Source organism: Panthera pardus, unplaced genomic scaffold, assembly GCF_024362965.1.
Source record: "Panthera pardus isolate Hobbes unplaced genomic scaffold, ASM2436296v1 HiC_scaffold_6, whole genome shotgun sequence".
NCBI classification, from domain to species: domain Eukaryota; kingdom Metazoa; phylum Chordata; class Mammalia; order Carnivora; family Felidae; genus Panthera; species Panthera pardus.
Window position 1 is genome coordinate 62582056 of NW_026526991.1, and position 69603 is coordinate 62651658.

Here is a 69603-nt window from a genome sequence, read left to right on the forward strand (position 1 = left end):
GAAGTAGGCTCCAGGCTCCGAGCTGTCAGCACAGAGCCCGACGCGAGGCTTGAACTCATGAACCTCGAGATCATGACCTGAGCCGAAGTCGCACGCTTAACAGACTGAGCCACCCAGGCGCCCCTCAGCCCCATCTTTTGCAAAAATGTTTACTTTTTGCTTAAATACGGAAGAAAAGGACATTTGAAATAGGAGGGAAAAAAATCCTCCCACAATCCTTAATAAATTGATTCCCTTTTTTTTTTTGCTTTTTAAGTCCACCTTCTGTGCATTTTTAATTTCTGTAAGTTCATAGCAGACAGGCTTGTGTATTAGCTTTCTTCACTTAACATCATATCATAAGCTTTCCCAACAATCTGCAACACCATGTCCATGATGATAAGTTACCAGTTAGCCGTTTTTCTGGGTCTGGACACTGAAGGTTATTTCCCCCACATTTATTATTATTATTATTATTATTATTATTATTATTACTAAAGCCACCATCTGTGTCCAGAGGGCAAGTACACATTTTTGGCGGCTGATGCTAATGCTTGTTGTATGAGCTGTACTCCGTGTCGGCTGGTAGTGCTTTACAGAATGTGGGGCCATACACCAGTGCTGGGCCACGGGCACTTTGTTACTGCTTTGAGAAGAGATAAATACAGAATTTGAGAATAACCACTTAGGAACGTACATCCCCCCCCCCCCACTTTTAACAATAGAACAATTTTATGTCTATTGATTCCAAAAATAAAAATTGGGGCTTGTGGCGTGCCTGGGTGGTTTAGTCAGTTGAGCATTCGACTCTTGATTTCAGCTCAGGTCATCATGGTCTTGTCGTTGTGGGACCAAGCCCCTTGATGGGCTCTGGGCGGGGTGAGGAGCCTGCTTGGGATTCTCTCTCTCCCTCTCCTTCTGCCCCTTCCCCCTGCTTGCACACACACACACACACACACACACTCTCTCTCTCTCTCTCTCTCTCTCTCTCTCTCTCTCTCTTTCTCTCTCTCAAAAAAGAAAAATTGGGCTTGTATTTTGTATATCTTTAAAAAAATCTCCTTTTAAAAAAATGTTTGTGTATTTTGAGTGGGGGAGGGGAGGGAAAGAGAGAAGGAGAGACAGAATCCCAAGCAGGTTCCTCACTGTCAGCACAGAGCCTGACATAGGGCTCCATCTCACGAACCGTGAAATGACCTGAGCTGAAATCAAGAGTCAGATGCTTAACCGACTGAGCCATCCAGGCGCTCCAAAAAAAATCTCTTTTGAGGGGAAATTTATTTTTATTTTATTTTACCAAAGCATTGGTCTGCAATACGTTGGAAATAAAAAAAAGAGAGATTTCGGGATGGTTTGCCTTTTGGTCTAGAAGAGCAGGTTAGGTTCTGGTAGGTGCTGACAGCATCTGCAACCACATATACCTTGAGCACTATAGGAGGAGTGCTCTGTTTTGTGGCGGAGGAGACTGAGACCCATAGAGCAGCACACGACACACCCAGCAAGATGTGAACAGCCTTGGGCAGAGTGCCCCGGCTTTCACTTACACTCAATGACCACAGTACCATGTTTTCATGTGATTAAAATTTGGGGTGTGCACGGTGGTGATAACAGTGGGGAGCAGAAGCAGGGTGAAGGGAGGTCAGAACAACTCTTTCATCCCAACCAGGGTAATGCTATGGGAGCAGGTGTCTCCACCCTTGTCCCCGCTGTGGTTGCAAGGCAGCTAGACAACCCCTTGCTTTGTCCCAGATCTCCTGGTCACACCCTAAGACAAACAGCTCAATGGTGGGAGTTTCTTAGGAAGATATCCACTACTGATTTGGGGGGAAAGTGTATAGGAGTTTCCAGCAACTCGATCCTGAGAGATTATTTTGCACTCTGATCTCAAAATGGCAAGAGATGAGTGATAAATGATCAATTCAGGGAAGTTTATCTACAGTGCAATTTCTGCAACTCATAGGTGTGAGGTTTTAAACAGATGTTGTTGGCAGGCAAACTAAACACAAATATTCCCCTCCCAGGACTCGCAAGGTGCCCAGCCCAGCCAATGCACGTATATATAGGGACTGAGCCAGATGGCTTGTCAAAGGAGGTCATAGCTCCTTCCCTCCCGGGTCTCTGCCTCCTTCCAGCTGGGCCTTCTCTTCTGGCTGCTTCTCTTGATGCTCTAGTAACCATGAGCCGCCAATTTAGCTCTCGGTCAGCATTTAGCTCCAGGAGCAGGCGGTTTTACAACATTAGCTCTTCTGCGGGCTCTGGTGGTGGAAGACGGGCTGTGGGGTCTGTGTGTCAGGCCCGAGGCAGGTGTGGTGGTGGCGGGTATGGGGGCCATGCCAGGGGGTTTGGTTCTAGGAGCCTCTACAATCTGGGAGGCAGCAAAAGCATCTCCATTAGCCTTGTGGGGAGAAGTGCCAGTGGTTTCTGCCAGGGTGGGGGACTTGGAGGGGGCAGAAGCTTTGGGGGCGGTGGCTTTGGAGGTGGTGGCTTTGGGGGTGGTGGCTTTGGAGGTGGTGGCTATGGAGGAGGTGCTTTTGGGGGTAGCAGTTTTGGGCTTGGGGGCTTTGGTCCTTCCTGTCCCCCAGGGGGCATCCAAGAGGTGACTATTAACCAGAGCCTCCTGCAGCCACTTCACTTGGAGGTGGACCCTGAAATTCAGAAAGTCAAGACCCGGGAGCGGGAGCAGATCATGGCCCTCAACAACAAGTTTGCCTCCTTCATCGACAAGGTGAGTACCTCAGGGGCAGGCGGGTCTCTGGTCCCTGATCAAGTAACTGAGAAGGCCTTGTGCCCTGTTGCCTCTTACCACCTTGTGCTGTCTCAGTTCGGTGGTGACAATCACTTCCAGAAGTATATGTGCTGAGACCTTAAGAAAGGAAAGCATTTACCTCACTAGGCTTCAGCTTGACTTATTGAAGCAATTTATTTTTATTTTTTCCTTTTGATGGGAAAGCAGGTAAGAAGTGTGAAAATACCCACAGATAAAATACATGGTGTAGTAACTTCAATGTTGTTCATCATTATTCACTTTCCATTCACCTGCTCATCCGTCCATGCATCCATCCATCCATCCACCCACTCACCGATTCATCCATTCATCCCACAAACATTTACTAAACCTCTACTATATGTCAGATACAGTGCCAGGTGCTACAGGGTGACTAGAACATGGGTCCTGTCCTCAAGGAGCCATTCACAGCCTAGGTGAATGCCCTGGGGAGGGGGTATCACTGGGGATTAAAGTGATAGCATACTAAGTAGGATTCTGTCAGAGTTCCTTGTTTTAGCTCATCTAAGGCCAAGAATGAGCCAGATGGAGCCATTGAAGTTCCTCTCCCTAGTTCCCTAATTAAACCTCAGAGTAGAGCTAGTCCAGACCCAAAGCAGCAAGCAGAAGCTGGTAGAAGGTCTATGGTGAAGATCTCCCTCCAGCATTTCCTTGTGTCCACAGGTGGAGTCACAGCAGCCACTGGAGGCTCCCTCAGAACGTTCTTTGCTCCTGGGGATGTAGTGGGAAGAACCCTAGGGCACAAAGGCCCCTGGATGCTCAGTGACTTTCCCTTAGTTCCAGAGGAATTCAGTGTTGAGGCCAGAGCCTGACCTGTGGTCTGAATGTGGAGTAATCATGGCCAAAGTCTACCATTGTGCTGTATGCCCAGCCTCTGATATCTGGGCAAATGCTGGGGACAGGATGGAGTGTGTGAGCTGGGGGAACTAGGGTAAGAGAGGTGAGGCCCAAAGATGGCCACACAGGAGTTCAACAGAGCAAAGTACTTCTGGCTACTTCTGATCACCTTGGATGGGAAATTTGACTGCATATCACCACACCTCAGGCATGGGCAGGGACTGCGAGGGCTTGGCTGGAGCAAGGAAGCAACAGGTGAAGGAGACACCACTGGAGATCAAGACTAGGACAAAGGAGGAGCAGGGACAGAGAGGGCTGGAGGTCAATGAAATGGCCATGGGCTATTGGCAACTGATACCCTAGGACTCATTTGATTGTGGTTCCTGCCACTAAGATGACATTTGTTTCATTTTATGGCATGGGGCTGTGGGCAGAGGCCAAGTTGCAGGAGACCATGGCAACCTGTCCTTCCTTATGGGGATGGCTTGTCATGACCATGAGGAAAGAGCCCTCATCCAGGAGGGCTCTGGCTTGGCTGAAAGGAGAAGGATTCTATTGCAGTGGATTCTGACTCTAGTTTCTGATCTGGTCTTTTTTGCTCTCACCCTTAATCCTATTTGGCCCATTCTCAGAACCACAGGAGAGCCATCTTTTAAAAACATCACATCATGGGTCACCTGGGTGGCTCAGTGGGCTAAGCATCTGACTTCAGCTCAGGTCATGGTCTCATAGTTCGTGGGTATGAGCCCTACATCAGGCTGTCTGTTGACAGCATGGAGCCCACTTCAGATCCTCTGTCTCCCTCTGTCTCTGCCCCTCCCCTGCTCGCACTCTGTCTCTCTCTTTCTCAAAGAACAATAAACATTAAAAAAAACCCATCACATCACTTCTCTGTTTGAATCCTCCACTGGATGTTGTCTCATTTGGAATAAAAGCCAAGCTCCTATAAGGCCCTATGTGGCCTGGCCCTCCAACCCACAGCTGCTGCTAACCCCTGGCTTGCATTTGTGAGAATTAGGCAACATTGCCACCACTGGGTGGAACAGGAGTCAAGCTGCAAGTGTTAGTGAACAGAATGAGGGCTGGAGCTTTGCTCCCCAGGGTACACACTCATTGTCTGCAGTGACCCTACGCTCCTTCCCTGCCTCCTTTCCTGTTTCTCTCTTGCTTTCCAGCACACGATTTCATTTTTGCATCCTCCAGCACCGCAAGACTGCCTCAGGGCCTTTGCTCTCACCATTCCTTCTGCTTTGAACTCCTGCTTCCTGAAAGTGGTCTGGCCTCCTCCCTCATCTCTGTCAGGTCTTTTCTCAGATGCCACTATCTTAGCGAGGTTTCCCTGATCCCCCCCCACCACCCCCCTTTTTAATGTTAATTTATTTATTTTGAGAGAGAGGGAGAGAGAGAGAATACCAGTGTGAGTGGGGGAGGGGCAGAGAGAGAGAGAGAGAGAGAGGGAGAGAGAGAATCTCAAGCAGAGCTGCATTCAGTGTGGGGCTTGATCTCATGACTATGAGATCATGACCTGAGCTGAAATCAAGAGTCGGACACCCAACCAACCTAGCCACCTGGGGCCCCTGATCTCCCTTTTTGAAGTAGCCCCTTCATACTAGCATCCTTATCCAACATCCCTGTGTTACTTTTCTCCACTGACACACTATATAGTTCACATGACTCTGAGTATAGACTCTCCACCCTGGCATAGAGGATTCAAGCTCAGATGAACAAAGCCAGGATGGTATTCCCATGGGAAGAGATGGACCTCACTCCTTTCCTTCCTGAGGTCCCCTTTCTTTGTCATTGATTCTACAACAGACTTTATCTCCATTTGCACTCTGGGAGGGCCCAAGCCTGACACCTGAATGGCTGACTTGTATTTCAACCTGTATTTTTTTGAGTAATTATCTTGTGCCAGGGACTCTTCTGGGTGTTGGAGATTCAATTATAAACAAAACAGACAAAGTCCCTGCCTTCCAGGAGTTTCCATTCTATTCAGAGAGACAGCTGTCCACACTCAGAGGTAATTCCAAATTCCTTAGCATTTCATTAGTCCATGACACTTATGAGCTGTCTTCCCTGTGTTGGGTACTGTGTATTCATGGGTCTGATTGCCTTGTGTCCACAGGATAATAAGGCGGACATGGGCCTGCCTTCCTGAGGCTCCCCCCAGCAGGGGAGGGATGTGCTCAAACAGCACCAGGTGATGACAAATCACGATGGATGCTAAGGGGAAGGAAGGGTGAGCTATGAAGGCGAGACCCCAGGGAGATGCTACCTTCATTGAGTTCAGAAGGGTACATGGGAGTTAGCCAGGCAAAGAGTTGGGGAGAGCTGGGCTGCCAGAGGCAGCGAGAGGTCCCTGTGGCTGGAGTGTCACGAACAGGAGGGAGAGGGCCATGACAGGCCAAGGGGGTATGCTTTTTCCAGCAAGTTCAGCTTAGCATGATGCTAAGTTTCATCTGTGCTGATGGGACACAGCCCAGGAGGGTTTGTGTGGCAGGCGGGGGGGGGGGGGGTACTGGGAAAAAATCACAACAGCTCTCAGTGATTTTTCAAATGATTAAATCCCATTAAAACTGCCTGGTACTCCCTGCAGCCCGTGCAGGTTGGGTGGCACGGTTTCTTTTGCTGGTGTGCTCCCGAGGTACCGTGTGCATGGGGGGAGAGGATGCTACAGCTCTGTTTGATGGGGAGATTCCTCATGGGCCCATGAGACTGTTTCCTTTCAGTCCCCACAATACTGAGCACAGGGCTGAGACCCCGTGTCCGACTGATTTCTCCGCCTCCCGGCAGAGCCGCTGTGGAGAAAACTAGGCCAGGCGGCTGGCATTTCCCACGGGGTTGTTTCCAGCTGAGACAACTTGTGTGAGCTCCTTGCCTTTCTCTAGAGGGGCCATCTTGATTCTCCGAGCCCTGGATACGCTGTGCGGTTGCCCATCTTCCTACCCGTGGGGGTGCTTCTACCTGGTGCGAACTTGGACGTCTCTTGCTCTTAGGTGCGATTCCTGGAGCAGCAGAATCAGGTGCTACAAACCAAATGGGAGCTGCTGCAACAGGTGAACACCTCTACTCGGACCAATAACCTGGAGCCCGTCTTGGAGAGCTACATCGGCGAGCTACAGAGGCAGGTGGATTTTCTCAATGCGGAGCAGATGCGCCAGAACACAGAAATCAGGAGTATGCAGGACATCGTGGAGGACTACAAGAGCAAGTGAGACCCCAGGCAGGCCGAGGGGGTCAGGGAGAAGCATGGCAAGGAACTGGTTCAGGGGCAAGACGTTCTTAACATTGGTGTTCATGTGCGAGGGGTGGACTGGGGTCCTCAGGTACAGAGGGCACCATCTTGCTTATGGCAGCTCTGGTAGGATGGTCCTGCCAGGCAGCTCTCAATTGTGTTGGGTGAGGAGGGGCAGACTCTCCTCGTGGTGCTGGACCCAGAGGAGCCAAGTTCCAGTGGGTTTGGCCTTTCTGAGCTGCTTACAAGCCTGTCTTTCTAAGCCTTTAGTTTTCGCCTTTGTAAAGTAGGGATGGTAAGCCCTCTTCCTGTTGGGTTGCCGTGACAGGTGCGTCTGGGCTCTCCGACTCTGGTGTGTGGCAGGCTGGCTGAGGAGGCTGGAATGCGGCGGGGTGTTTGCATTTCTAGTGTGCTCCCATGTGATGCTGGTGCTGGTGGACTGGGGACCACACTTTGAGAACCACTTGTGTAGATGACATTATGCTTAACAAATTCTTAGACTGCGTCTGCACATATAAGCACTAGCTATTATTCATCGCAACGGTGGGGACGGTCTGATTCCAGATCAGCAGCTTCTGTGTCATGCAGACAGCACAGTGTCCTCGCCCTCCCCATGCTCGGGGTGCGGGGTGCTACTCTTGACATCATCCTGAGATGCCGATCAGAGAGTCAAGAGTGTGTGACTCAAAAAGGGAAAGATAAAACTCAGCTTCAAGGTGTGTGTGGGGGTGCAAAATTGTAGGTGATAGTTTTTCTCTTTAAAATAATTTAGTAAACATATTTATGTTCTCAACTGCAAAAAAAATGAGTGAGTGTGACAAATTTACAAAAGAGAAACGGAACTTCTGGGAGTGTTCTGCGTGGCTCTGCAGTTTCCACGTTGGGTTGTTGCTCCTTTCGTTGACCTGGAAGGCCAGGAGCTGGCTCTGGCTGCTTGTCAGTGAGAGTGGCAGGCCCCGGAGGGGCTAGCCCAAGTCCAGGACAGTAAAAGTTTGGGAAATTCCAAGCCTCCTGCGGTGAGGAGAAATCTCAAGGAGTCAAGGTCAGCCTCTGCACCCTGTCTATGGTTCTTACCTCCCCCCACAGATATGAGGAAGAAATCAACCGGAGGACCAGCACTGAGAATGACTTTGTCGTCTTGAAGAAGGTGAGGGATGGGAGTGGTCCAAGTGGGGGTTGTGGGCCCCGGGGGCTGAGCAGAGTGAAGAAATCTTGTGGGATGCTGTGTGACCAAGGGGTGGACAGGGTGACCACTGCAGACAGCTCGTTGAGGGTGTGGCCTGAATGCCAAGCCTTTGCACTAAAGGCTTAAGTCTGCAAAGTGATGTTGGTAGGAATCTTGAGGCCTCTTTGAGTGTTTATCTGTCCACAGTCCTGAAAGTGAGGTTCAATCAACTGACCCCTTTTGAGTGCCAGTTACGTGCAGCCTTGGGACCTGAGGAGGGCCTGGGGTGCTGTGTGTGACTGACTAGGATGAGGGCCTTGGTGGCACATTTCCTTCTGGTCAGGAAAGCCAGGGTTTTTGCAGATCCCTCACTGGAGCGAGGTGTGGAAATTTGCAGGCAAGGAAATAAACCCAGAGACGCTTTGTTACTTGTCCGGGTCACCCAGTGAGCTGGTGGCAGGCAACACCTGGGCAATAAAGTCAGACTATCTTTGCTTGCTGTTCAGGACGTGGATGCTGCTTACATGGGCAAGGTGGACCTACAGTCCAAGGCGGATGCTCTGTTTGGGGAGGTCAATTTCCTGAAATATTTATTTGAGATGGTGAGTTCAGTCCTCACGAGAAAGCCTTTTCTTTCCTCACATCTCACAAGGGGTGTGGGCTGTTAGAGGGGAAGGCCTGAAATCCAACATGACCCACTTAGGGATTCCTCTCCCCAGTCACCTCAACTCTGTGCAATGGGAGTTAGCCTCCCAAGCCCCAGTGCTTAGATTCCTGGGTGGGGGTGCTGGACGTGGGAGGCAGGGAGAGTCCCGAGAGAGAAATGGAGCAGCCCTTGATTCTACCCGGAAATTAGGTTAATACCTGGGATGTACAGGGGCAAAGTCGGCCAGAAAGCATCAGTGCTGGGAAGCCAACAGGTCTACTGGGAATTCTGTAGGAGAGGACAGTGTGGATCCTAAAAGGAACAAAGACGACACCTGCAGGGGTGAGGGATAATATGCTCCTGCCACCTCTGGCCCAGTGGTGGCTCATGTCTAAGTTGTGGGCGCCTGCCCTGTCTTGGGTCTCTCCATTCCGCAGATGAGAGAGCTGAGGGGCCAAGAGACTCAATCTCTAGCTCAGTGACTCAGCTGTTTGCTGGTAGAGCCCAGGCTCCCAAGTGAGTGAGCGGGTTACACAAGTGGAGTCCTTTCTACTGCCTCTGAGAGCTCATGTAGTTTTTAGGGAGCAAGTCTGCCCGTCAGAGGGCCCAATCCAAGATGGCAGCCAAGCCAAGTTAGGTGGGAGAGAGGGCACAGGGGAGGGAGGATGGGCAGGTGGTGCCTACAGGGGCTCTGAGTTTAAGCTAGGTCTGGGGACCATTACCTTTAGTTAAGTCACCTCTCAGTGCACAACCATTCACAGAGCTTCCCCAAGACTCCCATCTGGCCCAGGCTTCTGGCTTCCCCAGAGAGGCTTGAGGGGACAGTAGAGGGAAACTGAGGCCCTGGGAGGAGAGTGAAAAGAGTCAGCCTGTGGTCCATGCCTCGCAGGAGCTGTCCCAGATGCAGACACACATCAGTGACACCAGTGTCATCTTGTCTATGGACAATAACCGCTCCCTGGATCTGGACAGCATCATTGACGCAGTGCGGGCCCAGTATGAGTTGATCGCACAGAAGAGCAAGGACGAGGCCGAGGCGCTGTACCAGACCAAGGTGAGCATACTGCTCCCCTCCCCCCAGACTTGGAACTCAAACCAAACATATCCCCCTGAACTTGTATCGTCTTTCTCTTCGGAGGTAATAGATGCATATGTATATGTATCTATATACATTTTATACACATATATACAATTTCATTTACTCCTTACAACAACCCTGTGAGGTAAGGATTTGATTATCCCTAGTTTGAAGATAATAGAGTCTGAGATCTCCTACTTTCCCTTGGGTCTGATGGGTGGTAAGTGGTGAAGGCGGAGTGTAAATGTAGGTGTCCTGTCTACAAACCCATGCCCTAAAGCACTGTAATGTTTTTATTCTTATTTTTTCATAATGATATCTTCAAAAAGATTTTCTTTAACATTTACTTATTTTTGAGAGAGAGAGAGAGAGAGAGAGAGAGAGAGAGCGCGCGCACAAGTGGGGGAGGGGCAGAGAGAGAGGGAGACACAGAATCCAAAGCAGGCTCCAGGCTCAGGGCTGTCAACACAGAGCCTGACGAGGGGCTTGAACTCACAGACCATAAGATCGTGACTTGAGCTGAAGTTGGACGCTTAACCGACTGAGCCACCCAGGTGCCTCTCTTTTTTTTTTTTTTTTTGAGAGTAAAGGAGAGAGAATCTTAAGCAGGCTCCCAGGCTCAGCACAGAGCCCGATGCAGGACTCAATCTCATGATCATGAGCCAAAATCAAGAGTTGCACGCTTAACCAACTGAGCCACTCAGGTGCCCCCATAATGACATCTTCTAACCTATAGTTTTGCACTTTTCTCTTTCACTTATTATTTATGAATTCCGTTCTGTGTCATTAAATATTCTACATCATTTTTAATAGCAGCGTGGTATTCCGTGGTAAGAATATGCCCTCATCAAATAAACATCTTTGTGGCCACGTCTTTGGGCACATCTTTGATCACTTCTTTAATACAGACCTTTTTGGAGGATGAAGATTGTAGTTAAGGGTCAAAGGCCACTCGCTACATTTTAAACTCCTGGCACTTGAGATCTGCCTTCTTGACTCCAATCCTGGCGGGCCTGTGACCCACTGTCCTGCAGACAAGTAGTTCTGAGTGGCACGCATGTCAGCACCAGACTGGGGAGGGAGATGGTCAACAGTGACAGCATCGGAATTCAGAGAGTCCCCTGTGCCTACCCTCCCCCTTGCTTCCTCCAGAGCCCTGACTGTGGGTTCCTACTGATGGGGCCACGGAGACACAGAAATGAGATAGGGAGGAGAATGGGAATAAACAAGGAACATGCTGAGGGCCTCTGAGGAAATGGGGTCCTGGCTGCTAGGGAAATCATCCTGGAAAAGGGTAGGAGGAATATGATGTGTTGGCAAAAGTGAAGGGGTCCCAATGTAGGGAAAGGCCAATGGTAAGTCTTAGGTGAGGGAAAAAGGGGTGAAAAAGTGTATCCGGGAGCAGATTTATCTGTGCGGGATGTGAGTCTGGCCCAGAGACTGGTGAGAAGGAGGGCGGCTTGAACAAGATTGTGTGTGTGTGTGTGTGTGTGTGTGTGTGTGAGACGTCACAGCTCAGATGAGGGAGCTATAGCACAGGAGTGGGTGTATGGGGGTATCACCCCTCTGGTGGCAGGCGGGGGTGGGGGCGTACTCTGGGAACTGTCCTGGGGAGAGTAGTTTGGGGCAGGGTCTGAGGGCCTCCTGGCTGACTATGACGCTGCCCCTGACCCTCAGTACCAGGAGCTCCAGATCTCCGCGGGCAGGCACGGAGACGAGCTGAAGAGCAGCAAGATGGAGATTGCTGAGCTGAACCGAACCATCCAGCGGCTGCAAGCAGAGATCAGCAACATCAAGAAGCAGGTGAGAAGGAGGCTCAGGGCGGGCTGAGCGGACGTGCCTGCTGCCTCCTACAAGGCCCTGGCAGAAGGGGCTCCTGAAACTTCAACCCCTGCCCTGGTGACCGTCTCCTGAGCAGATCGACCAGATGCACGTGGCCATTTCGGATGCCGAGGAGAGAGGAGAGCAGGCCCTTCAGGATGCGCAGCAGAAGCTCCAAGGCATGGAGGCCGCCCTGCAGCAGGCCAAGGAGGAGCTGGCCCGGCTGCTACGGGACTACCAGGCGCTGCTGGGGGCCAAGCTGTCCCTGGACGTGGAGATCGCCACCTACCGGAAGCTGCTGGAGGGCGAGGAGAGCAGGTGGGCCATGCTTCTGGGGACAAGTGCGGGCTGCACCCCTGGAGCAGTGGGAGGACGACCCCAGCTTCTCTGGGAAGACCGGAACCCCGGGCGGAGCAGAAACATTCAAGTCAGAAGCAGAGGATGTGTGAGTCGGCAGGGTCATTGCCATCATTCCCCTGCCTCCAAGCAGAATGCCCCTCTACCCCAATCTAAACCATTGCAGCCAATGCGAAATGCCTCCAAGAAACTGCTTAACCCCCCCCCCCCCCACTCTAGCCCCATACTCCCCTACCGCCTGGGCCTGCGCGCCCACCTTTCCCCAAAGCCTGGGGACACCTGTCACTTCGTGCGGGTGTCTCTGCTCCTGATGTCTGCGGGCTGTGACCCGCCTTCCGTCGGGCTTCGGGGGTCTGGCTGATGTTTGTGCTTTGGTTTTGCAGGATGTCAGGGGAGCTGCAAAGCCACGTCAGCATCTGTGAGTAGCAGAGCCCAGGCCCCGGCGGGCGGGGTGGAGCCGGGTCGGGGGAGGGCCCCGGAGGGCTGAGCTGCAGGCACTGGTGAGGTTTCAGCCTTGTGGTTTCGGGTTCTGCGCCGCGGGAGTGAGCAGACAAGCTGCAGGGCCTGGGGAACTTCGCTGAAATAAGCGGTTATGGTTCTAGCCCTTATTCATTTCAATTTTTATGATACAATCATCCGTAGCCGCTGGGAACCCTTTAAGGTATAGCGATGATGAAAATGGGTCCGGACATCACTCTGTCTTGGGAGGGATACTTGAAAAAACGGGAAGCCTTTCATCCGATGTATCGATGTATCGTTTTGCAAGTCAGATGCTGCCAGCAATTACGGATGTCCCAGGGCGGTGCGGGCGGTGCAGGTTGGTGTCCGCAGGTAACCCCCTCCCCCACCCCCAGCCCCAGTCCTTCTGACCCCTGTTCCTTTGGGCTGCCCTCTCCCCACAGCGGTGCAGAGCAGCCAGACTACCGTCAGCGGCGGAGGCGGCGGCGGTGGCCGAGGCTCTGGAGCTTACGGCGGTGGCTACAGTGGCGGCAGCTCCCTCAGAAGCAGCGGCTACAGCGGGGGCTCCCGAGGGGGCGGTGGAGGTGGTTATTCGGGCGGCAGCAGCGGGAGCTATGGAGGAAGCAGCAGGGGCAGCAGCAAGTACGGAGGCAGAGGCGGCGGGGGCTCCTCCCGCGTGCAGATCATCCAAACCTCCACCAACACCTCCCACAAGCGAATCCTGGAGTAGAAGGAAGGCTCACACGCCCCGCAGCGGCAGGGCTCTCTCCTATCCCCTCCCCCCACGCCCTTCCTGAACCCCTCTCACCTTTTTCTTATGGGTCGCAGAAGTTTTGCCAATACATTCGTTCCACTCTAGCTGGGGAAGCAGGTGGATAGTGGATCACCCCCAATAGCAGATCTATCTTCGGAGGGTGCTGGCTGGCAGGCGGCAGAGTCACAGCCAGGCACACTCAACTCAGGCTCCACTCAGCTGGCCCTGCTCCTGCCCCTGGGGACACCCAAGGGCCCCAATTTAGAGATGGAGGAAAAAGAGCCTTGAAGTGTATCTACGAAGCGGATAATAGAGAGTTAATGTCAAGGACCCCAGGTACTTCACTCCCAGGCTCCCTTTCACCTGGGCTGCTCTGTGAGCAATAATCCATCCCTTAGGGGACCCACAGAAAGAGGCCTCCGGGCGAGTAGCTTGGCAAGGGGAACCTCTGTGTCTGGGGCCCGTTACTGCCTGTTGGTCTGTTAGCCTCATACTTTCATTTTCTCCATCCCTGGAGAGTGTGGGTTTGCAGTCCTCATCAGATGCCTGCAAGTGATGTCTGATCTTGATTCTGAATCTCTGTCTTAAGAAGCATTATCTTCTAGGTGAACAGCCCAAGGTGGGAGTATTTCAGAGGGCATTCGTCCTTGTCCCCGGGAAGGACTAATGATCCCTAAATGGAGGAGTCGATGGACAACAACCCAGTTCTGTCCTGTCTTGCCCTTCTGAAAGCTCCATTCTTTGGGAGCCTGGCCCTTCCTCAACTCTGCTCCATAATGGCCCTCCTGAGAATTGTCTAGGAGGCTGTGTCCAGGCCCTTGAGAGTTTGAGAGTCAGACATGGGTCTTGGGAGGGTTCAGTCCTGAACCAGTTTGGAAGCTGCCTGTTATTTATAAGGAAGCTTAGTGCCCTCTCCCAGGTCTCAAAGTCCCTTCTGCCTCCTGTTCTCTGTGACTGAGCACTTTGTGAGAATCTGATGCTTGAAATGTGCTGGAGGGGACAGGAAGGGAAAACTATCAGCCACCTAGTGGGCCTTGAGAGGGGGAAGGTGGCTTTACTTCTGGAGTCACCTGCACTTGTTTGTTGAGTGTCCTAATACAACCTCCAAGTCCATGATTCTCTTGGGGCATCTGATGGGCTCAGCGTGGGTCCCTTGGGGAGTGCTCTGACTTTATCATTTCCTGGTTGAAGCTTGTACCTTGAAGGGCTTGACATTTTTGGTGTGTCTACAATAAAATTTTTTGTGATCTCAAACTGCTGTTTGGTCAGAGATGAGTTATTTCCTTTTAAATTTCTGTAGGCCTCTGAAATTATTTGTATTTGGGAAGTAAGGTTTATTATTTTTATTCTTTTTTATTGCATGAGTCATACATGACCTAAAAAAACCTTGCAGACATAATCTTATTAGTCCTGAAAGCAGCCAATCATTCCAAAGTCAGTCACACATTTGTTCAGCAAGCATTTATGTAGCTCCTACTGTGTGTGGGCAGTGGTCTAGGCATGGGGAATGCAATGTTGAATGAACACATTTCTGAATCTTAAGGCACTCACAACCCAAATGATAGATTATAGGGGAGGGGAACGTCCAGAGGGAGGAGAATTCAAGGGAAGTGTCCCTGTGGACCTTGTAGCCTGGGGGTGGAAACAAGGCCTATCCTGTGGACACAGGCAGACCCTCCATTGTAGGCACAGTGGTACCTACAGCAGGTGCCAATGCTGGGGAAGGGAAGCGTGGCCCCAAAGCTTGGCCCTCCTAGAGGGCTGGCAAGAGGAACAGGACTGGGGAACAGAATGGAAGTAGATGTGGACTGGAACTCAGACAAGCAAGTAGCCTGCTGGAGATGCAAAGATAAGAGAGAGTGGAGTGAATGTGTGAGTGAGGGGGACAGGAGAAATGAGCTGGGGAGACAAGAGACTGAGCCCATTAACCCTGTAGGGGTCCTGGCAGGGTGTCTTTAGGCGATGCCCCTGGGGGCACACAGATGCAGATATTCAAGAATACAACAAGGTTAGCCATCATCTTATCCTACGTGATATTTCTGAGTCTGTGTAAAGGAGTCACCTAAAAGATGTGACCTACTTTCTCACTCCCTGAGGGAATACAGATGGTAATTGGATATGGGATTCATTCACATATGACTGCAGCCCATATTGATAAGACAGCCTGTTCCCATGCACACGCCTACCTTCTCTCTGAGAAGTTTCTGTCTCACCTTGGCCACTGGGATCGGACTGGGATGGGGTTGGGAAAGGAAAGGTGGGTAGACGGGCTGCCCAAAGGCAAAGAGAGAGGGTGCACACAGAAACCGTGTCATTCTTGAAGTAAAAAACCGGAGTATGGGACAAGGATGGGAAGACAGAAAATGGCAGTGGGTATAAACATGATTTAGAGTGTTCAGCTGACAGTGACAGCACGTGAGCCAACAGCGGTTGGTGGCCACTGGGGACAGGCATGGGGACCAGGAAGATAGTAGGGTACTGAGTCTGCTTTGGCTCTTCTGTAGCAGACCACTCTGAGGACATTACTAAGTAGGAGTCCGTGCAGAGGACAGTGGCCAGGATGTAGGTGGGGGGCAATCAGAAACCTGACCGTGAGACATCCTGGAAGTGTTTGGATTGGGGGGGGGATGTGACAGCTAAATGCATAGGTCTGAAGTGCTTCCTTGGCAAAGAAAGGTTGACCCCAGCTGATACCCAGATGGGCAGATGGGAGCCACAGCAGATTTAGGTCAGTATAAGTAGCAGCTTTTGATTGATCCTGAGATGGGAGACACATGAGGCATTGGCACATTTCGAGCAGAGGTTGGTGAACCCCCTGGCAGGAGGTAAAGGGAGGGAGTGTAGGGTGTGTGGGAATATGTGTAGGGCAGTGATTCATCTCTTTGCTGTCTTAAGAGTTCACAGGATGGAGCCTGAGAAAAAAGGAATTTTACTCTCTATTTTATATTTGGAAAAACTAGGGTCAGATGCCAAGGAAGGGTCAAAGTCATGGAGAGGCCGAGAGTCTGAGGGCCAAGGATTGTAAAATGAACCTGAGTTTTCTGACGCCATCAGACCTATTCCAGGGTGTGGATTTGATTATCCCTGGGATCGTGCATATGCATAAGATGTTCTTAGGGAATCCAAGTTGGCTCTGGAGAAAAAAACCACAAGGGCAAGGCCGATCAGAAGTCATCTTACCCATCCTTCCCCTTATGGGCAGGAATCGTGATTGTCCCAGAAAACACCGCCCTGCTTTTTCTCTTCAGAAGCCTTGACCTTCTCAATCATGGAGAACTGGGGAACAGAAGGAGGGAAGCCTGTGCCTAAATCCTAGAATATTGGAACAGAGATTTTGCAGGGCAGGGGCATGAGAAAGGTAGGGAAAGGAGAGTGGAGTTAGCCGAGGAGGATCTCAGACTCCAAGGAGAGGCCTGGATATGATATTCCCGCCTCTGGAAGAGGCTTCCTGGTATAAACAATACTCCTGTTCGAGACAATGAAATCCCATCAGAAGCAAATAAATGCCTGTCACTTTAATTCACCCCAGTGACAACAAAGAGTAATTCTATGACCCTCTACCGTGTACAAAATGCTGCCACATGTGGTATACATGCATACATGTGATTCTCACTGGCCCCGGGGGAGGGTCTGGGGAGAACACCTGTGGTCCTTCCAGCGACCAGGAAGCATTCCACCCCTGCTTGTGGTCAGTGCTATTGCCACAGGGCTGATATTCACAGGGAGAGTCAAGCAGGCCCATCCATCAAGCAACAGAGGGGCGGGCGGGAGGGGAGCACAGAGGAGGGCCAGAGGCAACTCCTGGGAGAATTTGCCAGCTGCTCCTCCCTCTGAGAGGCTGGGGCAGGGCAGGGCACTCTGGGAATCTAAATTTAATTCCGGCAGCTTCTCATCTACATCAATTTTCATCTAGGAACACGGTGACAGCAGGAGCAACCTTTGGCTCAGTAAAATCCTAACCGTGTCTGATCTTGGACAAGGTGTACGTTTCTGGGCTAGGAAAGTCCTCGATGTAAGGAAGTCTGTCGAGAAGTTTTCTTCACCGTCAATTACTGGACCTTTGGCCCAGGGTGCTTCTTCAACTTCTGAGCCATGTGCTCCGATAGTCCCTCTTTAAGCTCGTAACTCCCATTCTTGGGTTGGACTTGCTGCCCTGGTTTTATCAGCTTTCTGATCAGTCCAGGAAACTGTGTGTCTTTGGGTTGATCAACACTCTGTTGAAGGCTGAGCTGGGAACTCGGCATGTGGGGAGGTGCTTGAGCATGGGAGGATTGGTTCTGAACATCCCAGTGCTGGGCCTGAAGGGCTTGTGGGGACACCTGTCCCAGTGTGCTAAGCCTTGGGAACTGTCCCCACCCTGCAGAGCAGGTATTCTGCAATGACAGTAGTCCCCAGTCTAGTCTAGCCCCTTCAGCTGCAGGTGCACTCAGCACTCCCTCCTGTATGTGATGGGGCCCTAGCTTCCCTGTTCTAGATTTATGGACTGCACCCACCTCCCCCTCAAGGCTTTTGCCCACAAGATGACCTCATCGCAGGAACTTAGGCTGCCTTTCCAGGTCTTTTCAGTTTCCAATCAAACAGGGGCCTGTTCTTGATCAAGCTTCTCTTGATTGTTATATAATCTTCTAGGTCCTTCCATAGGCAAGGGTGAGACAGAATCCCTCCTGCCCCCTCTAGATAGCATCAACTCCATTTCAGTTTCCCTTTAAGGTAGATGTGGTCCCTGTTTTAGACAAGGAAACTCAGGCTCAGAGAGGGTAAGTGACCTTCCCAGAGTCACACGGCTAGATATCTGCAGTCACGAGCGGGCCTCTGGATGACTCCATGGCTCAGACAACCTCCACCTCCCCTGTCCTCCACACTCATCTTTGGCTTCCTCCTTCCTGGCCTCTACTCTGCTCCAGCACTGCCAGCAAGCTGCTGGGGGCCTCCTTCCCTGCTATTTTCTGACAGACTGTCCCAGTGGGGCACCTCTCCCTCCTGCATAAAAAGCCTTGGCCCCTCCCCTGCTGGCTGCGGACTTTCCACATCTCACCCGCCTCCCCATTGTGGGTGATTCTCTTTTATGCCCCCCAGGCTTCAGCTTTCCCCACTCTCCTTGAATTACCTTCTCTTATGTCCCTGGTGGAGTCTCACAGGCTTGGGTGGCTTGTCTCTGCACGTCTCTCTCCAGCTGTTTTGCTCAGTCCCACCCCGCAAAAAGTTCTCAAAACCTCACCACACCTGCCCGTGCCCACGGCCTGCCTGTGACAGCTTCACCTCAGTGATCAGTTCCAGTGTGTGTGTGGGGGGGTCATCGGGACTGGAGGTGTTCTGGCGCTCTGCTATCCAGCATTGATGGGGGTACCCCTCAGGTGCAGGGGACTGTGTGAGAGGCTGTGGAAAGTGGGGGTACTAGGAGAGCACCCAAAGACACAGAGGACTTAGTTTTGCTTTCAAAGGGCTTACAGAGCAATTGAGGGACTGGAAAACACACACACACACACACACACACACACACACACACACACACGTGAATATGCACTTGAATCTGGCAGCAACTGAGGTTGCTCGAGGCCTGAGGGACCAAATCCAGATTCAGGTCCAAATGTGCAGGGATTGAGATCTTGGGTGCCCCAGAGCTTGATGAGGAGTAGAAGTTTGAAGTGAGTCACCAAGGCAACTAGAAGGCCTGTCAGGGAGAGAAGAGTATGAGTGGGCTGGGAAGATGGAAAGGAATACAGGAAAAGGGAAGGGGGTTGAATAGTTAGGGCAAAGCATGAGAGCAGAAAGGTCAAGGTGTCAGGCTTGATGAGTGGGTGGCAAAAAAGCTGTAGGCGACAGGGGCAGTGCCTTGACAAGAGGAGGCCTTTGGGGTGAAGGCAGGCACATTCTTGCAGTTTGAGAGGCTTGGCTTGCCAGTTACCAGCTGGGGGCACATCTTTTAACAGAAATAGACCTCACCACCGTGTGGACTTCGGGAGATGTTTGGATGAGAGATGGCTCCTGGCACGTAGTCGGTGCCTGGGGATGTTAGCGCCTCTCTCTTTCATGATGCCTTTACAAATGCAGGACATGCGAGGAAGCCAGGAAGAAGGGTGTGTGGCTCATGCCTGCGTCCCCCACCCCGCATCCTCACCACAGTCCTGGGGCCCTCACAGGGAAGTATGAGTTCGGATGGCTGGCCCCACTGGGATCCCTCAAAAGTGAGCAGGGGGCACAGAATAGGAGTTTGATTCAGAAACTGGAAGATTCTTGGACACATTTTTTTTTTTTTTTGACTTCTCTGCGTCTGTCTTCTCACTGGTTCGGTCGGCAGGTTAGACGGTGCGGTCTTTGAGTCCCTGCAGATGGGAATATTCTGTGATTCTCTGCACGCTCATGTACTGGAACCAGTTCCACTTGCCTGTCCTTGATCCACCTCTCCAGTTTACAAAATACTTGAACTGAAACCATATGTGTATTTCAGATGTGTGTTTTCCTAGCTGGAAGGTCTAAGCAAGTCACCTAATCTCCCTGGGCCTCAGTTTTCCATTTTGTAAAACGGGTTGAACAGTTTGATTCCTTAGTTCTCAGGGGTCCTGCGTGGGGAGTGTCGTGTAGGCTCTCGGTCAGGCCAAGTGCGTACATGTCAGCCGAAGGTGATTTTTATGCTTCCTTGTTTCTTCTTTTCCGGGTGACCCTCCCTCCTCATGGTAGCAGCTATAGTAAGTTTTGCAGCTCTGTAAATGGTCCACCAACTGTCCGACTGTCCACCTCTTTGCTTTTTCTGTCAGTTTCTCAGTTTGGGGATAGAAGCCTGCGTCCCTGAGAGAGCTGTTGTTGGCTGGCAGAGGTGAGATAATAAACACACATGTACACACACATGTGTGCGTACCCATATGCACACCCCTCCAAACTGCTAGAAGGAATCAATTGTGCAGAGCAACAGGTCTCACAAGGGAGTATGCTGAACTAAAAACATTTGATTGCCTGTCAGAAGATGATTAGGCAACAGTCATTACCATGCCAAGACCGTCCCAGGTCCCATTATTCCTTGCTAGGAACAAGATCTGAATTACTCATCCCCCAAGAGATGGCTGGCTTAGCAGCCCAAAGATGTTAGTGTTAGGACAGGGTCCTGGACAACTGTGTTACGAAGGCGAGGGGGTGAGAGGGGGATCAGTGGAGGGGTGAGGGGTACTTCTGGAGGAGGGCGTGTACAAAAACCCTGGGAGAAGAGGAGGGGCGGGGCTCAGCGGTGAGGCCTGAACCAGGGAGGGCTGACCAGGGCTATGATGCTTCAGGAGCACAGGGCGACAGGGTGGGATGATCGTCACTGGCCGCCCTTCTCTCGTGTGCCTTGTATCCCCCAGTGGAGACCCCCACACATAAGCGAGCTGCTCAGAGCCAGCTGTTAGCATTGGTTTCCCACGGACTCTTCAGTTCTGCGTTCATGTACAGGTGTGGGGAGCAGGCCCGGCTTCTAAGAAGTCTCAGCAGGAAAGTCTATGTGGGGTTCAGGTCTTTCTGGATCTCAATGCCACTTCTGTCCATTAATATCTATCAAGTGGTACTCTCCAGAAGGGCCCCTGGCGCTTCCCGGCCAGTCGCCATGCAATTTAGACACTATTACGCCCGATGGAAGCAAAATCTGCCCCCTGAACTCCGTGCCTGCCATCTCCCCTTCTCAGAGTGAGTTGAAGAAACCTTTTCCAGGCAACTGCGCATGTCTGGGACCAAGGATTCAAAGGGATACAATTCAAAGCTTCCTGCCTTTGGACCTCTCTGCGGCACCTGGCTGCTTACGTCATCTGGCTTTACACACCGTGGGCAGCACACCCCGCATTCAGTGCTGTGCTCTCATGCAGGTCGCTGGTTAGGACCTCACACGTTATAACTCAGCATCCTCTGTTCAAATCCCAGCCATGCCACTCACCATCCCTGTAAACTCGAGCTTTGTTGCCTCAGTTTTCTTGTTTTAAAAAGGGGTAGCCTAATAGCCTCTATCTCAGATTTGTGAAAACGAAGTAGGTTACTACATATAAAATATGTAGAACAGCGTCTGGTACATGTCAGGTTTCGATACATCTTAGCTATTCTTATTATTATTGTTGCTATTACCACCAGTATTGTCCAGAAACCGTTTTATCTTCTCGGTCAGGCTTTTCAGACTTGCATCCTGTCTTCCCTGCCAAATCTATATTCATCTGTCCATACCATCTGCTGTGAGGCTCGAAGCCCCTGTGAAGCCTCATGTTCACCCTTTTGCTTTGCAAAATGTACAAAGTAGGTTGGACCTCTTACCCCCCTGCTCTGTAGGCCTTTCCCGCTGGCATTTGCATACCCTAGAAAGCTGAGTTAGCCCCATTTCTATTGTATTCACTGATCCTATGTAAGTCCCAATTCAGCTCAAGAGCTGAATAAAAAAATACTTCAAGGTGATATCACATTACCCACACTTATGTGGACCACAGACCTCTTTGTCCAGAGAGTGTAGTCATGCCCTCCATTTCCACCAGTTTTCTTTTGCTGGTGTCTCTGTCTCCTGTCTTGGCCTGTCTTTGAGGAAAAGGAACAACTGGTAAACTTAGAAGAACCTGTCTTTCCCTCTGGTCCTTCCAGAACACCTACCCATCCATCCTGTTCTCTGCCAGTGTCTCTTCCTTTAATATTAACACACACGTTTGTAAAGCTTCCATTTAATGAAAACACGTTCTTTTACTTTTTCACTTATTAAAGCTTTTGTTCTGTGCCAGGAGATACCACTTGCTGAGCCCTGGGCTCTAGAGAGCAAGCTCAGAAGCAGGCCAGAGAATTCTTCCTCCGATTCAAGAGTGGGGCATTGCACCTGCCGGGCCTGAGGGGACAGTGTGCTTAGCAGCTTATAAGGGCAAGGTGAGAATGGGAACATACATATCTTTGTGACAGGAGGTGATGAAATCCTCCCAAGAAACACCAGGAGGCAGATGCAGGGTCCTATTTTCCCAAAGTCACAAGCACTTGAAGAGAGATTTGGTCTGATAAAATGATTGCCACACAGGTGATCTTGCACTCACAGCAATTTTGAGAGCCATCCTGGGAGCTAGGTGTGTATTGTTTATAGCATTGTTGAGGCTCGTAAAAATCTTGTATGGCTGCAGGCAAGCCAAACCCTTGCATGGCTCTGCATCCCGCTGACTTGAGGACCAAGCCCAAATGTGCTCTCTGTATAAAAGGGACAGTCTCTGTGCTTGGGGTAGAGGAGTGTGGGCTCCTTTCCTCTCCTGACTTGGCTCCAACTCTCTCCTAGTCAACATGAGTCGACAGTTTAGCTCTAGGTCTGGGTTCCGGAGTGGAGGGGGCTTCAGCTCTGGCTCTGCCGGAGTGGTCAGCTTCCGGCGCAGGATGACTAGCAGCTCCGTCCGCCATGGTGGGGGAGGTGGTGGGAGATTTTCAGGGGGAAGATGTGGCGGTGGCGGTGGGGGTGCTGGTGGCGGTGGTTTTGGAAGTCGAAGCCTTGTTAACCTTGGTGGCAGTAAAAGCATCTCCATAAGCGTGGCCGGAGGAGGACGTGGTGGTTTTGGTGGTGGTGGCTTTGGGGGTGGTTTTGGCAGTGGAGGTGGTTTCGGTGGAGGTGGTTTTGGTGGCAGTGGTTTTGGTGGAGGTGGTTTTGGTGGCAGTGGTTTCGGTGGAGGTGGTTTCGGTGGAGGTGGTTTTGGTGGCAGTGGTTTCGGTGGAGGTGGTTTTGGTGGAGGGAGTTTTGGGCCTGTCTGCCCCCCCGGTGGCATCCAGGAAGTCACCATCAACCAGAGTCTTCTGCAGCCCCTCAATGTAGAGATTGACCCTGAGATTCAAAAAGTAAAGTCTCGAGAAAGGGAGCAAATCAAGACACTCAACAACCAATTTGCCTCCTTCATTGACAAGGTGAGTTTATCTGCTCAGTGCACTGGGAGAGTTGCTCTTGGTCCATTTGAGATTGGCCTTCTGCCTCAAGTGGCTGTTTGGGTATTTTGTGGACTTGTCTCCTAGGAGATAGGTTATAAGTATTTTTGTGGATGGTTCAAATGACTATACTCTCTCTTGGACCAAGAGGTCGGTGGTCTACATAGATGTGAGTCAATGTGACACCACCTTGAAATGGTTTTTTATTCAGTCCTTGATCTAAGTTGAGACTTACATATGGTGGACAAAGACAATAGAAATGGGGCTAACTCAGCTTTCCAGGGTGCAAATGAGAATTCTGGAAAGGTCTTCCTAACCTTAAAAAGGGAGTTGAGGGTGAACAGAGTGCACTGTGATGTTGTAGCAGAGAGGATGTAATAAGCCAGTCTCAAACATCTTTTGCTGTCAGAAGGGGAGCTTTGCCTTCTGAAAAATTTACAATGGTACCAGATCAGGGTAGAGGTTTTTTTTTTTAATACTTATATTCCAAGTATCCGCTCTGGAAAAACATGTAAACCATGTCTAATTACTGCTTAATCATCAATAATGTCAACTCAAAGTTTCCACAAGAGATTTCAAATTCAAGTTTGGGTTTCTCCACCATCCTTTGGAACATGTGTGTGCTCAGGGACTGCATACCAATGTTTATGGTAATCTACCTTAAAAAAATTGGAAGGTGGACCTTTTAAGTATAATGTATCTATTTCAAAGTGTAGTTGCAGTAATTTTGCATGGGCTTTGCTGTTTGGTATTTGGTCACTCCCTCATGGCCAGGAAAACAGAAAGAACAAGTTTTCTTTTTCTTTTTTTTTTTCCAAATGAGGCACAGGTCTTATTGTGTGGTAGTCCATGGCACCCAGGGGCCAGGGGACTCCCTTTCTGCACCAGTGGGTCATGGGGTGTGTTCTTAGGTGAGGTTCCTGGAGCAACAGAACCAGGTGCTGCAAACAAAATGGGAGCTGCTGCAGCAGGTTGATACCTCCACGCGGACCCACAGCTTAGAGCCCTACTTTGAGTCCTACATCAGCAGTCTTAGAAATAGAGTGGACCAGCTGAAGAATGACCAGTCTCGGATGGATTCGGAATTGAAGAATATGCAAGACCTGGTGGAAGACTACCGAAACAAGTAAGGAACACTGGCCAGGAAATTCATGACTTTTGTTCTAAGATATTTCCAGAAAGTGGCAAGCTACATACATGAACAGTACGTGCTAATATCTTTTCTTAGGTTAGAGGCCAATTAATTTGGCATTTCCAGAATTCATTTTCTCAGAAGCTGGAAATAGTTTAGCAGTTTTATTGCTCAGAAGAAAGGGATGGCCACACCGTCCTAGGCTACTAGTAAGAGGCCATGATGGGCGATGCCAATTTCAATCCAGGAAGCTGAACTTAGGGTGTCACCTGTGCCAAACATCTGAATACCTCTGATTTCCTTGCAGGTATGAGGATGAGATCAACAAGCGGACAAATGCAGAAAATGAATTTGTGACCATCAAGAAGGTGAGCAAAACTGTAGGACCTCACATCTGAAATAAATAGTAGAAGAAGGTCTCCAATTATTAAGCAGAGGGAAGGCATGATGTGGACAGCCAGGTGATGGGCCTGATGAATAGCCTCTCGGCCACATTATCATGGACCTGGGCTTACCCAGGCACACTTTGCTTCTCCAGCTCTCTCACACTTCATGTAGGAGGGTGGGGGAGGGCAAGTTCTCAGCCACTCAGGCAAGCTCTTCTGTGATTGTGATTCTGAGGGGTGGTGCAGTCTAGGGATTGTGATCCGCCTGGGTAGAAAGGTGTGGAGGAGATTCCAAACACTGGTCCTACTTGGAGAAGCCCCTGACAGCCAGTGAGAGGGACTTGCCCTGGAAAGAACATGATTTCATGATGTCCATTGTTCCTCTAGGATGTGGATGCTGCTTATATGACCAAGGTGGACCTTCAGGCCAAAGTTGACAACTTGCAGCAGGAGATTGATTTCTACAGAGCACTCTATGAAGCAGTAAGTCCTGCTTTCAACATTTACCCAGATGGAGAACTTGGAGCCTGAGCCCATCACTAACCAGGAGAACAAAGATACACCTTCCATCTCCTGACTCCTCCCTCTGTCTAAACTGTTTTCTGTGTTAACACTGTAAGAGCCATTGAACTATTATATCTTGCAGGAGTTGGCCCAGATGCAGACTCATATCAGCGAAACCAATGTCATCCTGTCCATGGACAACAACAGGAACCTGGACCTGGACAGCATCATCTCTGAGGTCAAGGCTCAGTATGAGGAGATTGCCCAGAAGAGCAAGGCCGAGGCCGAGGCGCTCTACCAGACCAAGGTGAATAAACTGAATGTCTAGCCAGTTGTCCTGAAATGTCTTGTCTTCCTGTCCTGTGTTTTCTCTTATGTGTGTATGCGTGAACCACGGTATGCTCTGCCACATCTAATTGACTTGTTCCACCATCTTTAGTATGAAGAGCTCCAGATCACTGCTGGCAAACACGGGGACAGCCTGAAAAGTACAAAGATGGAGATTTCTGAACTGAATCGGATGGTCCAGAGACTGAGATCTGAGATCGATAGTGTCAAGAAGCAGGTACATGCTCCTTCCTTCTACTTACTGTTCAGCTATATGGAATTGGTGTGGGGTGAGGGTCTCGGGTAACTGGAGGACACGTTCCTGGTTTTGAATCTTGCAATCCACTCCAAGGTTATATTACTGTCCCTAGTTCCTCTGGTGATTATTCTGGTTTCCACAATGCAGCTACCATGCTGGGTTCTCTTTAGGGAAACTTGTGACAACGACCTAGTAGAGAAATGGATGTGATGGTCATGAGTGACCTAGCCCCTGATGCACAGACGTGGTGAGTGAGAGGAAAGGCAGTCAGGAGGTTTCAGTGTAGAGAATGTCAGGTCTATAAGGGGCGGAGAAGCCTCAGCTCAGGGCCAAGAGAGGCTCCTGCATCCCCTTTAAGGGCTTTCAAGGAAGTCAACACGGCGACGTGCTATCCGGAAGCAGTGATGGGTTATCCAGAGCTTGCTGTCATTCTCTTGGACCCAGAGTACCAGCCTCATGGAGATGGACAGTTGGATGTGAGATAAGAAGGCCAGGGTGGGATTAGGTGACAGCAGAGTGTGTAATGTGTGAGCTTTTCTTTCTCAGATCTCTGCGCTGCAGCAATCCATCAGCGATGCCGAGCAGCGTGGTGAGAACGCCCTCAAAGATGCCCAGAACAAGCTGGCTGAGCTGGAGGATGCCCTGCAACAGGCCAAGGAGGACATGGCCCGGCTGCTGCGTGACTACCAGGAGCTGCTGAATGTCAAGCTGGCCCTGGATATGGAGATTGCCACCTACAGAACCCTTCTGGAAGGAGAGGAAAGCAGGTGAGGACAGAACCCTGGGTGGCTTGGCCACTTCTTTTGGTGCTTCCTCCCTGGTAGGCTGATTGCTGTTGGACACGCAGCCATGTGACTGCAGCTGGTCCTGGGTATGGGGAAGGGGGAACGCTACAGGGTGCAGGAGGAAAGGCTTGGCTTTGCTTTGGGACCCAGGGTGCCCAACTTCTTTCAGAAGGTTGTGGTATCTCTATGAAGTGCTTTGAGATGGCACAGTTTATTCTCCATCTGGGCTGGCTCAGGTGTCATCTGGCCTAGAAGTCAATGGCACTGTTAACGTTAACCTGCGTTCACGGCAAGACTCTTGTCTACTTTATACGGACATGTCTCCCTGTTTGTGTTTATGCTGGGAAAATGGCAGAGGTTTGGGAGGCCAAGGGGACTGGATCAGGTTTCAGATCAGGTGGATAGGAGGAGCCCCAAATGGGGAGAATCTTGAAGATGGCTGAGAGGGTTTGTGCGGCCGGAGGGTCCTGAGGGATGTTCTTTTCTTTCTCCTACAGGATGTCTGGAGAGTGTTCCCCGAATGTGAGCGTGTGTAAGTACAAGCTGCTTTCTTAGGGGCGCGCGCAGGTTTTGCCCGGTTGGAAAAGGAGTTGGGGTGGTGATAACCGCGTGTCCCTTTGCAGCGGTGAACACCAGCCACACCACCATCAGTGGAGGTGGTGGCCGAGGAGGCGGGGGTTTCGGCTCCGGCGGCGGAGGCGGCGGCTATGGCTCCGGAGGTGGCAGTTACGGCTCTGGAGGTGGCGGCTACGGCTCTGGAGGTGGCGGCTATGGATCTGGAGGTGGCGGCGGCTTCGGTTCCGGTAGCAGCAGTGGAGGCCACCGAGGCGGCTCTGGAGGGGGCGGCCGGGGTTCCGGCGGGAGCTCTGGAGGCAGTTTCAGTTCGTCTGGAGGCCGGGGATCCAGCTCTGGGGGTACTAAGACCTCTGGTGGCAGTTCCAGCGTGAAGTTTGTTTCCTCCAGCTATTCCAGAGTGATCAGATAAAGAGGTGTCCTCTGTCCTGTTAGTGCTCCCTCTCCATCACTACCAAACACGCTTGGCAAGACCAAGGTCTGTTGCCCCCAGCCTTACTGGAGAAAAGAGCTATCATGAGTTACACTGATTCACCCTAGTTCCCAGGCTCTTTCCTTTCTTCTCTGCTTCCCAAAGAAGTTTTTAGACCAGTGGCAATCTCAGTCCCCCTGGCTATGACCCTGCTGTGTGCTTTGCCTGAGAAACAGTTCAGCAATCACCACTGCACACATTACATTTCAAAGCACCTCCTTAAGTCGGCCAGAGGAGGGCTGGTTAGAACCACGGCTTCTTTGCTGTGCATGGAGCACACGCTCTGGACACTTCCTTAGTATCCTATTTCTTGGAGCAAGCTCTGTGCTGCTTTGGTTTTGTATATAAGGTGTGAGCAAGTTGATTGTCTTTTGTGGAGAGGCCTTAAACTCCCCGCTTCCCTGTATTGCTGCAATAAACCGCATTTGAAATTCTCTCTGAGTCTCAATCTCCTTTGTTCATGGCACTGTCTGTCCTGGATGGGTGCTTTGTGGGAGGGAAAGAAGACCTTAGAGCCACATGGTCTATGGGGGACTTGGGACACATGCAAATGATGGGCAAGATGCAGAGGCCTGTCAGGCACCATTTAACTTTAAGCATTTGACATTTAAACACAATGCGCTCTTTCCCAGAGTGTACATATGTCGTGGAGAAATGGAAGCTTCTGTTCATTTGAGAAGTCTTTCATGGAAAGGGCAGGGAGCAAGCAGTTTGGGAAAGAGGAGTCTGGCATAGAGAAGAGAGGAAAGTATTGCGTGGAAAAGTAATTGTTCATGTGGAACAGTGATGAGGGCGGTGTGGGTAACACAGGGTCAGCAGCTACTATAGCCAGAATGCAGACTTTGGCTAGGTAGCTCAAGAACCAAGAGTGGTGATGGAGAGCCAGATATCCATTTTTCCTCTGTCAGGCCACTGAATCTAAGAGCTCTTTAATCTAAGTTCATTCGTGCACATATAGCTTGTACTCGTAAAGTTGTACAATGGGATAGAATAGTGATCAGAAGCTTGGGCATTTGGACTCAGATATGCTTGGAGCTAGATCTTACCACCACCATTTACTAGCTCTGTGATAATGTGCAAGTTACAGGTCTCTCTGTACCTCAGTTTTATTATCTCTAAAAAGGAGATAACAATGCCTTCCTTGTGGGAATCATGTAAGGATTGAATGAGATAATGAATGAACATGGTTTAGCACATGGTAAGAACTTGGTGGATGCCATTTTTGATAATAATGCTGCTGTTGTTGATGATCTGGCTATTATAGCATTGCTTGTTGGTCTCTAGATAGCTCAGTAGATGCTTACTCTAAAGACCAATGAACATCAGATTCCCAGGGGTTCTATGACCATGAAAAAGTCAGCCAACTTTCCTGAAGTTCAATTTTCTTAGCTTTCAATTAGGAAAAGTCCTAGCTCCAGTCTCAAGCAGAACTGAGGGGAATAGAGGATAAAAGTCAACAAGAGTCCTATGTAAATACAACTTGATGAGCTCTATCTCTCCTCCCTAATCACTCCTTCACTACAGGTGCTTCCTGTCTGGACTGATGTGAAAGAGAAGCCTTATGGTGGATAAAAATAAGGGTGTTTAAGGGGCAGGCTAAGGAAAATAACCACAGCCTACTGCATGTGTGGATCCTTGGACAAATCACTTGGCCATTCGGAGCTTCAGTTGTCTTATAGGTGAAATGGGGATGAGAATATTTGCTTGGGGACATCAAGAGGATAAAATAAACAGTGTGAAATGCTTTTTGAACTGTGGATATGTTATCCAGAGGTAGTTAAATGAAATTAGAAGGGAGTGACTCAGAAGTAGAAGAAGATAGCAGGCAGTCAAAGCCACCAAGGAGGGAAGTACCTTGGCATGGTCATGGTGGCCCAGTGACAGCTCTGTAGTGACATAGAATTGATTTTGTTAATGTATCCAATTTGAATCTGCTCCTAAGGACTAATATTTGTGAACCAAACACGTAAGTCATGGATGCATGAGCCATAACGTCCATGTATTTGCTTGTTACATTTTCAGAGACTGAAATACCAGAGCCTCCCCATCCTGTTACCAAGATACCTGGGAAATTGAGTTAATCATAATAAGTGGCTTGGTGCTTGTTGATTTAGAGAAATAGGAGTTGAGTGGCTTTGAGATGGTTTACTTTCCTCCAAAGGAAAGAAGACTTCTGGGGCCACCAGATGCAGCACCTGGGAGACCACTGAGTGAATGAACCAGTGAGAGTGTTCTAGTACTCTGGTACACATTTTATAATTCCTTTATTACATTACAACTTTCTTTAGTTACATTTTACATTGGTAACACCCTTGTTCATCTTGTTTGGACTTGAGTTTTCTTGGCAAGGTCAGACATGAAACAGAGACCCTACAACTTACGGTGAAACTTATCAAAACTTGTAAGATCACCGGACTAAATGAAACCCATGTGTAGGTCAGTATGTAATGGGGAAATAAATTGTATAGTATGAAGTGCCAACGTTCATTAGCACTAGAGAGACAGCAGAGGAAAAATATGGATTCCATTCGGTTCAACAAACAGTTCCTGCACACGTAGTATGTGTCAGGGACAAGGCCAAACACTGGGGAGGCTCTGATGAGTGAGACACGGTTCTTGCTGTCATAGAGCTTAGAGACTTGGGTGATGGGATGTATGCAAATGTGCCATTACAATGCACACAGCCCATGTGCATTGTAATATAAAAGGTATAGAAAGGGTACATATGGGAGTGGTGCATGGCAGGGTTTTAGAGGACAAACAGGAGTTTGTCAGGCAGACAAGACAGACAAAGACATTTAAGGCAGAGAAGGACACTCCAGAGAGAAGAGATAATATGGGTTAAGTGTGGAAGAATGAAATTACATGAAGTATTTGATCATCTGAAGGAACTTGAAGTTGGTGACGAGAAAGGAAGGTGACAAGTTCATCAGATTCACTCAGAAAGGACCATCCTTGTAGGCATTCAAAGGAATCTGGACTCTAGTTTGTAAGTCAGAAGTTCTCAGGTGGAGTTTTGGACCTATTGACTTATTACAGCCTACTATGTACAGGGACAATGGGAGACAAAGGGGTTGTTTTACTGCTGGCGGAATAAGAATTGAGCATGAGCCACAGTTTGTCTTGTACTTGAACATCCTGTAAGAAATCTGCTCTGCTTGTGAGAGGCCTGCTCATGGAAATGCCATTTTTCCCCCCAGGTATTTGGAGGCTGACACTGCTATGATAGGTGAGAAGGAGCCAGTGAAGGGATTTAATAGGAGACTGGCATGGTCAGATGGGTATTTTAAAGGAATAACTCAGGCCAGATTGGAGGGGACCATACTGGAATAGGAAGACTTGATAGGGAATGATGGCAAAGGTGCAGACAAAAATTCTTACACCTTAAGTTCAGGTCCTTAGAGGTGGGTGGGTGGCCAGAAATAAGGGTGAAGATCTGAATTCCACAGGTAGTTGGGATTCAAATCATCAGGACTTGGTGATGGATTGGTATGTGGGTTGGGGATGGGTGACGCAAAGGGAAGAGTTGAGGATGGCTCCACGGTTCTGGCTTGGGTAATAACAGATAATGTAGCAAGAGGGCTAGTGTGGAGAAATGATGACTTAGGTCTTTTGAGGAGCCTCTACTCTCTCCATGTAATTACTGGGGCTGGAGGTATAAACTGAACTTCATCAAAATTTGAAAGAGTAATCTATGAGAGAACTCAGGAAGAAGGGGTAGAGGGAGAATTGTTGAGAACACACAGTAGGAAAGAAAGTAAAAAATATACAGGAGGGGCGCCTGGGTGGCTCAGTCAGTTAAGCGTCTGACTTCGGCTCAGGTCATGATCTCACAGTTGGTGAGTTCAAGCCCCGCATCGGGCTCTGTGATGACAGCTCAGAGCCTGGAGCCTGCTTCGGATTCTGTGTCTCCCTCTGTCTTTGCTCCTCCCCCGCTCATGCTCTGTCTCTCTCTCTCTACTTTAAAAATAAATTAAAAAAACATTAATATATATATATGTATACATACACACATATATATACATACATATATGTGTGTATGTATACATATATTATATATATATATATGTATGTATGTATATATATATACAGGAGAAGCTTGCTCAAAAGGAGAAAATGTAAAGTCCACGAGAGCAGACATAATTCTTCAGGAGCTGTCTAACCAAGACAGCGAGGTCTCCCAGATCTAGTGATGCCCTCTCAAAATCTTAGACTCCCACATTTCATCCTTGGGTAGGCCCAGTGCTAATTTGATGCTTGGTGCTTATGCAATTAATAATACTCAGAAAGATGGAAATCTATAAGAACAACCATATGATAAAAATTCTCCCATCCCCCACCACTGAGTTCCTTTTCTCTGTGGTAACCATAGTTGCTTAGGCATCTTTCCAAAGGTATGTATGCACACGCAAGCAAAAATATGCATATATATTCATTCTTCTTTCTCAGAGGTCCTGCCACCCCGGCCTCCCTCCAAACACCCAGTAGACTTGATTGTCTCCATTGGGATTTGAACTGCATGTTCTTCAGCATATAAGCCTTCTGGAGGCTGGCTGTGACTTCTGCCTATATACCACAGCATATGAGCCAATTTCAGCATTTTGCCCTTATGTTAAGTTGCCTGCACGCAACTACTCTCCCTGGGTCTAGATTCATATGTCTCACCCCTAGTGTCTCAGCTGGAGGGACAGAATTCTTTCCTTCACTCTTGGGGCTCCCTTTGGGCAATTTTCCTTCCTAGTATGGTCACAGTGTTGTAGAAGTCATTTCAGTGGCCAGTCTTCCTTCCATAACTGGCCAGTTTCTTTCCATAACTGTGTGGCTTGAACATAGCCAAGTCCCTAATAGAGTTCTGAGATTCATCTAACTCTGAAGAAGAATGGCCTTCCCACCGTCTCCCATCCCCACACACTAAGTGCCTCTTCTCCTACAATTCCAGTCCTCAGACAACCATCTAGTGCCCCTGGGGAAACAGCAGAACCCAGTAATTCTGCCTGCAACCTCTCAGGTCCTCATTGAGCTTAGCTCAAGTCTGCCATCTTTACTCCCTTCCCTGGGGGAGGGTCTTCACTAGCCTCAGGGGCTGTGCACATGCCTTTGGGAGAGAAAATTCAAAAGATGATCTTGAGCTAGAGCCTATGGCTTTGTATGGAATTTTGGGAACCATAACCTCCCAGACAGTCTTCATTGGAATGGGGACCTTCTGTTGGTCCCTTGGAGGGACTATGAGGAAGTCTCATAACTACTCTGTTCTATCAAAAATGTGTGTGGAAACTTTGACAGGAGCTTTATGGACACTGATAAAAGTTTATTTTGAAAAAGAATATTCTTTCTTTAGGTCAGTTGTTGTAAAGATATCAGTCTCATTGCCCTTTGTTTTATAACAAAAATTAAAATAATACCCTTTTGCCATAGGCAAAAGGAAAGCATAGATGGTAAACCTTGCAATCACATATAATGAAAACAAATCAACACAGTGACTTGACTGCAATACAAAGGAAACACAAAAAGGAAAAAAGAACTGGTAGCAATATCATCTGTATTTCACTTTGTAACTTCTCAGGCAGGACTGTATTAGAAAACACAAAGATGCATCAGATGTTTGCACTGACAGGTGGAATTGCCAAGTGTTGAACCAGCTACAAATGCAGGTCAAATGCAGGTCTGCTGTACTGGTAATCTAAAGACTATGAGCAGCTTTGCCATATGACCAACACAGTTTTCCTAAAAGGTGAAAATTCCTGTAAGCTTTCTAATGAAAAGAAAATATAGTCTTCTCTTTACACAGCTGTTGCATTCCTCAACTACTCAGTTGTTGAGAACAGAAAACTGAGGAAAACCACTTGGCATGTGTGTGTGATATGGAGTTGGGTTCTGGGCTGAGCCACATAAATGGTGGGGCATTCAAAAGTTGTTCAAGAGGTCTAGCATAATCTGGATTGTGCTCAGGAAATGTCAGTGACAGCCCCCCAAACCACAGTGACAAGCAAAAAATGACTCCACAGATTTCCAAAGGATTTCTAGGGCAGTACTCTTGCTTTAGGATACTTTTTGGCTGGAATATTTTTAGAGCATCCAGGAGAGAATAGGAGGCATGGATATTCAAGTGAACTCTGTGTGTGTGTGTGTGTGTGTGTGTGTGTGTGTGTGTGTAAGAGTGCATGCATGGGTGCACATGTTGCAGGAGAGGAGTTGTGGAAAATCTCTATCTCCATCTCAGAGATGGACCCCCTGAATTGTGTAACTGTTTCCATTAGTTTCTGTTTCATTTGCAATTAAAGAAACGTACTCCCTTAAAAAAAAGGAGAGAAAGGGGAGAACCAAGAACAGACCCACTAGACTATTCTTCCTAAGGACCAGACAAAGAAAATCAGTAGAGTGTACTGGAGCCGGATGGGAGCGTGATGTCATGGAAATCAAATCCCTCTTGGAGCACATTTCAAAAAACAGCCAGGAATAGAAGTTAAGAGTGAGCAGAAGATTCCTGGAGGAGCTGCAAGTTGAGAAGAGCCTAGAAATATGGTCAGGATTTGGTCAGGTGAAAGGGGTGAAGCGGGCACTACCAGCCCCTTCTCTTGTGAAGAGGATGCAGCTAATAGGCTGGTGATGGTGGGAGGTCAGAGAAGTGTCTACAAAGTTTCCTCCTGGAGCCACAATGTGCTGGCGTCTTGTGTCAGATGAAAGACAGGGTAAAGATGCCCACAAGACATTTGGGTGGCTCCACCAATTTTTGGTGTTTGTTGGAAGGATGGATACCCAAGCTGCCCTGGGATGCTCTGTGTCACTGTGTTGCCCCTCCCATATCTGCTGGAGGGAATGTGGCACTCCCTGTCATCCATTATCAGAAAAATAGAACAGTCTTAGTCAACTTATGACCTTCCCAGGTGCACCTTGGGTTATTCCCACCCCTCCCTCATGCCCACGCCCAGTTTCCAATCTGTCAATAGGTTCTGTTCTAAGCAGTACAGAGTGTCCTCTGCTGGTACAAAGGCTCCTTTACACATGACGGTGGGACCTGTACTGGTCACCTCAAGGCAATTGTTCCCGGGAACAGTGAGGGTGAAGCTCATGTAATTTGAGTATTATCAGAAAGTTCTTGAGAATGATAGAAAGACTTTTTTTGTTTTTTTGGTTCTGTTCTGTTAGTTGTAAAGACAAAAGGAAGCAGCTAAATCCTTCTTGGTACAGAGAGTCTCTGGAAGTGGGAAAAGGTCTCCCTCCCTGCGTGTTGAGCTCAATCCTGAACATTTGGAAAGTCTGAATGACCCCCTGAAAACCTAGTGTGAACTCAAGGGCAAGAACTGGGGCAAAATTAGGACTTAAGAAGGGATCAAGGATGACCAAGTGTGGGCATGATGGTCACTTCCACTGAAGATGGACCGCATCATTGTTGTAAGGAAGAGGGTGAGGCCTGTTCTTGCTTGGCAGTGACAGGGGTCTCTCTGAAGATCTTTCACCCCCATCCAGTTGTCTGATGAAATGTAAAGTTAATCTCCACCAGACGCATATGAGTAGACTGGCCTTTCCTGAGGCTGTGGTACTGCAGGAGAGAGTCAACTGTGAATGGACGCACTTCCATCCTTGAGACCTCCTACCTCCTTCTCCCATAATCTTCCCAAATCTCCCATATTCTTCTTCCTCTCTTTTCCTTTCCCAAGTCTCAGAATCAACTTCCAGATATTTTGACTCATTATTTTAAAAAGTATAAAAGTGTCATCTTGGTTTGAACTGATCAGATAGGTGAGGTGGAGAACATTTTTGTTTGTTCAGTTGAGAAAATGCCGAAATTCGATCCTTGCGCGTCGGTGGTTCATGATGGGTGTACATGAGGCAAGGACTGAGGTGAAACCATCTTTCCCCTCCTCTAGCTACATATAAGTCCTTAATTAATTTCAGTTATTTGGAAGATGAGAAGGGGTGTGGGGAGGGGCAGGCCTCTGGCTTAGGTTTCTGGATCCAGCAACCTACACATTTCTACTCTCCTCATTCCTACTCTGTATGCAACAGGGTAGTTGACTAGTCCCATTTATGACCAGCCTTAAGTTTCACCTGTTGTGAGCACAGTTGATTCCCTTTTGTCCTATGACTGGTGGAGGTGGAAGAACATTCTGGGCAAGTGGTAAACAGAATGTGCTACCTCTGTGCCCCTGAAGAAAGCTTGAGATGTTCCTGCAGTTGAAACCATTCTTAATCAACCTTCTTTACAGGTTGACATTTGAATGTCTTCACTCACACTGTGCTCACTGCTAGGGTGAGCTTGGGATGGAAGAAACTCCCCTAGGCTCCAGGGGATGCTCCCCAGTTTTGGCTGCCTTCTCCTCAATAATCTTCTCTCTTGGTTTGACAATGCATAAACAAGGTTTCCATGGTGAAGACATCAGCCTTTGAGGTAAGGCAGTATGGTAGGAGTCTCATGCCACCTCACTGGTACTTGTGACCTGCTACATGTCACCATGGAGAGGTGTGTACCTGGCAGGACCAGGGCAAGAAATGCAGTCCATCCCATGGCAGGACAATCACCAATCTGTGGTGATTGAAGGTCTGATGGAGAGAGCATTGGATGATACTGCCCATGGACCCAACCTATTAGCCTCTGCCCTGGCCATCCACAAAGGTGTGATAGGAAGGAGCAATCAGTCTGGTGCCTTAACAGCCTGGGGGAAGTGTTGCAATGAAAGATGTAACAGCCTGGAAAGGACACAACTCCTGTTTACTTCCTGTGTTCCATAATTGTGGTAATTGAGCGTTGATTGTGGTATTTATTAAGCCCTTGCAGTTGGTTTACCTTTTCTGGCTTGAAATTCCATGCTGTCAGGAGGCAGAGCTGCTGGGCTGGGCTCGTTCCTCCTCTGTCACGCGACCTTGACGAGCCACGGAACTCTGTGTCTTCTTACAAATAGCAGTTGGGGTGGTCTCTAACATGTTTCTGAGTTGCCAATCCAGATATTAGAATGCAGGGGAGAGAATTTCAGAGAGGCAGAGCACCCCTCTCAAATATGTGTGGGGAGCAGGCACTAGGCAGAAGAAGGTGGAGTGAGCAGAAGTGGGGCTCACAGAGGGAGGTCTGCCACATTACTCACCTGGTGATCTCAGGCAATTCTCCTACTACCTTATAGGCTCATGTGCTCATGTGTGAAATGGGCATAATAATACCTGCCCGACCTCCTTCAGAAGGAGGCTGTGAAAATGAAATGCCCTCTATGAGGGTGATCTGAAGTGTTACACAAAAGGCACATCATTACCACTGTCCTTCCTGGAGAACGTGCTTGAATGCGGAGTGGGGCCAGTGCGTAGCCACATAGCTGGGGGTTCCTGGGAAAGGCTCCTCCCTTGGGGAACAAGGCGCAGTCCTGTCCCTCATTCCTCCCCATGGCTTCATTCTTGTGGGTCTTGGAGCATTCAAGAGTCTTCCTTTTAAAAAGTGTGTTATGCTAAGTGAAATAAGCCAGTCAGAGAAAGACAGATACCATATGATTTCACACATGTGTAATTTAAGAAACAGAACAGATGAACATAGGAAAAGGGAAAGAAAAAGAAAATAAGATAAAAACAGACAGGGAGGCAAACCAGAGTAGAATCAATGATAGACAATAAACTGAGGGTCGATGGAGGGATGTGCATGGGGAATGGGCTAGGTGGGTGATGGGTATTAAGGAGGGCACTTGTTGGGATGAGCATGGGATGTCATATATAAATGATGACTCAGCGAATTCTACTCTTGAACCGAATACTACACTATATGTTAACTAACTAGGATTTAAGTAAAATCTTGGAAAGAAAAAGAATGAAATACTCATTCAGGGGGGAAGTTTCATATCCTAGCACCGTTACCTCTAGCTCTGAGAGGCTGGTTCATAACTGAGCAGGGCTGAGCTGACTGCTGCGGGGACCCTACTGGGCAAGGGACAGGAGCTCCAGGGAGCAGGGGGACAGGGAGGTGGGCTTGAGAGCCTCAGGCAGGGGTGCGATGTCGGGTGACAACATGCAGCCTAGGAGGTGATGTTGTTTCTATGTTATTACCACCATGTTGACATTTCTAGACATTGTCTGCAACTTCTGCAGACAATGGAAAAATAGAAACATTTGCTTTCTTCTGGAAATCGTGCCAAGTGCTACGCATATTGTTGCATTTATTTTATTTCAATTATTTCATTTATTTTTGTATCAACTCTCTGAAGTAAATACTGTCATTATGCTTCCTTTACAGATGAGGGACTAGAGGCCATGAAAAGGTAGGTAACACTTTTAAAGTCACGAAACTAGCGGATGGTGGGGCTGGGATTCAACCCAGGCTTGTGACACAAATCCATGTCCTTAACCAGCATGCCACGTGGCCTTTGTGTATTCCAAGGCACAGTGTGAGGGCCATTTATTGTCATAGCTTTTCTCCCACTAAACACAGAATCCCTCAGAATCTTTTCTGTTGGGAGACTGTGGTCACTTTTTCCATTGAGACACTGGAAAAGAGGGCAAGGAGAAGACCAAGGGGGACAGGAAGAGTCCCCAAAGGCCCAGTTCTGGAAGCCTGTGTTTCTGCCACCCAGTGAGAGCAGGGCAGCTCAGCCATGGACGGGGTCTCAGAAGCTCCCTCTCGTACTGCTTCCCCACCAGGAGCCTCACAAAGGTTGATGAGGAGCTGTGCCCTCCCAGTCCTTTGAAGGGGGCCTGGTCTGCCCGAGGAATGGGGGAGGCTGCTTGAGACCCGGGTTCTACTGCTAAAGCCCAGTGAGTTCACCTCCTCTGGCCACTCCCAGCCTCCTCCGTAGCATAGCTGAAATCCCTCCCCTTCGCTGCCTGGGATTGCTCATTGCCCGGCTCCCAAGAGAAGCTGGTGGAGACTGCGCCCCCCTCGCAGGTGGTTGTCTGAGTTTAGGGCAAAGGGAAAGCTTGCTTTTCCACCACCATCAAAGCAGCCCAGATTGCTGGACTACGATATCCTCCAGGTTGCTGCCTGGAAAGCAGTTGCCCTTAGGAGAGCCAGGACACCAGGCCCACACCAAGGTCCGTGGGGGGACTGGGGTTGTAGGAACATTCTGCAAGGGCAAGGGTTAGGAAGGAGCAGGGTAATCCTGGGGGTCAAGCTAAACCCAATCTCCCAGCTGCTGCTCTCGGGAAGAAGGGAAGTGGAAAATACCGGAGAGGGGGTGGTTGGTGAGTAAGAGATAAACCCCAAGGGTGTGGGAGCTATTAAATACTGTGTAGACAGACAGCCTGGCACTTCTTTCAACAGCACTGAGATTAGCAGCGGGACGGGCTCCTCACTCCCTGCTCTCTTGAGGCTCCGCTCTACTCCTCTCAGGGGGGGATTTACCCACCGAGTCACATCCACCCCAGCGGCTGCCCCTGCCGGCCCTCCAGCACCCCAGGACACTCTGTAGCTCCCTGCCTCCCTACAAGTGCTAAGATCCAGTCCCCCAGGGTGGTTGACGGCCCCTGTACAGGGCAGGCGGCAACTTCCCCAGATGCGAGCTTGATTTACTCCTCATTCCCTGCCGTCCCTGGAGCAGTGCACAGGGAGTGCTGCTGTGTGACATCTCTGTGCCCAAAGAGAGCAGCTGGAGGGCGTCTGAAACTTGTTCTCAGCGACACCCCTGGTCCTTCCCTGCTGTCTCCTGCAATAACATACCACAGGGGCTGTGAGCTGAATTCACACTCTGGGAAGGGAGGAGAAGGACGCTGAGACTTGTCCTGTCCTTTCTAGCTTGTGACATACCCATTTTCTGGGACACGGGAGGAGGGATGAGACCAGGCCTCTTTCTCACACTCTGTCTGATAATCTATCATGCTCCCTCTCCCCGCAACACCCCTCAGCCCACATCCACACTCCCTCCTCCTCGTTCCTGTCCACCATCTCCACCATCTTGAATGTGAACAGAAACCCTGACCATCCTGACCTGGCAAAGGCCTCTTCCCTGGACCCCCGTGTGCAGCTGGGAAGCAGTGGCCCAACAGAGATGAGCCAGTCGGCACACTTGAGGCAACATCGTGTGCCAAAGCCAGTTCTGGGAGTCAAGGCCCGGGGCAGGCAACAGAAGACACAAAGGCGGGAGATCAATTTAGGACAGCGGTGTGTCAACATATTTGGGTCACGGGCCCCCGGGGGAGACTCTGGGAGAGCTTTACTCCATCTCTTCAGTGAAACTGCACAGCCCCATATGAAGATTTTGTAAGAACACGGTTTTGCAAGAACTGCCCAGAGCCCAGCTATGGTCTCTTTATGGACAGCTCCACAGACTCATGTTTCAGAACCCAGCTCGGGAGTTGTGGGCTGAGACGGGCAACATGGCTTGACCACTTGAGGAAGGGGTGCTACTTATTGCACAGATGTGAGGGTGCACAGGTGCTGAGGGGGAGCAGGCACCCCTGGGGTCAATCAGAAAAAGCTTTCTAGCAGAGGGGGATTTGGAGCAGGGTCTCCTTGGGGGAGGGGAATGTGTGGAGAGGAGCCGGGCGGGTGGCCCTTCCAGACTCTTGGCCCCTTGGTGTCTGGAAAGACTCTGGGAATCCTTGTGGTGAGCAGACAACATGTGTCCTGGGCGCCGGTTCTGTGTCACTATAGCAAACCCTTCCATGCCTCGGTTTCCTCATCTCATACCATACCCTTGGGGAACAGGATGAGGAACAGGAAACACACACACAGGAAAGGACAGACAAGGGAAATATTTAAGGTCCTGCCCAGGAGACCAAACAAGGTAGACACCTTACTCCTGTGCCCTCCATGGGTCAGTGCCTCCAGCCGCTGTGTCCCTGTGGAAGCCCTGCTTGGTGACTGCTGCCCTCCTTTCTGCCATCTCTGGGTAGGGTGGCTTGTGCCTGGCTAGCATCCGCATGGCACAGGACAACAGAAAGTGTCACGGGTTTGCTTAGACAATCCTACCACAGCATCCCCATCATAAAATCCTATCATTCCCATCTCTCCTTACCAGAGAGGCGGTATTTCTGCCTAATAGTGAACGGCGTGGAGCTAAGCCTACCGAGAGAAGCATGGACATCATCCTGGTCTTCTGGGGACTTCCACTCTATGGACAGGGAGCCAACTCCATGGATATAGTAAAGGGTCTCCAGAGGACTGGCCTTGAGCAGAGGGCATGGCTGCCTGGGATCCTCCCTGAAAGATGCCCGGGAAACTCTCAGCATAAGACCCTCTGGTGTCTACGGGCTGAAATGCTGACTTGGAGAACTGGTGGGGAGGGTGGAGCCCATATAGACTCTCCATCTTCACCTCCTCCTGCAAGGAATTTCACTGAGAAGCCCCATGACATTTCCGTCTCTGGATCTTGCTCTGTGTGGGAGAGATACAGCACAAAAACATGCAAACCCAAGCCAATCCGGGTTTAGACAAATGCCAGAAACAGCAAAGTTATTTCCACCCTAGGGAGGGGAGAGAGTCTGGAGACTTCACATCCCAGGGGCTCCAAATCCTGGCCAGATAGGCGTTACTTAAAATGTTTCTGACTGGCTAGGGGCGCCTGGGTGGCGCAGTCGGTTAAGCGTCCGACTTCAGCCAGGTCACGATCTCGCGGTCCGTGAGTTCGAGCCCCGCGTCAGGCTCTGGGCTGATGGCTCGGAGCCTGGAGCCTGTTTCCGATTCTGTGTCTCCCTCTTTCTCTGCCCCTCCCCCGTTCATGCTCTGTCTCTCTCTGTCCCAAAAATAAATAAAAAACGTTGAAAAAAAAATTAAAAAAAAAAAAATGTTTCTGACTGGCTAATGTGGAGCCCCAGAAGCAAGAGGCAAAGTTCTCTGTTGCTCCCAGTGGTGCTAGTGAACTGTGAGGCCCAAGAGTGGAGATGAATGGAGAAGCAGCAGACCTGGGTTTTAGCTGCTGTGGTCAGCGTCTGGAGAAACGCTATTTCAAAGAGACAATTATTGGGGCTCCTGGGTGGCTCAAGGTGTTGAGCGTCCGACTCTTGATTTCGGCGCAGGTCATGATCCCAGGGTTTGTGAGTTTGAGCCCCGCCATGGGCTCCCCACTGACAGTGCGGAGCCTGCTTGGGATTGTCTCTCTCTCCCTCTCTCTGCCCCTCCCCTGCTCGTTCTCTCTTTTTCTCAAAAATAAATAAACTTAAAAAATAACAAAGTTCTAGGAGACAACTATTTATTATCAACTCTATTTCTAGGCATCTTTGAAAAACAGAGATACAAGCTTTGGAGGAGCTTATGGCTGGGTACCCAAGATGTAATGAAATCGTGCCTCTCAGATCCTAGCTGCCCAAGCCTGCAGGGGCATCTCAGTTCCTGCCCACTGGCCAAGCTCTCCCTCAGCTGAAACCACACTTGTCTGACCTTCTCCTTCCTCTACGGTTTCCCTCTGTCTGCCTTGCTGCTGCCATTTCCCCCCCTTCCCTCCTGACATTTCTTTATTTTCAGGGAGAAAATAAACAAAATCGGGGTCTGGGTCTGCACGTTTTGCTCTCCAGGTTCTTCCAGGGTCTGCTTCCTCTCCCAGGGCATTACTTCTTCACGTCCGCTCAAAGCACAAGCTGACTTCTGAACTGAAGTGATTCTTCTGGGACTGGTTTTCAATGCCTCCATTTTGCAGATGAGAAAACCAAGGCTCAGAAAGGCGGAGGGCTGCCCCTAGGTTCTAGAGTCAGTCGGTCACAGGGCTGCAAAGAGGATGTAGATCCTCTGACTCCACTTCCAATGTTCTTCCCATTTCTGTTGGTTTCCAAGCACCTTAGTCCACAGGAAAGCTAAGCCTGACAAGAGGGGTGACAAGCCAAGGTCACACAGTTACTTTCTGGCAGGGGGACTCGACCTTTACAACTAACCATGCTTTTCTCAGTTTATCACAAATCTTCCTTTATAAAAGTACTGCTAAATAGAAACAAATACACTGACTTTGGATATCTGACACGCTATGGAGAGTGCCTCTAGCTCATAAAATTATAATTCATGTCATGAATGTAATGCATCCAGAATGATGGCACTAGTCCTATTAAACATTCACTGTTTAATTAGCAGTGATTTCATTTGCTTTTTCTTTAAAGTTTAAAAGTTTTTTTTTTTTAAGTAGGCTTCACACCTAGTGCAGAGTCTAATGAGGGCCCCGAACTCAAGACCCTGAGACTGAATCAGAAGCTCAACTGACTGAACCACCCAGGCACCCCAAGGTTTAAAAGGTTTTTAAAGAAGAGTTTGAGGGACACCTGGGTGGCTCAGTCGGTTAAGCATCTGACTTTGGCTCAGGTCATGATCTCCTGGTTCATGGGTTTGAGCCCCGTAGCTCAGAGTCTGGAGCCTGCTTTGCATTCTGTGTCTCCCTCTCTCTCTGTCCCTACCCAACTTGCACATGTGCGCGTGCGCTCTCTCTCTCTCTCTCTCTCAGAAATAAATAAAACATTAAAAAAAATAAAGAAGAGTTTGAAAGGCCCATGATTTTTGACGTGGGAAAAAAAAAAAGCTGGCCTGAAAATTTTGAACAATTATCCTTTTTTCTTAATAAAAATTCTTGTGGCTAGCATGTTATCCAGAATCAAGCCCTTTGGCTATTCCTCCCAACTGAGGCATCCCTGAGCCACAGGTCTGAAGGCATCTTAAAGAGCTTTGTTGCTACAACAAGGAGTGGGAATCTCTTGAAATGAGAGGAGATTTGTTTGGTCTTCTACGATTCCATTTGTTTTCATGCTTTTCTCTCTCTCCTTAAAAAAATTTTTTTAAACACTTATTCGTTTTTTTGAGAGACAGAGAGCATGAATGGGGGAGGGGCAGAGAGAGAGGGAGACACAGAATCCAAAGCAGGCTCCAAGCTCTGAACTGATAGCACAGAGCCCGATGTGGGGCGCGAACCCACGGACTGTGAGATCATGACCTGAGCTGAAGTCAGATGCTTAACCAACTGAGCCACCAAGGCACTCCTGTCTCTCTCCTTTTTTGGGGGGGCATGTTTCTTCACCTGCCTCCTCTTACCATTATCCCCAGGCAGCCCAACACAGGAAGCCTTGAAAGAAATAAAAGAGGTCACATGGGGGGCAGATTTAAATGATGGGAAAGGGTGGGGGGGCTGCTGAGGGTGGAAGGAAAGGTGTGGGCTGAAAACTTGGCACAGAGGCACTGCTGAAGAAATGGCAAGTGCCCGGGTAGAGGCACTGAGAGTGACTGATAGCTGTGAATGATAGCAGTGTAATACAGAATTAGCCGGAAGACACCCCAAGAGTGAGGGGTAGGGGAAGAAAGAGGCAGCATTAAATCTGGGGAACCCTGGAGGCATCTTTGATCTGTGAGGAAGGCTTGAGTGGTATAATTATGACACCCCCATTTTTCTGAAATCACTACCAAGATGGGATGAATATCTGTGATGGCTGTCTTGTCTTTCCATGTTGGGGTGGCTTTATGGTCAATGGGCAAGGGTTAGAATATTGGTGCCAGTGTGAGAGGAAAACTTGGTCTGGGAAACAGACTGGAATGAGGAAGGGATGAGGCTGGGAAGGGCAAGAACTTTCCAAAAAGACCCGTTTTCAGCTCTCTCTGTGTGAGTGAAGGCGTGTTGCAGGTGAGAACATGGAGGCAGAAATGTCGGAGTGATATCGTTAACTAGACCACAGGGAAGCACTCAGGTCCCTGCCCCAGTGGGTTGTAGGAGCCATGACAGACCGAGTTCATTCAGCTGTGGACCGACCCCATGGAGAACAGAGCAGGGATGTGTAGCTTCCCACTGCCGCAGATCTACTGGAATTAGAAAATTCCCAGGGTGCCTGGGTGGCTCAGTCGGCTGAGCGTCCAACTTTGGCTCAGGTTATGATCTCACGGTTCATGACTTTGAGTCCCGCATCCGGCTCTGTGCTGACAGCTCAGAGCCTGGAGCCTGCTTCTGTGTCTCCCTCTCTCTCTGCCCCTCCTCTGCTTGCACGCTCTCTCTAAAAAATAAATAAACATTAAAAAAATTTTAAAAAAGAAAAGAAAATTCCTACTTAGGAAATTAGAACTCCATGTGACATCTGTGGCTGCAGCAGTGAGAAAGGAAGTGACTTGTTGAGTGTCTGCTGTGTGTTAGGCACGGTGTTGGAGGCTTCATTGCTTGATTGCTGGATTGCTTCGTTGGTTCAACCAACATGTGTCGAGGCCCTGCTGTGTCCTGGGCAGTGTTCCTGCCCTTGTCCCTCTTCTGTTTCTGGGGTCTGTGCTGTTTCTGAGCGGTGGGCACACCCCGATCTCCTGATACGCCGGTTACATAGTATGTTCCAGAGACTCCACATTCCAAATGGAGTCCACACAGCAGAGTGTTGTGAGTGCCTGGATGGTCACCAGCCCTGCTTCTCAATTACAACCAGTTTGGCCAGGACACCTTAAAATCAATAGCTGTAGGGTTCTCAGTGAAAAAAAAAAAAAAAGGAGTCAAAAAACAAAAAACAAGACACATCAGGTAAGAAAGGTGGGCTCCTGGGCTGCAATGGACAACCCTGGGACTAGAGACTGAGTGAGGAGTGTTAAGATAATCATTGACAATGAAGTGCCCCAGGGGAGATACTGAGCAGGTGGCTCCTGTTGGGAGCCTGGAAGTCTCCTGTCCCACCTTCCCTTGGCCCCGGGAGCCACCAGAGAGCTCTCTGGAGCAGCGTCTAGGCACTCTGATGGAGTGTGCCTGGCTTAGCAGCCAGTAAGGGGACCAGGATGAGGCATCCGCTCCTCTTAGAGGTCTCGGCTGCAGGCTGGCCTGTAGATGGCTTGTTTCCGGCCTGTGGGGTTCCTGAACTTTTCGATGTTATTGGTCTCTGTACGGCTGTTAGCCCCTAGAGCACCCTGAACTCAGCAGCAGGGGCTGGAAGAGGAGGGTTTGATGTTTGTTTGTTTTGTTTTTGTTTTTGAAATCCAAACACTTGGTTTCAGCAGCTTGGTTCAGGGATGCTTTGAGTCCTTGGAAGGGGAGACTAACCTGTCTGGCCTCTGGAAGGAAGCCCCTCCCTGATGGAGTCAGAAACCTGAGACAAGGTCCAGGTGGGATCTTTAGGGAACAGGTGCATGGGAGGCAGTGAAGGCTCAAACACTGCTAGCATCACATTCCCATGTCAGGGAAGACTGGCAGTTCCATATCCCAAACCCTAAAATGATTTTTGGGTCCTAGGCTTGTTCTCTGAGTGAGGGGTTGGGGGTATGGGGTAAAGATGAATGTGAGCCTGGCTCTGCCCTGCAGGAGTCCAGGGACATGGCTCATTACAACACAAGAGGACTGCAATAGGCTGTGAGGGAGGTACACAGGCTGCCAAGGGAGTATGGGGCTGGGGGATTCATTTCTACCAGGAGAATCTGACGTCAGCATCCATATGTATGTCTCGCTGGCTGAACAGTTCACATAACACTGGGGTTTGCTTTTCTTCTCCACTGGCCAGCCTAGATGCTTTTGAAACCTGATGAGGAAAAGCATTTAGGGGTCTGGGCTTGCCAGCAGCTTGTTGAAAGAAGGATTTTGTCCTATAGGATCCCTGTTCTGTTATCAGAGACTCATGACACCAACAGGTTAATATCCTTATGGGACAGTGGGGATCCAGGGTAAATGTTCCCATTTTATTTTTTTAATGTTTATTTATTTATTTATTTATTTATTTAGAGAGAGAGAGAGAGAGCACTCATGTGTGTACAAGCAGGGGAAGGGGAGAGAGAGAGAGAGAAAGAGAGAGAGAGAGAGAGAGGGAGAGAGAGAATCCCAAGCAGGTATGACTCACTGACAGTGTGGAGCCCATCACGGAGTTCAAACTCATGAACCATGAGATCATGACCTGAGCCAAAATCAGGAGTCAGATGCTTAACTGACAAGCCACCTAAGTGCCCCAATGTTCCCGTTTTATAGGTGAAGAAATTGAGGACCACAGTGGAGGTCAGCAGCAAAATCACAGCCAGAACTAGTCTGAAGTCCCATTTCATTCCCTTAAAAAATGCAGAACATGTTGTCTGGATGAGCATGTTGAGGTAAAGTTTAAAAATATGGAAATAAAATGTTACATAATATTTAAGCACATGGAGATTATGTAAAAGGTAAAGATATGGAAATAAAATGTTATATAACATCTAAGTTGCATTAATTCTACCCTCCCCATCTCAAGAGAAGAGGATGACTCTCCTTCGACTTGCCTTTCAGAAACTGGCAAAATGAGTCTAGAAAGGGAAGGGGCCCAGTGGAGAGAATCGGAAGGGAGATTCGGTGTGAAAGCAGAACCAAAGAGAGGCGAATCATGCAGATTGTGTGCCCGGCACCAGCCTGGGGCATAGCAGATGCTCCATAAATGTTCATCCCTTTCCTTCACAGACGGACCAAGCTGCTCCTGAAGCTGGCGTGGCCTGGGCACGGTCATGGTGGAGTAATGGCCAACTAGGGCGTTGCTCAGATACCCATAGATAATGACACATTTGACTTTGGATTGGGGCTCTCTCCAAAGCTTTTAGCTTTATGATTTATTTGCATGATTATGATTATATAAGCCAGATTGGGGGAAAGAAAATCAAGGAGACACATGGGTTTGCTTCCTTCAGCTTTCTCGTACTGCACGTCAAGTATCATGAAGAGCTGGTTCCCTGTTCCTCACTCTCATTTCCCACTGTGGCCATGTAGTGAAGACACAGGATTAGAGATTTGGGTGGAGGGGATGTGAGAAGGGAAATAACATTTCTGGAGTTTCTGCTATTAACTAGGAACTGTGTTTAGCACATGTGTATGTGACCTGTTCTGTTTTTACAACGGACAAATAGTTCTCTTTATAAATGAGGAAACTGAGGCTTGAGGATTATGAATCATCCAGCGTTACTTAACTAAAATACAATGAAACTGTGACTTAAACTCAAAACTTATGTTGGGACCTGGGAAATCCTAGTTCTGTGACTCATGGGGCTTATGCGGAATGCATCGTCTTAGCACAAGATAAGAGGAGATACCTTTGCTTCATACAAAACAATAGTGAATACCTAACCTTTGTGTCCTGTCATAATCTTCAAAACACTTGGGGTGAATTCTCCATTTTCTAGCTAAGAGTACAGAGCCTCAACATTTAATTCAAAGTCACAGAGCCAGGAAATCACAAACTGGGACTCAAACCCAGATGGACGTTCGATTCCAGTACTCACAGTGCCCGGCCACACACGCCAAGGAAGGCCTATGATTGAGTTTTGGAGTGGATGCTCTGTGCATTTGGTGGCTCGATGGGTTTTCTGATATTCATCCGTCCCTGGTGCTCATTGTGGAGTTGGACTTCCTGACCGGTTAGCAGAATCACCTGACGATATGTGATCACTGACTGGTTAAATCAAAATACACTTGGACCTTGGAGTTATGCAAGGCTTTTGATTGCAACCTTTTGTTGGGTGCCCAGAGTCAGACCCAGGAAAAGAGACACTTTCCATAAGCCCCTCAACTTCTGGGTTTTCATGTCTAAAGATGACAGAGTTGATGCCCATGAGGACTTCTGGTTACAGGAAAGAAAATTGTCCTCTCCTCAATGACTGGCTATTGTGCATTCCTGGTATGGCATGGGAAAGAGTCAAAACAACAACTCTTTTGACACACCCTTGGCTGACTTCTTTCTATGAGAGTATGTATACTTCTTCGTGTTACATTTGTACTCTACAAAAGCACTGGTTGAAACTCTTCCTGGAGCAGAGGGAAAAGCGAGGACTCGAAGGCTGCTATTGAGGGGCCCCTTCAGTCTCTAAATCTGTCACCTCTTTCATCAGCCTCACTGGGTGGCAAGCCTGCACAGGCCCAGTGGCATTTGCCCTCCCTTGGGTTGGTCCAGAGCAGGGAACAGCATTCTGCAGAAGGTCTCTTTTCAGATTGAGAAACCCACATCCTGATCTCCTCTTTTGATGATTTCACAAAAATCGAATTGCATGACAGATGCCCAGATAAACAGGAGAAGTTTGCAGTCGAAGCAAGTTTTGGGATGGAGCTGATTAGTAGATTTTTAATGGCTATTAGCTTGATAATCAGTAACCACGCGTAGCTTCCAGGCAGACCAAACCCGTGCATCAGTCTGCCCACGCCCATGCACATCAATACCTCATTGGCAGGTATAAAAGGGGGCCCTGACAGTCTCCCAGTAGCAGAGCGGAGTCTCTAGCCTTAACTCGTCTGGGAACCTTCACTTTCCCTCACTGGGCTAAGGCATCATGAGTTGTCAGATCTCGTGCAAATCTCGAAGAGGAGGAGGAGGTGGAGGAAGATTCCGGGGCTTCAGCAGTGGCTCAGCCGTGGTCTCCGGTGGGAGCCGGAGATCGGCCACTAGCTTCTCCTGCTTGAGCCGCCATGGCGGTGGCGGAGGGGGCTTCGGTGGAGGCGGCTTTGGCAGTCGGAGCCTTGTTGGTCTTGGAGGCACCAAGAGCATCTCCATTAGTGTGGCTGGAGGAGGTGGAAGCTTCGGCTCCGGTGGTGGATTTGGTGGCAGAGGAGGTGGCTTTGGAGGCGGCAGCGGCTTTGGTGGCGGCAGTGGCTTTGGTGGAGGCAGCGGCTTTGGAGGCGGCGGCTTTGGAGGCGGCGGTTTCGGTGGAGGCGGCTTCGGCGGCGGCCGCTTTGGAGGTGGCGGTGGCTTTGGAGGTTTTGGGGGTCCTGGTGGCATGGGGCCTGGAGGATTCCCTGGTGGAGGCATCCACGAAGTCTCTGTCAACCAGAGCCTCCTGCAGCCTCTCAACGTGAAAGTTGACCCAGAGATCCAGAATGTGAAGTCTCGGGAGCGGGAGCAGATCAAAACTCTCAACAACAAATTTGCCTCTTTCATTGACAAGGTGAGTCATGAGAAGCTGGCTCTCTCTTGATGCTCAGGATGCCCTACTTCCACTTCTACCTGACGAGCCAATGGCACAGATTCATTTCTTCCAGGAGCCATTGGTGTAGTCAAACTAGCCTGGTGTATTTCCCAAATGGGCGACGTGCTGGCTTCATGGGCCACATCTTCTGAGACAGTCTGCAGTTAGGAATTATTTACATCTTTGGCTTTATGGCTTCAGCCCAAATAAGTAATATTTATGGAAAATTCTGAAAATCGTGGAAACACTGATAGAGGCAAGTAAAATGGACTGAGAAGTTCAGGCCACGTGCCAGCCGATTTTGGAAGGAATTGGTAAGACGTCTTCTGAGATAGTCTTTCCTTCCCGGAAAGCTATTAGTCCATTATGTTCTGGGAAGCTGCACCCGAAACATCTGTTTGGGGATGAAAGAGATTCCTGCCTTTAAGAGAAGCATTCTCAGTTTTGTGACCCAGAAAGTCTTTATTGGTGTCACTTTTGAGCATTACAGGGTTTTGCCCTATTTCAAGGCAGATGAACTTGCCTAAGAAATTTATGAGGCTTGTAAAAATCAGAGCGAGGAGCCCTGCCCTCCGGTGCTCTCACACTCAGCACCTTTAGGATCAGTGCCAGGGGATGCCTATTTTTGGTTTGCCCAGGACCTTATGGGACTTTTGCCGGAAATTCAACTAGGATGGGAGAGGGAAATGGCCTGGAGTCTTGGGAGCAGCCACAAACAAAACAGTGGGCGGTGAAGTAGGAAAAAGAGTTCTCTGCATGGAAAGTGCCAGCTATAACATTAGGAGTCTGTAGAACCTTCCAAGTGTGGAGGCAGGGAGCTCAAGCCGGATCCAGCATCCGGCTAGTGAGCACAAAGCTGTGGAGACTTCTCTAAGTCCCGAAGCAAGATCAGAACGGACTCCGGCAAGTGTGGCCCGCTGGGGGGGAAGGGTGATCCAGAGCTCATGTGCTCTCCTTCTGGTCACCCTGTAGGTGCGGTTCCTGGAGCAGCAGAACCAGGTACTGCAGACCAAATGGGAGCTGCTACAGCAAATAGACGTCAGCACCCGCACCACCAACCTGGAGCCCATCTTTCAAATGTACATTGCCAAACTGAAGAAATATGTGGATACGCTGTCTGCAGAGAGAACATCACAAGATTCAGAGCTGAACAACATGCAGGATCTTGTTGAGGATTTTAAGAAGAAGTAGGTGGCAAACAGCGAATGGAGATCAATATTGATCATAGCTGTCCAGTCACCCCCCAGGAGGCCATGCCTCTCCCCACTGCATTTGTGGGGTCGATTCACGTGTCGATCATTTGTGAGGAAGACGTGTAGGGCTTTAGAGATCGTGGCTTTTCCCCCATGTTTGCAAGTTAATTTGTAGAAGAGCACCCTTATTTGGGACATCATAGTTACAATTTAGATCGTTAAAAGAGTGTTTAATATTCTCAGAGAATGGAGAATTCAGGGTGGGTCCAGTCGGAAAAAAGAAAGAAAAAAGTAAACAAGCTGGAACTAATCTAACACCTGTGTCCCCGGGTCCCCACAGGTACGAGGATGAAATCAACAAGCGCACAGCTGCTGAGAATGATTTTGTGACACTTAAAAAGGTGAGCCAGAGCATGTCATGGCTGGGTGGGAATGAGGGGGCTTCGGAAGCCCGCTGGGTCCAAGCAGACAGGCTGGAGAACAAATGAGCTCCCGTGGAGACAAGACTCACCTGAGGTGCCTGGGGATGTGGGAGAACAGTTAGCAGGGACTGGGTAGAAGAGAGGGTCAGAGAGAGGGAGTGGGGCCTGCACACTGAGCAGTGCATGAGTCTCACCAGAGGCCCCTCACATTTTCTGCAGGACGTGGACAATGTCTACATGACCAAGGTGGAGCTGCAGGCCAAGACAGATGTGCTGAATCAGGAGCTTGAGTTCATGAAATTCCTTTTTGATGCGGTAAGGAGGCTGCTCCTGGAGACACCCTGGCTTCCCACCCTTCCCACCAAGGAAGCCCTTCCCAATTTGTGAAAAGGTGGGATGAGTGGGGTCTGTGGACTGGCTGACTTCAACCTGCCATCATTGCAAGCCACTAAGGAGGTTTCGGTGATGTAGGCCTCGGAAGAGAGGAGCTTTCTCCTCTGATGTCACAAGAAGTAAGGCTCAGGAAACAGAGAACAACTTCTCTCACTCCATTCCTCAAGTGTCCAGCTCCCCTTAGGAAGAGATCTATCCTGTCCCCATCCCTACGTCTAATGTACTTCAGAGATCAAAATGCAGCAGACCTTCCCTCCCTGCCCAGGTGCACACATATCTTCTGAAACAGGAAGTAAAATTTAAGACATTTATCATCCACAGGCTTCCTTCTGGGGGCATCAAACTTATCAAAATTGCGTAAGTGATGAAAGCTATAAACTAGGAGGCTCACAAATGCCGACTCCCATAATTCTCTGGACACCCTCGGCAGAAGCCTGGGATTGGTGTTTATGTTTGCTTTAATCCCACCCAGTGTATCCCACCCAGCTTAGTCTGAGAACCCATATGTCCTCAACACCGGGGAGGGGAATGTCTCCTCACTGACTTTGGCTATGGGCAGGGAAGCCATGGCCAGACCTCCCCGTGTGTTGCAGGAGCTGTCCCAGATGCAGCAGAGTATCACCGACACCAGCGTTGTCTTGTCCATGGACAACAACCGCAGCCTGGACCTGGACAGCATCATCTCCGAGGTCCGTGCCCAGTATGAGGAGATCGCCCAGAAGAGCAAGGCAGAGGCCGAGGCCCTGTACCACAGCAAGGCAAGTGCAAGGAGAGCACAGAGAGCCTCAGCTCTGTCTAACAAGCTGGGCTTCACCCCGGCCGGAACGTGTCCCATGAGATTACTGGTGCTTTTGTCTAATGGAAGTTGGGCATCATTCCCAAGCAAATGTCCATAGTGCCTCAACTGCCCTCAACTGACAATGGCACCAAGTCCTTGAGGGGACGTGAGACGGTCCCCCACCTCCCACAAATGCAGCTTGGTTGACCCAGCCTGCATCAGACTTACCTTGGCTTGGGCCAAGCTTCCTCCACGCTGCCACTGCCTTCTTCCCGTACAGTACGAGGAGCTCCAGATTACTGCAGGGAAACACGGAGACAGCCTGAAGGAGGTCAAGATGGAGATCAGTGAGCTGAACCGCATGATCCAGAGGCTGCAAGGGGAGATCGCCCATGTGAAGAAGCAGGTGGGCGTGACACCCAAGGCTGTGTGGCTCTGGGGGTCAAGTGAGGCTCGGGTGGGTGGGAGGTTGTGTATGGGTGAGTGTGTGCGACTGCGTGTGTGTGAGAGAGAGGAAAAACTGAGGAATTCGAATCTAGCATATGTCGATCCCAACCACCTTGAGTGTAACAAAATTTAAGGCTTATCACAATTTTTACGGTGGTATAAGAGACATTCCAAAGTGAGGATTAGTGCAGGGAAAGAATTGTGCTACCTTTTGGATTGCTTCCATGAGCGGAAGGGAGTGATAATAAATAAGGCAAGAAGTCATCTGGCCGGTGGCAGGGGGGTGGGGGTGGCAGACAGAGCCTGCCCTCCATGCTTGGCACTGTCCTGAAACACCAGTGGCGGTGCGGTGGTGGGGCAGCAGCCGCGGCAGGGAGCTGGCTGGGGGATGGACGGTGGCTTGGGAGAGATAATGTGGGGCAGAGAATGGACTCCAGAGGCAGCAGGGGTTCTGTGAAGTTGTCCACATGGGATGTTTTCATTTGCGACTATAGACCGGGACAGTGCCTCTGGCCCTGTGCTGTGAGGTAAGGGTCATTATGGGCAACGCATCAGGGTCCAGTCAGAGGCAGCTGGAAGGCAATGCCCCAGAGATGGCAGCAAGTCTCAGCATCCTTGTTTGCGACTTGCATCAACTCCAGGGGGACCCAACACTTCCGGGGCCAGTGAGTCTGGCTTCTCACACCCTAAACACATCTGCTCCCCTCCCCCTCTGCCAGGCAGACTCAGCTCTCCAGACTAACAGAAACCTTTTCTCCTTCTCTCCCAGTGTAAGAGTGTGCAAGAAGCCATTGCGGATGCGGAGCAGAAAGGAGAGCATGCCCTCAAAGATGCTCAGGGCAAGCTCTCTGACCTTGAGGACGCCCTGCAGCAGGCCAAGGAGGACCTGGCCCGGCTGCTGAAGGACTACCAGGAGCTGATGAACGTGAAGCTGGCCCTGGACGTGGAGATCGCCACCTACCGCAAGCTGCTGGAGGGCGAGGAGTGCAGGTGGGGACACTTGGGAAGCAGGAGGGTCACGTGGTCCACCCTGCCCTCTCTCCTAGAACCGGGGCTGGAGGCAAAGGCAGGGAAAGCAGGGGTGGAGCAGGACCTCTGACAGGTGAGAGCTGATGTCACCACATTCCCCAAGCAGCCATTCAGGACCCAAAGCATTAACGTACAGTTGTAGATTTATCAATATGGCATGACTAACAAGTCAGATTAAATTACACCCAGTTAAGTGAAATTAAATCAAAGTAGATTAAGCAGTACATTAATCTTGGTCTTTTCTGAAAGAGAAACTAAAATGCTGTGAAATCACGTTGGTCCTAGAGAGTACGAGACATTGGTTTATGGGTCTGCTGGGTGGATGGCCTTGTCTGCCTCCACCTTGCATCCCAGAACAGGGGGATCACGTGTTGGACCATGCTGACTGGCTGACAGCTCCCCTGCAGCAGGTGCCAGACCCGGTTCTTTGCAGATTTCTGGAGTGACAGACTGAACCCTTTGCTAACCCGCCAAAGGGAACTTTTCTTCCTCTGTTTGACGACGCTGTCTGAGCCCTCTGTCAGTGTCACCAGCATCCCCAGTGGCTTTATTTGGCTGAAGCAGCTGGAAGGGGACAAGCTACCCCAGGCCAGCAGCAAGCCAGTATGATGGGGAAGGAGCCGCTTTGCTCAGGGTGTTGCTCTGGACTCGTCTTTCAGGCCATGCCCTGCAAGAAGTGGGACAGATTTCAGACGAAGCAGAGGAGGGCGGGGCAGGAGGGGAGAATAGGGAGGCTGTACAGGGTTACAGTTCTTTCCCAGTTGAATGTTCACAGTGCAGCCTTGTTTCAAAATTTCTAGCGTGGTTGGGATTCAGAATAGCGGACTCCCTCAGATGGATTTAAATACAAACACGGGTTGCAAATCAGAAGGGAATTTGCTTTCTTTAAAAAAATTCTTTTTTAATATTTGTTTATTTTTGAGACACACACACACACACACACACACACACACACACACAGAGCGTGAGTGAGGGAGAGGCAGAGAGAGACGGAGACACAGAATCAGAAGCGGGCTCCAGTCTCCGAGCTGTTAGCACAGAGCCCGACACGGGGCTCGAACTCACGAACCATGAGATCATGACCTGAGCCGAAGTCGGACGCTTCATGGACTGAGCCACCCAGAACCCAAGGGCTCTGCCATAAGCTATTTTCTCTCTTTCCGACAGGATGTCTGGAGACCTCAGTAGCAACGTGACTGTGTGTAAGTAGTGGGGGTGTTCCTGCCCTGTGGGTGGTGTGTCGGGAGGATGCTGAGGCATTCAGACTCTCCACGGGGATGCCATCTCTCCCCACAGCTGTGACAAGCAGCACCGTGTCTTCGAGCATGACATCTAAGGCCGGCTTTGGCTCTGGAGGCAGAGGATCCGGTTCTAGAGGAGGAGGATACAGCTCTGGAAGTGGCAGTTACAGCTCTGGAGGCAGAGGATCAAGCTCCCGAGGGGGCAGTGGAGGGGGCTATGGCTCTGGAGGGGGTTCCAGAGGTGGATCCAGCTCTGGAGGGGGCTATGGCTCTGGAGGGGGCTCCAGAGGCGGATCTAGCTCTGGAGGGGGCTATGGCTCTGGAGGCGGCTCCAGAGGGGGCTCCGGCTCTGAAAAGGGTGGTTCTGGCTCAGGTGAAGGTTACAGTTCCAGCGTGACCTTCTCTTTTAGATAAAGATGGAGTCCTACTGTCGATTCTGCCGCTTTAGAATGTAGAAGCCTGTCTCTGTACATCCCATTGGCAGCAAATCAAACCTTGTCCTCCACCCCTGATGACATTTTGGAGGAAAGGGTTGCTCACATAGGTTTTTGAAATATCTTCTCTCCGAACCAGTTGATTGGAGCCAGTGACACCCTCTGCCCCCTGCCCCCCCCCCCCCCCCCCCGGAAGAAGCTGCATCGCCCAGGCTTGTACTTCCAGCCATGCCCCCCTGCCTGGCCCCTCCTTGCATTGCCCCTCTGGTGGTCCTCCTCCTGAGGACTACTCTGTTGAGGGCTCCATCTCAAAGCCTGCGTCTTTCTCGTGGGCCTGCCCCCCAGGGAAACATGTTTCTGTGTATATAGCCCGCCTTGTTGGCTTTGCATCTAAAGTGCTGTGGTCTTGGTGTCTGCACAATAAACTTCGTCTGCAATTTATAACATGTGATGTGCATTTAATGTCAAGCCTTGGCAGAAATGGGCAGTCAGGAGCTGTAATTACTCATTGCTGTCTAATTTAAGACACCAGAAAAGGGAGAGATTGGGAAATATATAAAAGCGAAGCTTCCTGGGGCAGGGACATATGGCCCTGAGGCAGTGTGGCTGGGAGAAGCCAAGGGCAGTGTATTTTCTTTTTTTTCTGGAAGTCTTGAAGAACAGAGACTGGAGGGGCTAGCCCTGGAGTCAGGGTGTGGATGTGATGTTCTTAGAAAAGTATTTGTGAGATCTGGGGACTGGGATATTGCCAGGAGGGTGACAGGGGGATTTGTGGAAAATTCTCTTCCCCAGCAAAAGCCACTCTTCTTAAAAGCATTTTCCCACAGATGCCACCCCACCCTCCACCTTCTGACAAGAGTTCTGAGCTGATGTCCCTGCTCCTCAGGACAAATCAGCTGGCCCCCCTGAGTTCCAGCCAGGCTGTCTGCAGCTCTAAGCTTCCAAGGCAGAATTAGTATTTTCTTAGCTCAACCTAGGTCACTGGGTGCTCTACGTACCCAGTACCCAAACCTAAGTACCCAGTGGGAGTTCTCAACAAAGGCTGAAGGAGAGGACCTGGGGAAGTCTCTGGAGGACTATAAAGTGATCTCCAAAACAAAAAACTGCTTTTTTTCACAGAACATTTCTCCACTACCACCAGAGAAGTTCTCCAACGCATTCAGCAGATAATGGGCCCTTTTGTCCCCCCTTCCCCCCCTGCCCCCAACCATGCAATAGCCCTCTGGGAGCCCCTCCCTCTGGACACCCCAATCAGGGCAGCCTTCTCCTGTGGTCATGGAGACGATTTCAGCCTCTTCCCCACAAAGGCCTTGTCATCTGACTGCAGCTTCCTGGTAACTCAGGAAGGGCTGGGCTCTTGGGGTTGGTAATAGACTAGTTGCCACATGGGAGTTGGTGTCTTTGATTGGGTCAGGTCGAGATATATGTGTGGGTATTCAGATGTAGCCGATGTGTCTTAAAATAACTCAAATAAAAAAAAAATCCTGGGGGAATTCTTTTCTCTCTCATTTTACTTTAGTTCCAAAACCTTGGTGAGGCCTTGGTTGAGTCTGTGAGACTCTTCCACATCCCTAGAGGCTGTCGAGATGGCTTTGAACAATGTAGGGGAGGCATTAATAGAGAATAGATGTTTTTTACTGATCCCAGACCAGCTGGCCCCAGGTTTGAGGGTACGAGACAGGAAGAGGTCTGAAGGCTGAAGGGGGCAAGGTGATAATACATGAGGATGGCCAGTCAGGGCTGATGTGCTGCTCAGAGATGGACCCTGAGAGCTCCCGGAGCTTGGTTAGGTGGGAGAGGTCTGTGGAGGTGAGGGTGCCTACTAGGAAGGAGAAATGTGGGGGCCTGGCTGTTTTAGGGTATATTTACTATGCAGGCATGAACAAGGCCCTAAACAGGGTCTAGTGTCCCACACATTTAGGGCTGTGATTCTGAATCCTCAGTTTAGGGAAGGAAACAGATAAAGTCCAGGGCGGGCATAGAAACTTGGCCTCTGCTTCCCAGTTCATGTATTGTTTCAAGGCTTTGGGAATGGTGAGCTGTTCTGATAACTTTCTGAGGGGAAAGAAGGTGAAGCAGGTAAGGTGACAGCTTTTATTCCCAGCTACCTTAATTGCTCAGATTATCGGTGCTGTGAGTTTCCAGCCCCTTCTATGGTTCACTCTCCTTGCTTCTACTCTACCTGAGATGTAGCCCTTCTTTTCAGATCCATGCAAACACAGGTTACTTTCATGTTGGACTCCAATAGCAAAATGAGCTGTGTAGATGAGCTCAGGGGGACACAGGCCTGAAGCCTGAACGAAGTCTGGCTCTAAGCAGGTAATGGAATGAGTGACCAGCTTTGGGGAACAGATTCTCCTTTCCTCCTAAGTGTCACAGGAGGAGAGAATCTAAGAGAGTTTAGTATCTAGGAGAGTCTAGAATCTGGGTCACACCCCTCCTACCAGGGCCTCTGCCCGTCTTCCACCAGGTCTGGTAGCTGACTTACCAGGTCCTGGGCTACAAAAGGGAGATGGGCACAGGCAGAAGGGTTTTACAACCTCTATTTCCATAGGGAACTGGGCTAAATATTTACATCCTGATGATGTGGCAGACAATTTAGGACACCTTCCCGCCTGTGGTTCCCTCCTTTTCTCTACCTGTGAGTCCTCATATGAATTCAGATGAACTTCTTTCCTCCTTTTACCCCTTTACCACACTCCTTCTTCCCTGTCCATTCAAATGACAGTGCTTGGACAGCTCAACACCTCCAGAAAACCCACCTGAGCGGGACATTCATGCTCCTACTTGCTGTGAGGAGGGGAAGGCCTTTGACTAGAAGTTGGGAGACTTTAATGCTGAACTTCACCTTGGGGGGAATTGCTATGCTGTATCAGACTGGTCATTTCTCCTTCCAAGGAGATAGAATGAGATGATCTCTGCATATCTCTCCAGCTCAGTATAAAAGAGCCCCATCTGTGCTGTTGAGTTGGCCTCCCACTAGGCTGGGAGGAAATAAGACTGGAGCTTGGAAGGCAAAGGGCTATTATACTCCCAGGTCTCAGAGGCAGGGTCACTGCAGACCACATAGGGTCACAGGGGAAGTCACCAATGTCAGTCAGGAAGCAGAAAGGAGGGCAAAATCAAGGCCATGGGATCGCAGTTTCCATGGGCAAGGCAAGGCAGGGCAGGGCAGATGAAACCGTTTAGGACTGGCTAATTTGAATGACTCCGTGGGCTTTGGGGCATAGTGGTGGTCTCTAGCTCCCTGGTATCTGGCCCTGGGATGATTTAGGGCAAAGGAAATGTTGGTTCTGGGGTGGGAGAGATTGATAAGGATGTAGTAGAGGCTAAGGACTCAGGATTGGTTGGTTTGCATATGAAAGACTTGTTCTGGGCCAAGCCCAGGAAAACAGGCTCTCCTCAGCCTGAAGATGTTGAAACATAATACAACACAGAAAATAAACCACATGATTAATACATCTTCTTCAGTTTTCCTCAGCAAAGATTTGTAGTTTTCAGGGTATGGGTCTTATACATATTGTGTTACATTTATCCCCAAGTATTTCATGTTTTTATGCTGTTGCAGATGACATTTAAACTTTTAAATTTATTATTTGTTGCTAGTATACAGAAATACAATAAAAAATATATTGACCCTGACTTTGCTAAATTCATATATTAGTTCTAGTGGCTTTTTTGTAGATTCCTTAAGATTTTAGATGTACACAGTTACGTTGTCTATGAATAAAGATTTTGTCTCCTCTTTTTCAGACTGTTTGGTATTATTTCTTTTTCTTGCTTCATTGAGATGGCTGGAACCTTTGGTACAACAGTATAATGTTGAATAGAGTAGCAAAGTGGACATTTTTACCTTGTTCCCGATCTTATAGGGAAGCATTTGTGTGTTCACCATTATCTATAATATTAAATGTGGGTTTTTTTTTTAAATCTTGAATGAGAGTTGAATTTTGTCTAGTGCTTTTTTGAAATTTTTCAAATGATCATATAATTTTTCTTCCTTTTTCTTCATACAGTGAATTATACTGCTTGATTTTCAGATTTTTCTTTTTTAATTTTTTAGAGTTTTTTTTAAATGTTTATTTATTTTTGAGAGTGTGAGCAGGGGAGGAACAGAGAGAGGGAGACAGAACCTGAAGCAGGCTCCAGGCTCTGAGCTGTCAGCACAGAGCCCGACACAGGGCTGGAACCCACAGACCATGAGATCAGACCTGAGCTGAAGTTGGATGCTTAACCGACTGAGCCATCCAGGTGCCTGATTTTCAGATGTTAAACCAATCTTGTGTTCCTGGAATTAACTCCCCTTGGTTATGCTATGTTAGCCTTTTTTATATACTACTGGATTCGGTTTGCCGGATTGCTGAGTATTTTTGCATCCGTGTCGCAGGAGGGGTGTCTAATTTTCATAGTATGCTCTAAGGGCTAGTAGTGACCCTGTGACAGGAGAGAGTGAAAGGGTGTAAAGAGGGTTAACTTTTACTCTGTACTTTATACTTTTATCCCATTGTTTGAGTTTTTGCTCAAAGCATACATTTCTTTCATAATTAAAAAAAAGCCAAGAAGATCTACTTTTTCTCCAAATATCCATCACAGTAGAGCATGAGGAACATGCAGGATTCTGTGCAGGGTCTGAAGGGAGACGAAGCCAGTAGCCGCAGGGAAAGGGCTGGACCAGGGATGGGATTTCAGCCTGGGAGGCCCAGAGGAGGGCGCTTTAAGGTGCATGGGGAGAGGCTGGGAGAAGAAGAGAGTTTGGGCACCCACTGCAGTTGGCTCCTTCTTTGACTATTTTGACTAGAAACCTCCTGAGGGCTGGGAGGGCACTTTCTCCAGCTCATGACCTTCCACAGAGATCTATCCAGGGTCAAATGGACCTGGAGTGCTCAAGAACTTCCTTTAGAATCCCGGCCTTGTCTGTGAAGGAAGAAGACAAAACAGAAGGCGTTGCACAATCATGTTCTGCCTCTGCCTGGGAAACCCGGTCCCTCCACTGCAGACCCCCTCGTTTCCAGTTCTCACGTCCAGTGGGCCTGGGCTGGGCTGGTGGTCAAAATGCACCACCTCCCAGCAGGGCTCCCAATCCTCGCCTCCTCGCATTTTATGGGTTCAATATCTGAATCAGTTTGACATGTACATATTTAGTTCTGGAATCAGTCAGCCTTGGTCAAATCCTGCCTTTGCCTCTTAAATAGTTGTATTATTTGGCAAACCCCTTAATCTTTTGAACCTTAGTTTCTACTTATAAAAATTGAAGATAATGGTACTATCTACCATAGAGCTCTGCTGTGAAGCTTAAATGAAATTATCTTTGTAAAGCGCTTACCACCCTCTGGAGCACAATAATCAGGCAGTAAGTGTTGGGGTGCTGCTATTATTGCTGCTGGAGAAACTTGTGGGTGTAACATTTATCTTAACAATTTTTTTAATGTTTATTCATTTTTGAGAAACAGAGAGAGAGTGCGAGCAGGGGAGGAGCAGAGAGAGGGAGACAGAATCTGAAGCAGGCTCCAGGCTCTGAGCTGCCAGCACAGAGCCCAACGTGAGGCTCGAACACATGAGCCATGAGATCATGACCTGACAACCAACTGAGCCACCCTGGTGCCCCATCCATTCTCTTGAATGGGTTATGTAACACCTTAGTTAAGTAGCAAGGACAGATGTTATTATCACCCCATTTGGGCAGGTGACAAAACAGAAGCCGAAAAGCCCACAGATAGGACGCTGGGAAGTAATGGGAGTGGAATAAAGAACTGGAGGTATAGATCTTACATCCCACGTCACTTCCATTATACCTCACTCTGTTTTCCTCCTTTGCCTGGATCTCCTCCCGGTGATCAGATTAGGGTTGTTTGTACAATGGGTGGGGCCTGGCCGAGCAGGGAGGGTACAGGGTTAGAGGGTGGGGGAGACATCTCAGCTTCTCAGTCTGGGTCTGGAGAGGAAGCCAACTGGGAGAGATCGCTGAGCCCTGCCTGTGCATGTGTGAATGCTCACGTGTGCTAGGTGCCTGCTGTCCCACCTGCAGATTCAGGGGGGAGAGGGGAATTAAGGGCCTGAGATGGGGCCGCTGGTCAGTGTGGTAACCTGCATTTTCCTGGCCTGGGTGACAGGTAGTAAGAGGAGCCTGAGTCCACAATATGCCCTTGGGTGGCTGCCCTCATAATTACGGGGTGACCAAAAGAAGAGACCAGTGTCCTTGGCCTGCCTGAGCATTTGCTAAAGGAAGGGCTGTTTCGTTTCCCGGCAGAGGGGTTTGGAATATCACGGTGCTTGATACTTTGTATTACAAAAATAACACCTGCTCATTATTTCAAACTTAGAAATGTAAAAGGTGAAAGAAATTTTAAATCAGCCATTACATGAAATAACTATTGTTGAGACTTTGAAATATAGGTATAATATTTTGAACATATTTTTCTAAAGTATTTAGCTTTAGGGGTGCCTGGGTGGCTCAATTGGTTAAGCGTCTGTCTGACTTTGGCTCAGGTCATGATCTCACGGTTCATGGGTTCAAGTCCCGTGTCAGGCTCTGTGCTGATGGCTCGGAGCCTGGGGCCTGCTTTGGATTCTGTGTATCTCTGTCTGTCTCTCCTCTACTCACACACACTCTCTCTCAAAAATAAGTGAAGAAACATTAAAAAAATAATAAATGTATTTAGCTTTAGTTAGTTAAAAAAAAAAAATATATATATAGCTGCTCTCAGACTCTATCTCCAATCTTATTCCAGGTCTAATTCCAAGATTATTCAATCTTGATTGCCCCTTTTCTCAGTTAACAATAAAACAGAAAAAAAAATATTCTTTTGCATAAAACTTGTAACCATCATTTAAATTATCTAAATAATATTCCATTTATGGATGCAGTTTATTTAACTACTTTCTATTCTGTTTTGGACACATCTGTTTTGGGAACACACACACACACACACATATCTGGCCGGGTGGGTGGAGAAGCAGAAGTGATTCCCACCAATTATCGAGAACTCCATCGAATAGGTCTCTCTGAATCACCATTCTTTCCAGATCAGTTTCTAATTCAGTGTCACTGTCTAAAGCCTCTAGAAGATGTACCTTGAGCTTCAATACCACTCTTCTAAAAACTAAAAAGGTTGAAACACAATGGTCTAAGAAAACACCTTATCTGAGAGCTTTTTGGATGTAATCATACACTCCTTGTATTGCATAGGTCAACAGATAGCTGATACATAAATAATAAGAAACCCCTGCTCACTAAGTGATAATTATCTGACATACTGTCCCCAAGTAGAGGGTATCGGTTTTTTTTCTTGTCACTTTCACCTTCAGGGGAACCAAATCGAAGAACTTTTCCTTGGCCAGCTGGCAACTCGAGGAGATATATGAGGGGATCCCTCTGCACCCTAGTGGAGAAACATTGAGGCAGCCTCTTCCCGCCTCTTCAGCGCCACTCACGTCCCTTGCGTCACCATGAGCCGGCAGGTCTATGCCTTGAAGTGTCAGAGCAGGAGCTTTGGCAGAGGCTTGGCCATCCTGCCAGGATGGTGCTAAAGAGGGACAGAAAGCTCACTGTCCATCTGTAAAAGTGGTGGCTGTTGCCAAGGCCATGCCAGTCTGCAAGGTTACAGTAGCCGGAATCTCGTTAGCTTTGGTGGGAGCAAGAGCATCTCCATCAGTATAGCTGGAGGTCTGGGCCATGGCCGCAGTCTGGGGAGCTATGGGGATAGGCCTTATGGGGTGGGCAGCCTCGGTGTTGTTGGGTTTGGCTTTGGTGGTGGTTTTGAGGGGCTGAGGTTTGTATGTCCAACAGTCTGCCCTGGGAGCATCTAAGAAGTTGTAATGAATCACTGGATGTGCAGATTGCCCCTGAGGCCCAGGAGGTGAGCAGCTGGAGAGGGGGCAGATCAAGAAAGTCAATGACAAGTTCACTACCTTCATTGACAAGGTGAGTGCTCATGCCTGGGGGGTCAGACAACCAGCCCTTGATAGCTTCAGGGATCTGCACAAAGATCTTTCTCCTAGGACAGAAATGGGCTAGTGACTACCATATTGGACTGTGCTGGTCTAGATTATCTGAGGTCAGCTAGCCCAGTTTCTGTCTCTTTTAATTGGCCCTGGAGGAAGGTGTTTACTTAATTCTTCATGTTCTCCAAGCCTCCCTAAGAGGTTGGATCTGACCTTCAGCTACTTGTCACCACCCCACCAAACTAGGGCCTTATGGTGTTACCCTGAAATAAAGCAAATCTGTTCTGCATGGATACTGAATCAGAACAGGCTGACAGGTTCAGTTTTAAAGAAGTCAAAATAGTCAATGGATATCTTGTAAGTGGACACATTGACTTTGGCAAATGGTTTCTTCCCCATAAGTTGCCACGCGATTCTGGGTCTTGGAGTTTCTTTCTCTGCAGACTGGCATTTCCACTCTGAAAGCCAGTGAGTGGAGACCACAAAAAATCAGATGTTGTCCAGTTAATGGGCTCTTGGAAAAGGAGCATGGGGCCATTGCAAATGATTTGACCAGGTGTTTTTCAAATTCTGTTGGTCAGGCTGTAAGTGGTGAACTATATTCGTAGCCCAGAGGAATCCTGACCTTCAGATCTCATCTCGTCTTAGCACCAAAAGGAGGTCAGACTTCTTATACTAACTGCACCAAACAGTGCGCTCCTAGAGCAACCTTGGATTGAGGTTTATTGTGAATAGCCCTGGGAAAGATGAGGCAGGCAGGGAGGTTGCATCTTGGGTTTGTGCCAATGGGACGCTCAGGATTGTCTGGGAAGAATGCTGTGGTTCTGCCTGGCCCCACCCTTCTCTGGGTGCTCTTTCTTAGGGAGGAACAACTATGGATTAGCACTACTGCATAGACTGGGAGCTGGGAAAACATAAGAAGAAGCCAGTAAGAAGAAAAGTAGAACTGGTGAATGTGCCCAGAGCTCTGGATTTAAGGCTGCCTTACCAGCGTAGATGGTGCAGTAAGGAGCTATGTTCTATCCTGATGATTGTAGTTGGTAACACTGTGTCTGTCGTGTAATTGAAATTTGCTAAGAAGGTGAAACTTAAGTCTCTCTCTCTCTCATTCTCTCTCTCTCTCTCTCTCTCTCTCTCTCACACACACACACACACACACAAAGAAAACATGTGAGGTGAAGGATGTGTTCATTAACTCAAATGTGGGAAATCCTCTCACAATGTATACATAAATCAAATCATCATGTTGTACACTTTAAATATATTACCATTTATTATATCTCAATTATACCTCTGTGAAGTTGAAAAAAAAGGTGATAAGTTGTATGGGGCTCCTGCTTGATTAAAGCTCCGTCTTGGAAAACATTAAACTAAACTATGTTCTTCCTTCATTGCTTGATAAGGGCTGCTGGGGTGAGAGGTAGGGGCAGAAACTGAGGGATGAATAGGGGAGGAGGTTTGCTGCAGGGTGACAGTGTCTCGTGAGCTTTACCAAGAAGGTGCTCAAATTCAAGATACTGATTATCAATGAAATTTTTCTCTTTTGCTACTTATTGTGGCTGTCACTTGCAATGTCAAGAATACAGAGAGAATCATGGGAAAAAGGAAATATTTTGTCCACATCAAGTAACTCTGGCTATTTGGTAAAAGAATATTCCCGAAAGTGAGTTATTTTGCTGGCTCATTGATGAGTCTTTTCCTGACATCTCTTACAAATGATGCAGGCCAGTGGTTCTCAAACTTTGGTGCAAACAAGAATCAACTAGGGAACTTGGTAAACATCCAAAGGCTCAGTCCTTATCCTACATCAGGAAACCTGGGCCTCTATGTAAACATACCAGAAATCTCTACAAATAATGGGGTGAACTAATCTCTAGCATAGCATGTTGGGATTAACACCAAACTGGAGTCACTTGTCACTCTCACCAAGCCCAAGCCCACTGTGGCTGTCCTGTGGAGCTGAGCCCTTGGACTTACTGTTTTCAGGTGCGGTTCCTTGAGCAGTGAAACCAAGATTCTGGAGACCAGGTGGGTGCTGCTACAGCACCTCCAGCCTGGAGCCCAACTTTGAGGGCTAAGTCAAGGTGGACAAGTTCTCAGCAGAGAAGATGAGGCAGGAAGCAGAGCTGAAGGTCACCCAGGGTTCCATGGAAGAATATGAGAAGTGAGCGGTGGGGGGAAGGTGGGACACTTGGTGTTGGGCCAAAATGTGTGTGGATCCCAGGTCTGGTGTGAGAGCAGTGCTAGGGCATAGAATTGGTCTCTCCTTCCAGGAACTTGTGAATCTGTTTGTGGATGTGTGTTCAGAGTGTAGGAAAGCAGAGAAAAGGGAATGTCTTGAGACTGATAGTCTCCTCTTCTATAGACTCCTGCCAGATGTGAAGCAGAGGTCAACAGCAGGACAAAGGCTGAGAGTGACTCCATGGTGCTGAAGAAGGTGAGAGGCAGCTGGCTTTGTCCCTCAGGTCTTGAGGGACAGGGCTCTTGCAACATTATGCTCTCCAACCTTCTCTGTACTGGTCTCACTTTCCTCAGCTGTGAAGCATCCCTGGCCAATGCAAATGACCTCCAAGTCAGCACTGGGCTTCAGGCAAGACTGTCAGAAGTATTAAGAATGAAGGCAACCCTGATTTCTGGCTCCAAAGTCTTGTTTTTCAATTTCATAGGATATCAAATCCACCTGGCATTGTCTCCACTTCATTAATCTCCCCCAGTGCCTGCCCTCTCAATGTCACTTTCCCTCTGGCATCTTGAGGCCACTGGACCCATTGCTTCCTTTCTTTCAGGATGTGGACAGTGGCTGCTTGGTCAGAGTGGACCTCAATGCCAAAGTGGACATCTTGCAGCAGGAAACTGAATTCCTCCAAGTCTTCTGTGCTGCTATGAGTTTGGGGTCTGAGCTCCCTGGGAGGCCCCTGGGATGGTTGGAAAACTTAGAAAGAGAGAAAAGTTCCCTGGTCTTCCCCTGAGGACATGACTGCTGGCGAGGGCACTCAGGGAACCTCTTAATGTGGGTACTGAGATTTTTCAGAGGACTGATCCCTGTTCTGGTGGACAGGAACTGGCCCAGGAACAGCAGACAGTCTAATGGTACCAATGTGGTGACAATAACCAGCACCTGGACCTGGACAGCATCCTCTCTGATGTCAAGGCCAAGGCACTGTACCAGACCAAGATGCCCACCTGGAGAACTGTCCTGTGCTGGGTTATGCCCAGAGAGCATGTAGGATCCTCATCCCTGACAATAGAGATTGACCTGCTCCATTGGCCTGGTGGTTGGTAGGGCCACTTGCCTTCATATGTCTTGTCCTGGAGATTAGTGGGGAAGGAGCCCATGAAATCTCTGGCTCAGCCATCACTGGAAATTTCTAGGCTTCCTGGGGTCTTACCATTCCTATGTTGGGGGAGCTGACCCAACACCGCAGACCCAGATTCCTTTAGAGACACCAAGGCTTTCAAACCTGCACAGCCAGCTCTTCAATCCATGCATCGTTGTAGCTCGTGTCTCACCCAGGCTGGTTTCTTTCTACCAGCACATGCTCCCACTGCCTTTCCTGCCACACGTCTGTGGGAGCACATCTTCAGGGAGCCTGATCTTCCAACTACCTCCCTGAGTGGAACATAGTTGAAGGCAGTTCCTTAACATCAATAATAATTCTAGGTCCACACATGAAATAGTTGCTGCCTTCTTCCTATTGTGGGTTGCCTGTTGCAACTCCCCTATCAGAGTCTGGCTGGGAAGGACAGACCAGAGATGTGTTCCTGTCCAGGATTTGGCTCTGTGATCTTTGGCAATTGCATATCTATGGTGGTAGGAATGTTCTTTCCTCAGCTAGACCCTGCATTACCAGCAGACAGGAACATGTCTCCTCTATGGGTTGGTTTCGTCCACAATGACCAGACGGAGCAGGGCACAGGAGTCCTGGATGAGTGAAGCTTTGAGGTCTGGGGTGAATTGCCCTGGGTTTGGCTCTCCCTGTGCTACCTTTCACTCCTGCCTTTTCCTGGTTTTAGGGTCAGGAGCTCCAGGCAGCTGCCGGGAGGAAGGGTGATGACCTCAAAGTGATTAAGGTGGAGGTCAACCCAGCCATCCAGAGACTTCAAGCAGAAATCACCAACCTCAAGAAACAGGTGGGACACCAGCATGGCAGTGGTAGCTTTTGAGGGGGTCGGGTTAAGATAGATTGTTTTATTTCTTTATTTTTCTATATTTGCACATCTTCCATAATAAATTATGAAAGTGGACAAAAGAGAAGCCCAGCAAGGAGGTAGGTATCTGGTCTTCCGTGTCCCACTTACTGTCTGCTGATGGGTCCTGGCAGAGTGCTGCCCTGCAAACACCTTCCTGGGGGCCGAACAAAAGGGTGAGGTGGCCCTCAAACATACCCAGGACAAGCTGGCCGAGGTGGAGGCCGCCCTGCAGCAGGCCAAGGAGGACCTGGCCCGGCTGCTGTGTGACTACCAGGCTGCTGGGGGCCAAGCTGGCCTTGGATGTGGAGCTCTCCACCTACCACAAGCTGTTGGAGGGCGAGGAGGGTAGGTGGGTGACTCAGAGGAGAGAAAATGAGTGAGCGTCCATCAGCAGTGACCCGTGTCAACCTTACCATCTGGATGCTGGGCAATTATTTAACTCACTTCTTCCTGAAACACAACCTGAGCTTTGTCAGTGGTGGGGAAGGGGGGTGTCTGGTTAGAGTGTTTCACCAGAGTGCATGTGATAGTACAGGCCCCAGCCCTGTATGCTGGAGTCCCTACCTCCTCCGAACTTTCCCTCTGGACCTCTGGACCAAAGGGCAAAGTGGGGAGGTTGCCCTACCATTGAGAAAGACAGAGAAAAAAAGGACTAGTTTTCCTTAGCTTTGCCCAGTCCAGGCACGGCTGCCCTGAGCCCAGGCTGGGGAAGGGTCAGAGAGGGACGCTCGGTTACCTCTGCTGACGGAAGCATGTGTTATTTCTATTTAGCTTTGGAAGGTGGGCAAAAATGACTCTTCCTTCCCCTCCTCTTTGAAGAAGCCCAGCTTCCATTTTTAAAACAATTAACTTCAGGTCCCCGAGCCTTGCTTGGCAGCCAAGCAGGTGTCATTATTGCCCAATTAAGGAATAATAGTATTATTATCGTTATTGTTATAAGAATTATTATCAGGTAACGGCCAGCAGGTGTAGAGTGGGAAGCCGCAGCCTGGGGGCTCAGGTCACAAGGGCACTCTGCCACCAGAATGTCGTTCCCAGCACAGCATGCGTGGAGTCCAGTGGAATGGGATCAGGAGGACAGTCTCATCAGTTCCCTGTCATGAGGTCTGTTGGGAGCGCTGAGAGGAGGGAACATGGCCAGTCAGGGGATGGGCATAGCTCCTTGTTTGAGCAGGCCCTAGGTGTCTAGAGAGGCAGCATTCATTCATTCATTCATTCGACAGTCATTTATTGAGCACCTACTATGTGCTACATCCTGTCCTTGATACTGATGCAAAAAGAGGACCAGGACTTATGTATGGGGAAGGCAGGCAAGAGAATGTGCAGAGTCAGGGATATAAGTGTTATCTAGGGGAAGTCCCTATCAGGAGCAAGGGGCCAGACTAGCAGGATGGGGGGAACTTCCTTGATGAAGAGTCCTCAAGCTGAACCCTCAAACCTAAATGTTAAGGAGGAATTAAGGGAGTGTTTTAGACAGAAGTGTTATCTTCCGGTGATGGGAGCAGTACCTGGCACATAGTAGGTGGTCAATAAATATTGGTCGAAGGATTGAAGGAGTTTGACAAGAGCTTGGCCCTTCAGTCTCTTTCCCAGAAGTGCAATCTGGGGCAGCTGGGAGGAGGTGTGGCAGGAGAGGCTGATGAGGACCTTTCTGGGTAGAGTGACCAACTTGCTCTGTTTTCCTGGGATATTCTGGTTTTAAAACTGAGCATCCCATGTCCTAAGAACCCACTATGTCCCAGGCAAACCGGGATGGTGTCTCATCCTGCCACTTTGTTAGCTCCAGCAATTTGGACTCCATCCCGCAGCATAAAACAGTAGACCGATAAAGGGGCAAGAGTGTTTATCTAGCAGACAGAACGTGCCTGAGCCTGCCAGTTGTCCCCTACTACCTTCTCCCCTCTTCTCCTACAGAAATAGAAATTACAGATGAGTACATGGCCATACATACAGACTACATTTTCAAGCCTCCTTTGCAGAAAACTGTAGCTATGAAGGAAACTTCTGCACAACGAAATCCATATCATGCTGTGCCCTTAAAAGGTGGGGACCTTGAGTGTGGATTCAGTCTCTGAAGAAAAGAAAGTATGAAGAAGCTTAAGAAACTCTATAAGCTCAGGCTCTACCCCAAGACTTTTGAATAAAAATCGCAGGGTTGAGTTGTTTTAAAAAGATTTCAGGCAATAGTAGGTAAGAGTGTGGGCTCTACAGTGAGCTGCCTGGCTTCCATTCCCAGTTTCCAGCTGTGTGGTCTTGTCCAAGTAACTTAACCTCTCTGTGTCTCAGTTTCCTTATGTATGTTGATCTTGCAGCATTTATCCAGCACTTAATATGTGCCAGGTGTTGTTTTGAGACTATTAATGTGGAGAGA

The 69603-nt window shown here is 49.1% G+C and overlaps 3 protein-coding genes across 3 annotated transcripts; all 3 read left to right on the top strand.

Annotated features, from left to right (window-relative positions):
• The first annotated feature begins 2063 nt into the window (after positions 1-2063).
• On the top strand, positions 2064-14370 carry LOC109249171 (keratin, type II cytoskeletal 1b-like). The gene is made up of 9 exons (XM_019419466.2): positions 2064-2704; positions 6598-6812; positions 7923-7983; positions 8508-8603; positions 9537-9701; positions 11403-11528; positions 11644-11864; positions 12287-12321; positions 12806-14370. The coding sequence occupies exons 1-9, from the start codon at positions 2156-2158 to the stop codon at positions 13090-13092; spliced, it is 1755 nt and encodes a 584-aa protein (XP_019275011.1). The 5' UTR covers positions 2064-2155; the 3' UTR covers positions 13093-14370.
• Positions 14371-22299: 7929 nt separating this feature from the next.
• Positions 22300-27870, top strand: KRT1 (keratin 1). The gene is made up of 9 exons (XM_019419465.2): positions 22300-22980; positions 23910-24124; positions 24438-24498; positions 24904-24999; positions 25163-25327; positions 25460-25585; positions 26153-26373; positions 26889-26923; positions 27015-27870. The coding sequence occupies exons 1-9, from the start codon at positions 22372-22374 to the stop codon at positions 27374-27376; spliced, it is 1890 nt and encodes a 629-aa protein (XP_019275010.2). The 5' UTR covers positions 22300-22371; the 3' UTR covers positions 27377-27870.
• A 20585-nt stretch (positions 27871-48455) lies between these two features.
• On the top strand, positions 48456-55544 carry KRT2 (keratin 2). The gene is made up of 9 exons (XM_019419457.2): positions 48456-49142; positions 50136-50350; positions 50697-50757; positions 50998-51093; positions 51765-51929; positions 52230-52355; positions 53166-53386; positions 54593-54627; positions 54722-55544. Exons 1-9 carry the CDS (start codon positions 48531-48533, stop codon positions 55078-55080), a joined length of 1890 nt encoding a protein of 629 aa, XP_019275002.1. The 5' UTR covers positions 48456-48530; the 3' UTR covers positions 55081-55544.
• Positions 55545-69603: the final 14059 nt, after the last annotated feature.

Coding starts and splice junctions, on each gene's coding strand:
- LOC109249171 (XM_019419466.2), top strand. CDS start 2,156: ATGAGCCGCCAATTTAGCTCTCGGTCAGCATTTAGCTCCAGGAGCAGG. Junction 6,813..7,922: donor GTGGAGGACTACAAGAGCAA/GTGAGACCCCAG, acceptor CTCCCCCCACAG/ATATGAGGAAGAAATCAACC. Junction 11,865..12,286: donor CTGGAGGGCGAGGAGAGCAG/GTGGGCCATGCT, acceptor TTGGTTTTGCAG/GATGTCAGGGGAGCTGCAAA.
- KRT1 (XM_019419465.2), top strand. CDS start 22,372: ATGAGTCGACAGTTTAGCTCTAGGTCTGGGTTCCGGAGTGGAGGGGGC. Junction 22,981..23,909: donor TTGCCTCCTTCATTGACAAG/GTGAGTTTATCT, acceptor GTGTGTTCTTAG/GTGAGGTTCCTGGAGCAACA. Junction 26,924..27,014: donor TTCCCCGAATGTGAGCGTGT/GTAAGTACAAGC, acceptor GTCCCTTTGCAG/CGGTGAACACCAGCCACACC.
- KRT2 (XM_019419457.2), top strand. CDS start 48,531: ATGAGTTGTCAGATCTCGTGCAAATCTCGAAGAGGAGGAGGAGGTGGA. Junction 49,143..50,135: donor TTGCCTCTTTCATTGACAAG/GTGAGTCATGAG, acceptor GTCACCCTGTAG/GTGCGGTTCCTGGAGCAGCA. Junction 52,356..53,165: donor TCGCCCATGTGAAGAAGCAG/GTGGGCGTGACA, acceptor CTTCTCTCCCAG/TGTAAGAGTGTGCAAGAAGC.